Source organism: Vicia villosa, linkage group LG2 (assembly GCF_029867415.1).
Source record: "Vicia villosa cultivar HV-30 ecotype Madison, WI linkage group LG2, Vvil1.0, whole genome shotgun sequence".
In the NCBI taxonomy this organism is placed as follows: Eukaryota; Viridiplantae; Streptophyta; class Magnoliopsida; order Fabales; family Fabaceae; genus Vicia; species Vicia villosa.
Window position 1 is genome coordinate 219,288,038 of NC_081181.1, and position 72,089 is coordinate 219,360,126.

Below are 72,089 nucleotides of genomic sequence, written 5' to 3' on the forward strand. Positions count from 1 at the left end.
GTAGGAATTTTATGGTGAATGAATCTCCGAACAACCATTGAATGAGAGGGGGAGGGGGAATCCTTATCCCAAGGGAAGTTGGACCAGAATTTGGAAGGAGAAGGTTTAATAATGGTGTTGTAGGCAGCCTTGAAACTAAGATCCCCATTAGAAGAGCTTTTACAAACTAGAGAATCTTCAAGATTGAAGTCAGGGATTCTAACAGAAGAGATGGTGCTCAGCAGATTAGGAAAAGCCATTTGTAAATCTTTGACAAACCAGCCCTGAGATGTCCACCAGTCACTAACCATGGTTTTAAATTTTTTATGAAATCTGTCATGCACTTTGAATTTTGAAGCAAGAGGTTCTCCTATAATCCATATACATCTCTCTCTTACCAAGTCATAAGCTTCCTTGATGCCACTCCAAATAGAGGACTTAATCGAGTAATTGATGACTTTGCCATTCCTCCTCACTCTATCATTAAGAAGATTAGCCCAATGTTGATTATTGTTAAGGAATTTCCAGCTAAGATGAACATTGGTTGTAGAGTTGTAAGCTTTGAGAGATAAGATTCCCAAGCCTCCTTCATTCAATCTTTTGCAGCAAGTTTTCCAAGCCACATTGACTAGCTTCTTTTTGTCAATGCAGACACTCCATATAAAGTTTCTCATCAAACCCTCCATCTTTTTTACTCCCTCCGTTTTTATTATAATTCGTTTTAGACTTTTCACACAGTTTAAGAAAAATAATAATTATTGTATGAAAATGAGAAATTATGAAGGTTTTTACAAAATTATCCTTCATTAATGACATATGGAAGATAAATTTATATAATTGAAAGGAGAGAGAATAATAAATATTTAAGGATATAATAGGAAAAGTAGCATTAATTATTCATTGGAATTGTAAAGCGACTTATATTTAAATACATTTTTTCCCAAAACGACTTATAATAAAAAACGGAGGGAGTATTATGCTAGCTGGCCAACTGTAGACAAACATGCAGTGGATCATCATACTAAGGATTACAGTTTTAACCAATTAAACTCTTCCAACCATCGAAAGAAGCTTTGCTTTCCAAGCTGCCAACTTCATCCTGATGTTGTCTACAACATGAAGAAAATGACAAGATTTAGGTTTACCAACAAACATAAGAACACCTAAATACAAAAGGAGGGTTAGCTTTTGTGAATCCAATGATTTCAGCAAGTCTGCAATGTCTACTATAAGACATTCCACCAGCATAAATCAAGGATTTGTTGAAGTTGCAGAATTGTCCTGAGCAGTTGGCATAATCTTTAAGCAAATTGGAGATAGCCTTGAGAGACTTAGCATCACCCTACAGAAAATCATGATGTCATGTGCAAAGAGGGTATGTGAATTAACAAAATAATTCTTATTAGCCTTGATTAAGTTCACTTGATAAGAGTTGACAAGATTTGTGATAGCTCTGCTTAGCACATCCACAACAATACAAAACAAAAGAGGAGAAAAAGGATCTCCTTGTCTCACTCCACTGGAACATTTAAAGTATCCAATTTGTTTACCATTCAAACCAACAAACACAATGGCAGAGCAAAAAATAGTCTTGATCCAACCACAAAATTTATCATTGAAACCAAAAGTCTTAAGAATTTTGATCAGAAAATCTCAGCCAAGAGTATCGAAAACTTTAGCTATATCAATTTTTAAAGCCACATTACCACTAAAACTTTTGTTATTAAAACTTTAGCTATATCAATGTTAAAAATATACTTGAAGATTGATATTTGAAAAACATCACAAAAGTTATACACAAGTTTTGTTATACACAAGTAGAATGGGGATACAGAGTCATGGGCTAACAAGGAGGAAATTACAAAAGTTTGTTTTCAACACTATTCATAAAACCAATTTTTATTTATTTAATTACTTATTTTATTATTAATTTCTTAATTAGTAGAAACTTGTATGATACATACTATCTCTATTTCTTTATCTTTTGTTTGTCTAATTATAGTAGATAATCATTTGGCCACATTTCCTATATGTATCCAATTTTTTGTCTTAATTACTTCTAGTGTTGAATTGAAACGGACCGTCAATCTGTTTTTTAGTGGCCACGTGCATATAATATAAATTGTGTTATTACTTTTATTTAATTTTAATTTATTTATAAAATAATAAAAGATAATAGAATGAAAAATTCAAAACCGTCGTGTAAACCGCTAATAATGAAAGAGAGTTAAAGTTTGAAATAAAAACTTTATATATTTGAAATTAAAAATTACACCAAAACTATATTAAAATTATAGATTATAGATAAACACAAAATTAATAAAGTCTAATAATATTAATTCTGCTACTTATTTCTACATATTTGTTGACACCAATTTGCAGGGTAGTGTAGCACCTTTATATTATTGATGACATCAACATTTTATACATTGCTATATCAATTAATTAACTAAGAATAAATAACTTTTGAGTTTAAAAATAGTTGATTGTCGGTGTAAAACAATTTTATAAATATAATCAATTAAAATTCTCATATTTACTATATCATATTAGTATTTTAAAAATAAAGATGTATTTTATTGAGTATACACTTATTTACTCTGTGCAAAAACTCAAATAAATAAAAAATAAAAAATATATCAAATAATTTTAACGCGTAATTCTAGAACCATCCTAGTATATCTGTTGGTAATAATTGAGTATAGAAAGTTGTAACCACGCGTAACTCTCTTTTCTAAATTTCTGGACTATATTGGAACGGGGATACATATAGTCATGTGCTAACTAGGAGGAAATTACAAAAGTTTGTTTTCAACATTATTTATTTATTTATTTAATTATTAATTTCTTAATTAACTTGTACTAATACATACTATCTCTATTTTTTTAATCTTTTGTTTGTTTAATTATAGTAGATAACCATTTGGCCTCATTTTCTATATGTATCCAATTGTTTTGACTTAATTACTTCTAGTGTTGAACTGAAACGGACCGTCAATCTGTCTTTTAGTGGCCACGTGCATAAAATATAAATTGTATTATCTATTTTATTTTTATTTATAAAATAATAAAATATAATAGAATGAAAAATTCAAAAAACATCGTGTAACCACTAATAATAATGAAAGAAAGTTAAAGTTTGAAAAAAAACTAAAAAAATACATTTGGAAAAAAACTAAAAAAATACATTTGGAATAAAAATACATTCGGCGATTCGAGTGGTGGCGCTAGTGGATTCACCGACTCAATGATAGACATTTTCCAGACGAAACCCTAGCAGAGAAGATGGGATAACTTTTTGTATCAATTATGTAATACTTGACTTTCAAAGTGGATATGACTAATAGAATTTTGTCTCAACCAATTTAGTATTAAAAGTTTTCATAATTTGAAGGTTGGCATTAAATTTTAAATTAAAAGCATCAAATAAATTTTCTTTTTGACACAAGCATCCTAATAAGTATATATGGGCAAAAGAAGGGAGAAAAGATTTCAGTAGCAGTGGGGCCTTATAAATTCTTTCAAAAGTTTTTAAATGTATAATAAATAAAAAGTAAATAATAATAACCATTATGATCTTTAAATATATGATGCATTGACACTATAATATTTAAATTTATCAAAAATTGAAAACACATATATAAATATTTAAATGTATGCTTTGTTATTAATTGTATGGTTAATTTGATTTGTTAAAGATATACTAGAAGATTGATATTTGAAAAACATCACAAAAGTTATACACAAGTAGAATGGGGATACAAAGTCATGGGCTAAGTAGGAGGAAATTAGTAAAGTTTTTTTTAATCAAAAAATGATTATATTAATAATCAAAAGAAAAGTAGAAAAAGAAACACAAGAGGGAGACCAAACCAAAACCTATTAAGAACAACGCCTAAGTTTAGGGGTTTACTCCTTGTATAATAAGTAACCCGAAGATATATCCCTATGCACAAAATTAAACCAAGTGAATTCTTTGCTCTTTAATCTGATATTAGCCAGGAAATCCGCACAAAAATTGACTTCACGAAAGATATGAGTGATTATGAAATCAATAGCAAGAGTATACACCTAACACGTAAGCCAACGGGATTTGATTTTCCACGGCACCAAATTAGAATTCGAGAAAGACTTCACAGCCAAAACACAATCCGTTTCCAGCCAAATCTACGTCCACTTCATTTGCTTGACTTTCTCAATCGCAAAAACTGCTGCCATGAACTCCGCCAAAACAGGAGAACCATGATCCAAAAAAGCACTAAAACAGAGTAAGTGGTTAGCATGATCATCATGAAAGGTACTTCCACAAGCTGCAAGCAAAGGCAAACCGGCAACCACCCCATCTATGTTACACTTAATCTAATCTTTAGCCGGTGGACACGAAAGAACTTCAACCATAGCATAATGCATATGTGGATGAATACTAATATAAAACCTTTTAAGAAAGGAGAAGCTGCGAATTGAAGCATTTGCTGTCTTGAAAGTAAGGTTTTCCACCATCCTTGCTCTAGCCTTAATATTGGAGATGCAAGTCTTCCAATGAACAAATTTGTTATCAAACCTAACCAAGTTGCGAGCTTGCCATATTTGATAGATGATGAAGACTATACTGGCTTGATCACAACCAATGCTTGATAGTTCCATGAACACTTTAGAACCTGAAAGCAGACAGATAAAGAATTGATAGGGGTCGAGACAGGAAGAGTATCACTAAACCCCTGCCATATGTTTGCTGCAAATTGACACTCAAAGAACAAATAGTTTGAAGTTTCAATAGCTCTACTACAGAGAGTATAATTTGAAGGAAAAGAGAAACCCCTCAGAGTAATGTTTTCATCAGTAGGAATTCTATTATGGATTAGCCTCCAAACTTACATAGAGTGTGCAGGAGCTGAATCTTTGTCCAAAGGAAAACTAGCCCACCTTTCAAGATTAGAAGCCTTTGTAAACATCTTATAAGTATGACTAATAGATAGCATCGTATTTTCCACATTCCTCTAAGCTAGTGAATCCTCAATTTCCAAATCTGAAATGGAGAAAGGATTGATTGTTGCAAGAAGAGTAGGCATCACATGTTGTATGTTGTTATGAAGAAACCAAGCATTGTCTTTCCAATAGGCCATAACCTTAGTAGTGATCATAGCATGAAATTTTTCTGGAATATTGTACTTAAAAGCCAGACTTTCCCCTGTTCAATTGTCCAACAATAAGTTGATTTTTTTCATTGCCAAGGACCTATATACTGTTATCAATCACACTGTCATACATGTCTTGAAGTTTATTTTCAACCCTATTTATAAAATCAATTTTTATTTATTTAATTACTTATTTTATTATTAATTTCTTAATTAGTAACTTGTATGATACATACTATCTCTATTTCTTTATCTTTTGTTTGTTTAATTATAGTAGATAAACATTTGGCCACATTTCCTATATGTATCCCATTGTTTTGTCTTAATTACTTGTAGTGTTGAATTGAAACGGACCGTCAATCTGTTTTTTTAGTAGCCACGTGCATAAAATATAAATTGTATTATTAGTTTTATTTAATTTTAATTATATTTATAAAATAATAAAAGATAATAAAATGAAAAATTCAAAAACCGTCGTGTAAACCGCTAATAATGAAAGAGAGTTAAAGTTTGAAATAAAAACTTTATATATTTGAAATTAAAAATTACACCAAAACTATATTAAAATTATAGATTATAGATAAACACAAAATTAATAAAGTCTAATAATATTAATTCTGCTACTTATTTCTACATATTTGTTGACACCAATTTGCAGGGTAGTGTAGCACCTTTATATTATTGATGACATCAACATTTTATACATTGCTATATCAATTAATTAACTAAGAATAAATAACTTTTGAGTTTAAAAATAGTTGATCGTCGGTGTAAAACAATTTTATAAATATAATCAATTAAAATTCTCACATTTACTATATCATATTAGTATTTTAAAAATAAAGATGTATTTTATTGAGTATACACTTATTTACTCTGTGCAAAAACTCAAATAAATAAAAAATAAAAAATATATCAAATAATTTTAACGCGTAATTCTAGAACCATCCTAGTATATCTGTTGGTAATAATTGAGTATAGAAAGTTGTAACCACGCGTAACTCTCTTTTCTAAATTTCTGGACTATATTGGAACGGGGATACATATAGTCATGTGCTAACTAGGAGGAAATTACAAAAGTTTGTTTTCAACATTATTTATTTATTTATTTAATTATTAATTTCTTAATTAACTTGTATAATACATACTATCTCTATTTTTTTAATCTTTTGTTTGTTTAATTATAGTAGATAATCATTTGGCCTCATTTTCTATATGTATCCAATTGTTTTGACTTAATTACTTCTAGTGTTGAATTGAAACGGACTGTTAATCTGTCTTTTAGTGGCCACGTGCATAAAATATAAATTGTATTATTTATTTTATTTTTATTTATAAAATAATAAAATATAATAGAATGAAAAATTCAAAAAACATCGTGTAACCACTAATAATGAAAGAAAGTTAAAGTTTGAAATAAAAACTAAAAAGATATATTTGGAATAAAAAAATTACACCAAAACTATATTAAAATTACATATTATAAATTATAGATAAACATAGGATTATATTAAAACTCCATGTTGTCAGTGAACCAGACGATTTTGAATAATTTATAGGTTAAATATTTTTTTTTTCTAAGACAAAATTACATCGATTTGATAATTTTTTTAAAATTTAAATATAAGTACAATTTGTTTATAACTTATTTGAATAATTTTTTCTTTTTAAAATTAAATTTATTAGACACTCCATTTATTTTGTTATTTAATTTATTTTTAATTAGATTTTATTCAAAAAAGATTTAATTTGGTATTATTTTGTTGTATATGATGTATATTTAAAATTTGAATATAAAGAATTATAATAAAATAAATCATTTATTTTGAAATAATTTTATTTTACAAATAAATCTATCATTATAAAACTGATTGAATAATTATAAAATTGATTGAGTAATAAATAGGATGAACACATCAGAGGAAAAAATGACAAGTAGGTGCTGTCAATAAGCCATCTCCATCATTAAATTTGAAAATAATAAATTTTAAATAAAATAAAATAGTTCTACAATGTTGTTTACAATTAATTGCCATTGTCCATGAAAAAAAAACGTAGTACGTCTGAACGTGGCTCCACCCATACTTGCTCCACAACTTTCTAGAATGTTCTATACTACTCTCTCTCTCTCTGTTCAAAAGCAAGTAAACAACGAATGAAAAATGTATCTTTCGCGCGTGGTTCATAGACGATCTAGTGCGCGTGAGAAAGGATAAAAAAAATGGATAACCGTTTTGGCGCGTTGATCGATGCAGACTCTTCAAAACTGAAAAAACGCGAGTCACTCTCACACTCTGTGCTTTCGTTCTTTGTGTTTTCTTTGTCTGGTTTCGCTGTTCTCGTGTTTAATCGCTGTTTGGTTTCTTGATTGCGTTGAAAACATGAACACCGGTGGGAAACGTTGTTCAGCATCAGAGTTTTCGGCGGTTCCGGAGAAAAGTGTTGATCAATCCGAGTTGCCTGCGGTGGAGATGAAGTCTCCGGAGGATGAGTCTGAGTTGGCGGCGGAGAAAAAGGTTGACGAGAGCGAGTGGATGAAAAAAACCTTGGAATCAGGAGGTGACGATTCATTACTTTTATCATTAATCTTGTTTAATGTTACAATTAATTGATTAGGTTAGAACTTTGTTTACTTAATTGACGTAATTTTGTTTCCAATTTGATGATCATCATCCTAATAGGCACTGAGGAGTGTGATAAGCTTAGGACCATTATCGTATCAGAGTACTTTGCAAAATTGACTCCGCGGCTTCATGTTCTCAGAAACATCGCTCTTTCCTTGTTGAAGGGGTGAGTAGTATTATGTTTTTTTTTTCTTTCTTATATAAATGCGTAGAAAATGAAAGTTCGCCTAAATTAATGACTCTTTTTTTGTTTGTTTTAGGGACCCCGAGGATCTTCACGGCTTAATGCAAGAGTTGCTTTTACAACTTGATGAATTGAATAAGATCCCACTGGTTAAGGGATTTTATGGGATTTCCACTGCTTTGAAAGCACAGTATGATTTGAGGGATGATCCTGAGATAGAGACCTCTGAGCTTGATGCAAGTATTGCAAGGGATGGTACTCCCACAGAGATCCTTTGGTGAGTACAATATTCGATCTCTAGCTAGTGATTTCAAAATGATAGAGTATCCTTTGCATACTTTTTTTGTGAGAGAAAATTAGAGCTTTCCATTTGTGAGGAGTAGCATGGAGGATACATTAAACAAAAGTGATAGTTAAAAAATGTTACTATAATTCTACCTTTTCCACTGTCTAATGAGAGATCAAAGTTAGTTAATTATGATGATGCATGATTCATGACCATTATTTAGACACAAAAGCTGATTAGCTCAGATTCACTAACCATGCTTAATTAGACTAATGAAGGAATAATTTATAAACTAATATGCATTGAAATTTGTGTCTATTTGTCACAGCCTTAGGTTTAGTAGTAGAAACAGGTCAGTTAACCAAGGCTCTTCCACCATTAGTTAAGCTTCAAAGTAGAATCAAATCTCAAGATTACAGTCAAGAAACCATGAATCTTGATACTACTAACCTTTTTAGCTGTAAAATGAGTCGTGATATTCTTCATTTGAAGAATAAAATCAGAGGTTACTATTTAATACACTTGTAGGTTGAAAGGGAGCTTTACTGTTTTGTTGTGTACTCCCACAGAGATCTTAGTTTAAAAATAAATTTATTGTGTAGGTTGAAAGGGAGCTTGACTGTTTTGTTAACAAAATTGGAAAAGACCATCAAGGGTTTTGACATATTGCTACATTCACCACTCCAAGTAATTTCTTAATTCTTAAAACTTTCTTTATATTAATTTCATAATTTTTGAAACTAACTTATTTTTTTATTTTTTTCAGCGTTGAACATAGAAGTTGCTTTGCTGCCTTGAACATAGAAGTTGCTTTGCTCTGGAAATGAAGTTGCTTTGCATTGTAACTACATTTGACAATGTTTTTCATACTATGTGATAGATATATTGTGATTGCCGATGAGATACTATCTTGTGATTGTGTATAATTTTTCGTTTAAGACTATTATACTATATGCAAATGAACTAAAGAATATTATAGCATCAATTAGGCTTTCTCTACCTAAATTTCTACCAAATTGTGAATATTTTAAGGGTTACTTGAGTTTGGTTATACGTGTTTTAATTAAGGTTTAACTTAGTGAGGCTACTTTGGTTCGAATCCATTAGAAGTCCATTTGTTAGTTATTCACTAACATTGATGAGTTCACTTTAGTCCACATGTGACTAGGAAGTTCATTTTCATTCAAATTTGCATGGGTTCAAATGTGGAGATCTCTTTGAAAAAAAAAACATGTTTGCTTGTTCTTGTTAGTTATTTTTAGGTGTTTTTTTAATTAAGGTACCTTTGAGAATTTTGGGTCATAATCTCATACGGACTTGCCTTTATTAGACTAATGTTTGTCATTAAAAAATATTTAAAATAACTCACAACTAATGATACTTAGAAATATATGTTTTTTTTTTACTTTAATCGATTTTAATTTTGTCTCATATTTCTCTTAAACAATTACAAATTTATAAAAAATCTATTTTTTTGTTTATCATTTTTATTTAAAAATGTATTAAATATTTAATTAATTTTGATATCACACTAAATTAAAATATTACACTTATTTTTTTTCCCATTAAAGAGCTTCCCTTTGCACTTTACAGAATGAACCTGTAGAACCATGTTCTTGCAAGTATAATAAATAAAAAATTCATGAATAAGAATACTTATCAATGATGATGTCATTGTTTAAATGGTGACAACACCTCAAGTGGTAATTGCACTTGAAGCGCTTTTGATGATAACAATATATCAAGTAAGCAACTACTAAATCTAGCTCAAGCAGTTAACGATACACAAGATGGTTAATCAAATTATTTTTCTTAATCAAGCTAAAGAATTAGGGTTTATTATTATTAATGATATTGTTACTCTTTGATGACGACGACTAATTTGAAGATAGTCCAAGCCTCATCCAATATAAAATTCAAGAAACTTGAAGTGCTTATATGAATTGTATACCCAACAAAAAAATTTGAAGCTTTAGCGTGTGAAAAAGAAAAAGTGTGAAAACTTACTTGTGCCCGCCAAATTAATCAATATATTATAAAGACATAAGGGTATTTCTAAAAGTAGTATGGATAAATCACATACACACTAAAAACTATTTTTGAGGCTTCGCTCTTTTAATTAAAATCACAAAAAAAAAAAAAATGGGGTCTGACCAATTGACTAAAAATTATGTAAAAAAAAAATTGGGTCCGTTGGGCATGTCCGTTTTGCCCGCACGTTTTTACAGGGCGGACCAAAGTTTTAGGCCCTCACCCTTAAGTGTGACCGGCGCGCACCGTTTTTTATGCGTACTTTTGCGGGCACGAACATAACATAAATTTTATATTTTTATGCTTAGAAAGTGCAGTGCCCATGAATTTAGTCCGCCCGCCCTCATTTTGTTGTGGGACGAGCAAGGTTTTAGGCTCGCACCCTGAACTATGACCGCCCCGCTCTATTTTTAAAGACTTTTACGGGATGGGTCTAAACGGGGCAGACATGTCCGCTTGTCACCCCTAGTCATTTGTGAGGATGTTTTAATGAGTAATAATGATTATCTATCAAAACTTTTCAATTTGGACAACAATGATTAACTAATAAGTTTTATATGCGTTAGTGCGATAAAAAAGCGTGGATCAATGTAATTCACGTATTTGTTCTAAAATGTAATAATAATGAAAAAAAAAACAAAATTGTATAATAAAAGGAGTTTATTATTTTTTTTAAAAGACATTTTTATTTTTATTTGGACAATAAATATAATTTCTGTGGATATAAAAATATATTTTCCTGTATTTGTCTCTCGTATGTAAATATTATTTTTTGTTTTGATATTTTTTATTAAAATATTGAAATCAATATTAAATTTAATCTCATATATAAATTTTAATCATTTGAATCAATAGTAAATTTATTCCCATATATAAAAAATATACGAAAAATATGAATATATAATTATAAATTATTTTATTCTTTTAATCATAAAATAATTAAAAATAGTTAGTAGATATAGTAATGACCGTTAATAGTTAGTAAATCGTTTATGTTTTTTATGCAAAACTAGTAATAAACCCGTGCGTTTGCACGGGTTCTGGTACGGGACGCGCATTTGTTTTAAATGTATATATTTTATTAAAAAAAATATTTAATAACTGTAAAAATATAATAATTGAATATATATAAAAAAGTCTGGTATCCATCAAAAAATAATAATTAAATGTATAGAACAATGTCTAGTACCTGTGAAAAAAAATAATAATTGAATGCATAGAAAAAAATTTGGTACCTGTGATAAAATAATATTGAATGTTTAGAAAAATGTCTGGTTCCCGTAAAAAAAATTGAATGTTTAAAAAAATGTCTGGTACCCGTGAAAAAATAATATTTGAACGTTTAGAAAAATGTCTGGTACCCGTGAAAAAATAATAATTGAATGCATAGAAAAATGTTTGATACCTATGAAAAAATAATAATTGAATGCATAGAAAAAATTTTGATACCTGTGAAAAAATAATAATTGAATGTTTAGAAATATGTTTGGCACCCGTAAAAAAATAATAATTGAATGTTTAAAAAATTGTCTGGTACCTGTGAAAAAATAATAATTGATGTATAGAAAAATGTCTGGCGTGGACCGCGAATATGTCACCAGTTTAATTTTAAAATTGAAATAATATAGAAAATATTTTAATTTAATTGTAAAATAGAAAAAAAAAAGTAGTTAAAGATAAATATATAAGTTAATTACATAAATAAATATTTAAATGAAAGACATATTTTTAAAATATTTTTTTTATCAATTTTCCAGTTTTTAAAGAAAGACATCAATAATATATATTTCAATTATTAATGTATTATATTTAAAATTATTGTAATTTAAATTAAAAATAATTACAAAATAAAAATATTAGATCGAACCACGGTTCGATCCCCGCAACTGTGATCGGGAGGGTGATGAAACCACTTGATGCCAGAACTCACCCCCGAACCGGACTAAAAACACCTGGTCATCCGTGCGTTCGCATAGGTACTGGTGTGGTACGCACGCTTAAAATATGATTAAAATATAATTTTTTATCATAATAGATTTAAAACAAAAGAATTTCCATATATTATCTTAAATAATATTATAATTTAAATTAAAAAGAATTTCAAAATAAAAATATTAGATACATAAATAATTAAAAAAACAAAATAATTATATCGTGTTTGGATTGATAATTTGTTTTACTTTTATTTTTTTTACATGTGCGCTTACACGTGTGTTACCCGTAGCTTCGCACGAGTACACGTTTTTATTTTCAATATATAATAAAAATATAAATAATCAAAATTAAACTATAATAATATAGTACCTATTTTCAATATATAATAAAAATATAAATAATCAAAATAAAACTATAGTAATATAGTACCTCAGCAGGTATAACATCTTGGCAATTGGAATCTCGAGCATCGCTTATAACAAAACTGGCCCCGAACTTGCAACCAAAAAATTACCAAGATTGTCACACCAAAATACAAATCCAACCATAGACCATTGTCTTAGGGTTTGTATTCCCTGATGTTCCTTTGGAGGAGACACAAACTTTAAGTAAATAAGCTAAAAAGAATGGAATTGAATTGGTTTTCTCAATTGTTGTTTTTATTTCCCTGATTGCTCTGCATGGTCGTTCAAGGAAAGTATTTTATGGTTTTGGTGCTACAATTAATATTTTCCAATCGTTATGTATGGTTCACCTCTTTCAATTATGATAAGTTTTATTCACACTTTCTATGTTAATTATTTTTTAAACTGATTGACTAAGTCAAAATAAGAATCATATAATCTGAATGAGATGGGTAAAATCAAGTGTTTAATATAAAGTTGCATGAATATGTTTTCTGTTAATCATTGTTGTCATTCTTGTACAAACTCGACATGCATATGTACAAATAAGTCTGACATGCTACTTAGCAACTTGAGTAAGGATCAAACCAGAACCATACTAAGTTATGCATTAAATTTTTTATTTTCTAGATAATTCTTGGTTTAAAGCTATTCATGTGTTGTCTATCACTACATCTCATAATATTCACCATGAAAACTTGCCTCAAACAATAATTGTCATTCCACACATTCTAAGCCTTTATCAGAACAAACAAAAACTTAGAGAAAAAAAAGAAGAAAAAAGTAGCTTCAAAGGGATCCCAGACTGAAAGCGTTGGAATTGTGACTCCGACGAGCGACCTTTGTCCCGACAATCCCTCACCACCGCAGCAACAGTCCCGTCATGACTTCGCGACCTCCTCGTGACACACACTCCACATCAACCGCGCATGCTATGCTCCACTACCAACGCGCCACATCTCCTCACGCAAGCCCGAACCGCCGCCAACAGCCCCTGTAGGTCCGACCCTCCTCTCCGCCACCTATATTTTCTGTAAGTTGATAGTGGATTTGTGAGAAGAAGTAGATCCATCCCTGTATAATTAGTAGTTCAATTAGATTTCATCATTTAGATATATCATGATATATCAACATCTTCAACACCTGTAAAAAACCAGAAAACCAGAAAACAAAAGTGTATTTGGCAAAGAGTGGTATTGTAACATTCAGTAAGAAAAATATAAAGTCACCAGGTATCTGATGACAACAACATAAACATAACAAATAATGGAGACATATTACAAAATGAGCTCATAGGGAAGGCAGTTGAGTTTAAGCCAACATTTGAAATGAGAACATTTGTATAAGTTAAAAGAGAAGCGGAAAAGTGACTTCACTGCTTCTAGTTGCATCGAAGACGCGCATGCCACTGCGTTTCAAGTCAGGGATACGCGCAGGCTGTCATCTTCCAATTAAGGACGAAACAAACATTAGTGAAAAGTAGAAAATGTTTCATTACCAGTAACGTCAGTATGAACATTATTTCCTGCAGAAAAAATCGTGAAAGAACATTATTATATAGGTACGTATATGCCGTAAACTTGCATATCAGTATTCTTGAAGCAATCTGCAAGCCCTATTTTAAGTGTCCAATTTTTTTTCAAAAGTCATTAAGAAAAATGCAAATTAGGATCATGTATAAATAATTCCTGAAACGTCATATAGCAATTGTGACACTTCTGAGAAAATATCTGCAGTGGAGTCGCCCATTCCTAAAAACACTCATACATACACACATTCCCTTCAGAATGATTATTAATTCAAACACATTCACACAATCCCTCCAAGTTTTGTTCCAAAAGCATGTTTACCAAGACCCATTTAACAATTAAGTCGGGTTCCCGGAACACACTCATGGATCTGAATCATTTGGCACATTGTGTATAAGGCAATCTAATAAGAGGCAATTTGTTCGAAAAGTAGAAAGTTGTAAAATAATTAATCAGTTATCCATGGAATAACAATTAGGATAAAACAACATTAATAAGAGGGTTAAAACTCAGAACCACATGAACGTGATACATACCGAGAAATCCATCCCTCCTAAGTCTAGGTCACCGGGACCTAATAAATAAACAGACAGACAGTAGATACATCATACCACGAAAAAAGAAACTCACCAAGTGGTTTGAAGGTGATTCAAGAGTCCATGTGCCATCAGTGCCAAATATCATTAGAGGCTTTGAAGAATTGCCATTATGACGCAAAGGAGGCATTGAAATAGCATCTCCAGGAGTATGAGTTGAGGGGGTTGAGGGTGATGAACTTGTGAATGTAACCGTATAGTGCCGAGTTATACCGTTCCTGAATTTTAAGAGATAACAATCGACAAATATGGTGATGAGCTTTTACTGCAATATAACACAAACTAATGCTTCGAGACACAAGTATAAAAAGAAAACACTCACGGTTAAGAAAAGCAGGAAGGTGTCGTTAAAAAAATGCTACAACAATATAGTATGACAAACACCTGAGCTGTAGCAGGAGGAAATTTCATCAGCGAGTCCAAATTGAAAAGTGCAGTTTTGAGTTCTTCGATAGTAATTTCAATAGATTCTTTTTCAACATCTCCTTTGGATTCTTCCAAAAGATCAGCAATGCCACGCATCTATTTATTCTTTAGGAATAACTTCACCTGAGGGTATCTTTCAAAGATGTCATCCATTACCGCCTGAAATTCTTTGAGCGTAATTGTTCCTGAGTTATGTATGAAGATGGAATAGTAGCAGTAGCCATAGAATTGGAATTTTGTATCTTTTGGAAAAATGATCTTAAAAAAAATAGAAATATGATGTTAGTCTGGTGCTGCATTTAGAGGAATTTGAAATTTACTTTCTTTTTTCTTTAATCCCATCACCAAGTGTACTTTCAAGTTTGCAGGAGCTTCAACTTCTGTCAAAGAAAGATACATCCAATCATTCATGAATCAACATGACAAAAAACATTGGATCATAAAAAACAAAAATACCTGTTTCATATAAACATCAACAAAGACAACCCAATGTGACCCAGTCTAGACACCCAAGTGACCCAATGATGTGAAACTTATTATGATAATTTTCATCTCACAGCTGCTCTAGCACTCATTGAAGTGTGATAATTTGTGCTTATCTGCTTCCTGTAAGATGTATATACATCATCATACTGACTCACTTCATTTGGATCAGTCGTGGCCCCAAGTCCCAATCTTCCCGAGCCACTTGATCCTGACTTTCTGTCGACACTCCCATCATCATAGGTCTCTGTCTATGGATTAATTTGTTGCAAGTTTAGGGGTGGAGGTATGCAAGCACCTCCCTTGAACTATATTAACCTGTTGGAAACAGTAAGAAAAAATAAATAGATTAGTTCGAAAAATAATGAATATTACTGAACCATTGAAGATAATCAGAATCATTTCTCAAAGCCAAAGGTGATTTATTACTGAACAACTGCAATCACAAGCAGTGTTGCTGCTAAGCTAAAAGTACAACATATAAGAAACACACCAAAACAAATTACAAAGATAACACCAAAGCTACTAATGAAAATACAAGGAGTTGTTGTCTTAAAAGTACATACTCCGCCCTTCCCCTTCCAGTACTCCAACAGAGACACGATTCAAACCAAATCAGCACGAGGAACCCTCTCTAATACTTGGCGCTTCATGTTTATCTGGAGTAGACTTAACTTTATTCCTGATAGCCTGCTGTCTTGACTGCCCTTGCAAAAGAATAATATTTACCATTATAAAACCAATGTCTATTGATTTAGAAGCTTCGTTCATAGCATATTCGTTTAAAGAAATTATGTAATAAGCAATTGTGAGACTGTACGAAAGTGTGAAGGAGTTATACCAATATCCAAACAAAGAAGCTACTGCATGCCAAACATCCGGTTGAATTTACAACATCAACACAAACAACTGGTAAATGAAGATCCTTCTCAAACGTTTCCATCACCCGTTCCCTATACACATTTTCACCGACGATTACGACAACTTGCACAACTAAAATACACATGGAACTGAGAAGAAGTAGACGAAGTAAAAACAAACAGCAAGAGGATAGATTGTTTTGCAACAACTGCTCCAACCATTCATCCCCGACCATTCCAAAAAGAACTATCAAAGTTGAGAAATATTGTATCATAAAGACCGGCAAAAATAAAATTATTGTATCAATATGGTTTTTTCTCAGAAACTTCTATGTCCACCAATATGTCTTCACTGTATTAACAAAGAAATCATATTAAGAGAGCAAATTAGAAAAAAAAAGGTTAAAACCTAACTTATTTCTAATTAATCACCGGCGGCCACTGTGATCGAACACATAAGATAAATCCATTACCAAATGAGCGAGTTTTGAGATCTATAATAATAATAATTTCAGATCTATAATAATTAGTTCAAATCCTGCACTTTCTACAAAAGAAAGTTAATAACGAAACCTAAATTGAAAATGTCATACATAAACCTTTTCGAATCGGACCACCACCACACTCGTCATCGGAAACCCATTTCCACCACCACCACCATACTAATCGTCGGTAACCCGTTGATGCCGCTACAGATCTGAATGTCAAAACATAAAAGTAATTGATGAAAACCTTATTCATATTTTTGTTAGCAAGATGAAAAGAACAACATACTTTGCTGCATAAACAGAAAGAGAAGGAAGAAACAATCTTCTTTTCCGCGCATCTCCCCCCTTTCCGCGTGAGCCAACATAATCAAACCTAAAACAACAAACACTAAATCAAAAGAAATTAGAAAAAATAGATGAAATCCTAAAATCACAATCCAATTTATTCGCACACCATAAATCGATTCTTGGTGTCATTAATGTCCATAACTTTCTCCATCGGTCAAGCCATGTAGATTCAGAGCATTAAAAACGGGAAACACATAGGTTGAAGACGGAGGAAGGTAGGATATGAAGATCGGTTAGAGAAATAGTGAAGGTGGAAGATGAAGGTTGGTTTCAGAAATAGAAAAGAGAGTTTTCAGATGTAATAATGAAATGAAAAAAGTTGTGAGGTTGAGTCTCAAAAAGACTATACTTGTGTTTCCAAGAAAATGAAAAGGTGTTGGGTTTGGTGAAATGAAAGAAAATTGAAGAAAATGAAACGTGAAGTGAAGTGAGAAAAGGAAGTATGAAGTGAGTAGAACAAAGAAACTCAACCAATGCATCCACGTGGCTGAGGCAAAACGCAAAGGGGCAGTTCGGTCTTTTCCAGAACATCTAACTTTCTTATATTGTAGATTTTTAGATTTAAGATTGAGATTCTAAAATTTATTTTCTGGATTTGAAAATTGATTAAAAAACAATTAGTTCATGCTACTTATTTTTTGTGATAGAAAATTAATTAAAAAAATTATATCATGCTACTAATTTTTGTGTAATAGAGATAAAATATTAAAAATATTATTTTTAATATTTAATAATTATTAGTAGTCAATAAAAATAAAATATTTACTTTTAATATTTTAAATTAATTTCGGTCTAATCAATCACCTACTTTTCTATCATAAGTTTTGCTTCCCAATATTGCATTTTAGAAATTGCAAAAAACTCAAAAGCATATTTTTTCAGATTTCTCATACATCATCTCATCTCTCTCTTCCCTACTATCACCATACCCTATGCAAAATTTTGCACATCATCACATTTTCTTCCTGCAAACCTATTGCACTTTGCTAAGCCATCCATATTTCCTCCTTAAACCATTTCAAATCTCTCTGCATTACAGTATTTGGGTATCATCAAAACTTTACCCAAAACAATTTTTCAATTCAAAGACTTTTCCCCCAACCCAACGATAAAAAGATCATTGTTTTTTTTGTTGATATATGACAATAGTTATAGGGAAACATATAAATTTGGAGAGTTATTTCATTAACTGAGATAACTTAAATATATCTCAATCGCATGCAAACAAATGAGTTATCTACAATATACTTTTTACAAAAACAAATAACAATATAAACGTTAAACATTATTACAGAAGAAAAATAGTGTAGTCACCATTTAAACCCAAAAAAATGACTGTTGAAAGAGTATCAAAAAATGTATTAGAAAAAACAAAAAATGTAATACAATAATTTTTCACAGAAAGTTCATTTGTTATTTTCTCAACACAAACCTTTAAACAAACTTTTTCTTTCTCCATCTTTAACCACAATAGAACATCAATAACAGACAACACCATATACAAATGAAAAAACAAAAGAAGAAGGAAATTATATAAATAGAAAAACTTAATCTGTTTTAGATCTGTTTTGCAGTCGAAAATTACCGTGCGACCCTTATAGCTGTCGTTACACCACCACACGACCCCTCTCTCAACCGCTTTTGACCATGCAAAATAAATCTCCAGGTTGCCGCCGCGAAATCGTCTTGCATCCATCACCGGAAATCGCAACCTCACCACCTCCAAACCACACGAAAATACACAGATCTACCGCCACTGAAAATCACAACCACACGATCTGCAAATAAAATTGTGAGATTAAGATTTAATAAGACCATTAAGAAGAACATATATTGATGTAACAATGAAAGAGACGGAAAAAATGAAAGAGAAAAAAATTGTAGTGTTATGAAGAGAGATGGAAGAGTGAAGATACGGCAAGAAAAAAAGACAAGAAAAGTTATAGTGTTGTGAAGAGAGATTGAAGGGTGAAAAGATCAAGTGGCAGAAAGCAACTTTTTTTTAAAGTACTTTATTGAAAAACTGTACTTTATAAATTTTTGGTTTCAAATGTAGTTTTCTCTTCAAATGGAACCAATAATTTCATTGGATAAAACCAAAAAACATCTCATTGAGATAGTACAATGTTAGGATTTAGTCCCAAAAAATAATATTTGGATACAAATTAACCTTATTTTCAATAGGTGACATTTTTTAAGCAAAGGACAAAATTGACTTAATCAGGTGCATTTATTTTCTTATTTTATAGATTTTAAAATAGTTTGCAATTACATGTCGAGACCATGGTGGACCCGGACCAAAACTATAGTGGACCATACTAAATGCCACAAAAAGACATCATTGACCTGTTAACTCATTTCTCACTTTTTGCAACAATTGACGACTAATTAATTATTTATTATGCTATTCAAAATAAATTACATGAATATTAAATATAAATATTTTACAATTGAACTCTCGACGACACATTTCATAATCCTAAAACTAGTAAGAGACCCGTGCTCCCGCACGGGTAATTTAATTACGATATTGTGTAAATAACTAAAATAATAATTATAAAGAAAAAATAACAATAAAATATTTGTTATTGTGATAAAACATGAATGAGTCTTAATGTCACAATATTTAGATAATACTAAATACTAATGTAAAATTTGAAATGATTTATCTTTTTTAAAATGAACATTTTTTTTTAAAATGAACAGTAATCATATAGATTTAATTATATTAAATAATCATACACAAAGAAGAAAAAATATAATTGTGAGATGGAGAAAAAGTTAATATTTAAAATAAAATTTTTGTCCTTAAATAAAAATAATGATTGATTAAATGAAAATAAATATTTAATTGTTAGTGACCCGTGACATAAATATATTTTTAATGTTATTAAAATTAAAAAAAATACATTATACTATCATGCAATTGATATGGTATAGAATTATTTAAATACAAATAAATTTGAAATGAATTACTTAATATTAAATAATTATACAAAGAAAAAATTGACCCATGAGACAGAAAGAGAATAAAAATATTTTTAACTTTTGAAAATATAAATAAAATATATATTCTGTTGATAGTGACCCGTAAAATACAACATAATAACATGTAAGAATATGTAAAAATTGTGTTGGGGAAAGTGATGAGAAATATCAAAAAATGTTACGGAAAAAAAGAGGAAAAAATTAAATTGGACCAATGAGAGACAAACAATTGACTTCTACTTATTGAAAAGTAAAAAAAGTGAGATGTTATATTGTTAGTTACAAAGTGGGACGTTATACTGATAGTTACATAATTGTCTTTTTTTTTTTTATTTGTAAATGATTTTGAAGTGAAATGACAATAATTTTGGAGTAAATGATTTTGAAGTGAAATGACAATAATTTTGCTATTTCTACAAATAATTATTTTTATAATAACTGATATGTGATATATAGTGATACTTTTACAAAGTGAATTATCTTTTAATGCAACCTTGCAATCATTCTTTTAAAAACTCAAACAAACTATAGTGTAGTATTTTATGAACGATATGAAAAATGTGAAGTAAAGAAGTTTGACCAAATTGTATATATAAAATGAAAATTAACGATCTAAAAAAAGCTTTACTAATAAGATATTAGTAGTATGAAAATTAGGTTATAAGTTAAAATAATGATCCACAAAAAAAATTTAAGGGATATGGGTCATCAATATTAGTAGTATGAATTAAATAATTGATGGCTCAACAACAATTAAAAGTAAAGGATATGGGTCACTATAGGTTAAAGAGTAAATAAAATTGAGAAAAATCATTAAAAGTATAGTCATATGTGAACATTCCCAAAAAGACATTAGATAATGATTAATTAAAATAATAATTAAAAATAAAAATTTTGTCTCTTAAATTAAAATAATGATTAATTAAATTAAAATAAATATTGTGTCGATAGTGACCCGTGAGATAAATAAATTATTAACTTTATTTTGATAAACATATGAACGGGATATGTATACGAAGTGTTGTGTCAATTTATTTTTGATAGTTTTGGTGATAAAATACATATGAGTTGCATTACAAAATAAAAAATTGTGATGTAAATATTTCTACAGCACTTAATATTGTACATCCTAATCAAATTTTATATTTATGTTTCCAAAAATTAAAAAAAACTCTTTTTTTTCAATATATCCTCGAAAACTATGATCATCTTTGTCTGCCATTGACCATAACTTTAGCCATATATATATATATATATATATATATATATATATATATATATATATATATATATATATATATATACATATATATATATCTACATGTACATATATATATGTACATGTACATATATATATATATATGTACATATATATATATATGTACATATATATATATATGTACATATATATATATATATACATATATATATATATATATATGTACATATATATATATATACATATATATATATATATATATATATATATATATATATATATATATATATATATACATATATATATATATATGCTTTTCCATGCATCTAAATGGTAGAACAATTACAATAATAAAATATAATTTTCAATTCAAAAAGAAAGATAATATATTTATTATAATTAATATGTATCATTATAATTAATTGTGTATTAATTGATTTATTTATTGAAGAGATCTTTGTACAATATTCAATATAAATAAAATAAGTTACTTAAAGGAGAGATAAAATATAAAATGATTATATTATCTTTATAATGGCCCATAATTATATATTGGTTTACAATTTTGATTAATATTGTGTGCATTGAATGATATCCTAATAAATTATTAATAGAAAATTTGTTTGGACACTAAAGCACAAGTTGGAAGATGTATACGGCTAATTGTCAAAGGCTAGATATCATTTGTCCAAAACTAAAATTATTTTCTAGCATTAAAATTTTATTAAAAGAAATCATATCAATATGTTAAAAAACTGAAGTTAAATAGAACAATATCTGGTGCATATAAAATCAGAACCGTTAAAAATTTTATAACAATATAGTTAAAAAATAGATATCTGGTGCATATATTGGGAAAAATTTTGTAACAGTATAGTTAACAATATTGATATGGTTCGTATTTAGTAGTGTTAACATATAGTTAACAATATCACACAATATCTGTTAAGTTATTTATGAAAAACAGCTATTGTTTTGATTTAGTAGTGTAAAAACCAGATATCTGGTGCATAATATCACAATATAGTGGGACAATATCTGTTACACTACTAAATAAACTTTTACCCATACCAGAACCAGTGTCATGTTAAAAAACTGAAATTCAAAAACAGTCCTACACAACCCAGTTTCTGAACTAACAGCCACATTCACTACTTCTCTAACTGCAACAAATGATTAGCAGCAGACCTACAATTTCAACATTAATTGGTTGTAACAAAAAATGTAAAACATAAATAATTTTGAATAGATAAACATATACCCAAATATTCTAAATCTTAAAATGCAGACAAACAGCCAAAAAAAATTAGTAGAATGGGACTGTTGGCAACGAATGGACCTCGTTGATATCATACTAAAATTTTCAAGTAAACAACATCTTACATTCACCGCAAAATGTATTTTAGCAATCAAAAAATAAATGGTGCTTTTGATTTCATGATGATGCACCGGCCAATTTCTCGAGTTTTTCCAATGTGACACTTTTTGGCCTTTCAAGTGGCATTCCAAGAGCCCGGTCCCATATCAACTGATATCCAACAAAAGGAAGAGATTTGTTAATTCAAATTGGCAAAAGAGAGTAATGTTGGCAAGGAAAAAATGGGGCATGACAAACCTGAGGGCCAACTCCAATACTCCTTGCTACACCAAAGAGAACGGTATAATAGCTGTCCAGAATATTAACAGATCATCAGATTCACCCTAAAAATAATCACTTATTTTTCAACAACCGAACTTATTAGAATGTATATTGATTTGTAAACATGTTATATATATAGCTATTCTTGCAACACAATTGACCCGTTTCGGTATAGAATTTCGGGTTAGCTTATAACTAATATCTTCACTGGAAGTGTCTCTTCACAATCAAGCTTGTAACTAATATCTCCGTGATATTTCCTGTTACATAAATCAATAGTATTGAGAAAAGAACTCATGAATAAGAAAACACGGTTGAGATATTCGAAACATCAACCATAAGTAGTCATGAACCATCAGAAACAAAGATGCGAAATTTATCTTCGGGTTGGATTTTATGAATTGATAACTGATGATTCACTACTAAGAATCAACTTAAAAAGATTTCAGGAAGTCTAAACTTTTGTGGCAGAGGCTCCCTATTGAATTCCACTTTCTTCAAATATGCATCACCTATGGATCTTGAAACCTGTAAAAACAAATTATGACAACTACAATAGTTATGACAACTATATGTCCAGTTTCGGTCGTATTTCCATCTATTACCACAGTGGCAGCTTCCATTCAAAACCAGGAAATGTGCAGAACTTGTTTTTTTTCCTTTTTCACTTTATTAACGTTCAACAACTCAATTACAGAAATGAAAAAAACTGATGAAAAACCATTGACACAACAACAGCAACAGGAAAAAGAGAAAACACTTAAAGGTGTATAAGATGTATAAATAAAGATCTTTCAAATTTTCCAAATACTTTTCCAAACAAATTGGGGAAGAAAACAAACAATAAAATCATAATAAAAAAAACACTCACCACGGACAATGAAACAATATATGTCAAATCTATGCAGTCTTGTAGAAAACACACAGATTTGAGTGTTGCTATGAAATCTTTAACTGAAACATTAGAGATAAAACACAAAACACAGTTAAGAGATGAATCCAGTTTGTGAAGCAGAGAAAAGGAAAATCAAATATTTTGACAAAACCTCTATAAATAACACCAAAAATGAGAAGAAGCAAACTCAAATTAAATCATAACATCATAGATAATTAAATCATAACATCATAGATCTAAGAATACGAAGGAGTGAAAAAATGGAGTGAAAAAACGAAGAAGAAAGATGGGGAAACTATGCTCGTTCTTACCGAATCGGCCGAAGATGGAGAAACGGTGGTCGCCGTCAAATTGATCGAAACCAAATGACAAAGACCGTGAGATTGTGAGATTGGAGTGGTCGAAGACATCGCTAGGTTTGTGGCTGCGCTAGGGTTTGTGGAGAAAACAGAAAAGAGAGAATACCATATGAAGAGAGATAGAGGGAAAACGGGAGCAGAAAGACAAAAGGTAAAAGTTGACGAATGAGTAGACAACACATGGCAAGTCCAAATATTCAATTTGTTAATTACTTCATTAACCTTTTGCAAGGGTAAAGTTTATTTTGGAGAAGGTTAAAATTGGGAGTTTGGTCAATTTTATAATAATGGGTAGATAGTAGATTACTTTTCATAACTCTGTGAAACACAGTTTGAAACTTGGCGCAAAATAAAAAAAAAAACCTTTCATAACCATATGACATCACCAATGTAGAAGAAAATCATTAGTGAACCTCTGTGACTCTGTGATGTCTTTATTTATTCATTTTAAAATAATAATTTAAAACTTAATTTAAAAACTAGAAGAAAGCCCAATTATCTTTCTGTTACTTAAAAACATTTGGAATTGATTCTTATAAATCTGGTTTAACCAATACATTCAAAGGACAAAATATTGAATCTATGCTAGTCACCTTCAAACTATGATTTGTATCAGACATAAGATTAGTATCATTTAGAACTGCTATAACAGAACCATAATTAATAAATTGATTATCAAAATACATCTCAGTTCAAACTTCAAAACAAATTTCTATTTTATTTTATTATAAATATCATATGATAAAATATATATCTACGACTAATAGATTTTTTTTTCTAATGACGAGGGCAATAACCCAAAAACAAGGAAAACTACAAGAAAAAGTTACTAGGATTACAAATCCCAATCTTATCAAAATGCAACAATTGCTCCAAGAAGTTTGGAGCTTGCTCATAGTAAACTAAAGCCTTATTTATGCAGCCTCTATTAGCCAATCTATTCGCACACGAGTTAGAGCTTCTAGGGACACATGTTATAATGACAACCTCCATTCGAGACACATACTCCAAAATCTGGCGAAGGATAGCAACATGTAATACGGTGAACTGACTTTTATAATTGAAAATGTCGCGGTTAAGCAAGAGTCGCCACCGACTTTTATTTTATCCAAACAAATTCGGAAAGGCAAAAAGAAACAGAAAAAAACCTTTTTAAAGAAATCTAAGTTCGGGGGGTAATTTATGCAAAGGGAAGGTGTAAGGCACCCTTTGCATCCATGGTTTTCCATGGGCTCTTAATTGCTTTGCTTGCTCATTTGTTTAGAAAAAAGTAGATGAAAGAGATAGGGACTTTAGCTCGTAAATGAGCGTTGCCCTTTTGAAAAATTATGAGAAAGAATATAATAAAAAGGTTTGAGCATTGCAAGGCAATTAGGGGCAATTACCTTAAACTCAGATGATAGGTCTCTTTTTAGCCTTTCAGAATGAAAGGGGTCTATCCTTGCCATAAGAGGGCAGGAAGCCTTTCGTTTGGAGGTTGAAGGGTCATCGAAGCATCCTTTGCCATAAGACTGTCCCATGCCATAGAAGGGCAGGTAGTCTAAGGCAAGGATCAGAATAAGCCACTTCGTAGGCAGCCAGAAGATACCTCAGCCTTTTTCCGTAGGCAACTTCCGAGGGTCGAGGTCATATTGCGTATCGAAGGCAGCATCATTTAGGGTCGTATGACCTTTAGTATTCGAGGCAGCATGGCTGAGGTATCTTCGAATTCGAGGGACGTGGCTTATTCTGCAAAAACACAAAGGCAACAGGCAACAAGACAACAAAGCAACAAGGCAACAAGGCAACAGAGAGGTTACCCAAAGGGTGCGTGTGTGCAACAATCACGTGATTATATTCAGATATTTATCTTTTAATTAGTTATTCTAATTCAGTTTAAGGCTTGCACTCCCTAAGATTACTAACCACGCAGTATATAATAATATAAAGCAATAAAGGGGGGCGGGAAATTGTAACCAGCGGATCCCTTATCAGGGTTGACACAAGTAATAATAAAATAGAAAAAATATTTAAGATAGGGTTCAGGGTTACCAGACTCGTCGCTTTGGCGGTCGACAAACCCTGAAAATTGAAAAGAAAGAATAAACAGAAAAAGGGGTGAGTGTATTATTTGTTCAGAGACAATTAGGGTTAACCATAAAAATGAAAATAATAATAAAAGAAAAAGGGTAAAAGAAACTTAGCTTCGTGTTTTTGAAGGTTGATAATTGGAGGTAGCCTGAAGCATTGACTCTGACCATTGAAACATTGACAATAGAAAAGGAAGTAAGTGTAGGAGGAGTTCATTGTCAGCGGGGATCAAACCCAAAAAATAAAAGGTGAAAGAAAATTTAAATAAGGAAAGGATAGAACTTAACTTTTGTTTGACGTGGCGCGCAGTTGGAGGATCTTGAGGTAACTCTGAAAATTTGCGCAAAGAAGAGAAGAGGATTTGCGAATATCCACGAGAATGGATAAACCGCTCGAATATACCTCGCAATAATTAAGAAGATGGTAGGAACAAATATATGTATCATAATGTATGAATAAATGGGCAAAAATATGAACAATGACTAATAAAAAAAATTAACAAGAGATAACAAACCTTAATTTCTAAATAAATACTAACTAAAATAATATGTTTAGTATCTTTATATAAGAAATAAAATCTAATAAATCTCATCTAATAAAACTTTTTTGGTGCTTGATTTATATGTTCTTAAGTCTTGAAGCTAAGACAAAAGCAAAAACTAAAACTTAACATTTGGGCTTAATTTGTTATGATCCCAAAATGACTTAAAGTCTTTTATAATAAAAATGAAATTCAATTAAAATTATAAATTAGAACATATAATGAAAAAAAAACTTTAGAGATTTGCATCTCTTTTCACGGTACAGTATCACACACGTTTCACTCTCCTTTTCTTTTAATATTAAATTTTGAAACTTGGAAATTACAACAAGAACCAACCAACATATGCCATATGTCGCTAAATTAAATAAATAAAAACAAGAAAAGAGACAATTAAGTATAATGCTAAACTAATGAAGGAAAACAAACACAGACTCATTCTTTTTCTTCTCCAAGTTCTCTCATCTCTCTATTATAGTAAAAATGAAAATAGCCATGGTCAATGCATTATAAAACTCACCGAGACAGAGTGGCAAAAATTTCTACGACGGTCTCCGTAAATGCGAGATCGGAAGAGACACCGTTGATTTTGGCGGCCGATCTATGATTAGCGGGTGGTCAAGGCGGTTGACGGTGGTGTCCGGTCAGCGACGATGGAAGAACCGAGGGCGACGTGAGCGGACGGTGGAGCGGCTGGCTTCCCACGACGGCGAGCCGATGGCAGATCTGATAGTGGCGATGTTGTTGCGGCAGTGGTATTCCGCTGGGGTTGTCTCCGATGGCTTGTCTTCTCTTTTTTCTGCAAAAACAAGAACAGTACACAATAATAACAAGATGACGGTTAAAATATCGACGTGGCTGTCTCGGTTTGACTTAGCTTCATCTCTCCGCTTCTGTTGCGTCGGTGATGTATTTTTATTGAAGCAATTTGCAGGTGAATTATTATTGTGTATTGCTGTTTTCCTGAAAGTGCTGGTAGAGTATCAGGGTCCGTCCATAAGGGTTAAAATTGTTGGTTTATATAAGAAAAAAAACTAGGTTAATTGAAAAGGAAATAAATTAATTTTATCAATCAAGATAATCAAAAAATATAATTCAATTAAATTGATTTTGATTTTTGTGACTATCTTACTCAATCAAATTAAATTACTTCTAAAATGAACAAAATCTTTTCAAATCCTATTTTTATGATTTTTTGCCTATTTTTTGAATATAAAGTACATAAAGTGAAAAAAACATTTTTCTTTTAAAATAATAAATAAATAAATACGAAAAATAATATTTAAATATTAAAAAACTTATTTTTGTGAATTTTTCAGTAATAAGTGAAAATAAAATTAAAATAGTTAGAAACAAATAAAAAAGGGACAAATGTCAAAAGTGGGATTCGAATTCAGGACCTCTCGCTCTTGTACCTTTCTCACCCAAATCCTTACCAATTGTGTCATGTTAATTATTCGAGATAAAATGACATATGCAAATATATGAGGGCAAATTTTAGGGTATGACAGCTGCCCCTGTTCAATCTTCTTAAACCTGAAGATTGAGTGGTTTGTGTGCCAGTCGGTATCTGAAGGTGGAAGATGATTGAACACTAGAATACCAAAAAATTTGCCCTAGCTGATGTAGGGACTTTTGTCGGAGATGGGCTTGTGGATGCCATCTGGTAGTTGAATTTTGAGAAGATGTTGTTTGCGCGTTGACCGTGTCATTACCGTTCGTGGTAGATGAATTAGATCCTTGGGAATTGATCGTGTCAGTATCGTTCGTGATACTTGAATTAGATCTTGGAAAGATGATCGTGTCTTCATCGTTCGTGATGATAGAATTAGATTCTCTTGTCGTGTCAGCACCGTTCGTAGTGACTGAATTAGACTGGGAAGGCCAGTGATCGTGTCCACACCGTTCGTGATGATAGACTTAGACCTCTGAAATTTGATCGTGTCAGTACCGTTCGTAGTATCTGAATTAGATCTTCTGTCGTGTCAGTACCGTTCGTAGTAGCTGAATTAGACTGAGAAGGTCAGTGACCGTGTCTACACCGTTCGTGATGATAGAATTAGATCTCTGAGAGTTGACCGTGTCAGTACCGTTCGTAGTAACCGAATTAGATCTTTTGTCGTGTCAGTACTGTTCGTAGTAGCTGAATTAGACTTTGAAAGTGATCGTGTCATTACCGTTCGTGGTAAATGAATTAGATCTTCGAGCGTTGATCGTGTCATTACCGTTCGTGGTAAATGAATTAGATCTTCGAGCGTTGATCGTGTCAGTACCATTCGTAGTAGCTGAATTAGATCTTGGAAAGTTGGAGATTTCGTTCATTTGTCGGTACCTGTATTCTGAAAAAGGTAAGGTTAATCTTTATGCAATGTCATGATGCATGGGTTATGTAATGAATCCCTCAAAATAAATGAGAGCTTTTGCATGTTATGTATGAGTTCATTATGAGGTAATGTATGCAGTGTATGAACATGTTTATGACATATGATATGTGAATATGATTTATGTTGTCTTTGATTAAGAAAATAGATCTTTATGTCCTTGTAATTGTACTGTCTGATCTTGTCTTGAAGATGCTCAGCTGGGAATTTGTGATTTCTGCTTGGAGATGATCAGTGACTTGATGTTCCCTGATTGGTGATAAAGATATTGATAAATCATGTTGGAGGAGAGCGACAGTGTTGAAGATGTAAACTCTGTTGGGCAGCCATGTCTCTATCGGGAGCGTTTGAAGATATCTTCTTAATGATTACTCTGTGGGGATATGATCTTGTGAACCCGGCTTTGTGGGGAGACATGGGTGAAAGTTGCCCCCAGTATTATAGTAACTACTACTTGATTTAGGACACGTCACTTAAAATGTCAAACTGGACTTGTATAGATTTGCCCCCAGTTAGCAGGAACTTTGGAAAGATTCGCCTTGCGAGGCCTTTATAAGATGTGCACTTTAGGAGACATGCCCCTAGTAATCATATGCCCAATATGATGTCCTATGTTGGTTGAGAAGTAGCTTCAGATTTTCTTGGATGCGTGCCCCTGATTATTTTGGCATCCTTGAGAGGTTCTCGGAATCTTGACTTGATTGCCCCAGATTGTTTGGACAAATAGTTTGAAACCCACTTGAGGTGTATGCCTTTGATTGTTTGGCTTTTGAGAGATTCTTATAATCTTGACTGGATTGCCCCAGATTGGTTGGGCAAAGCATGCCATGCCCCTTGTATACGTAGGATACATTGCTTCTCGGCGTAACCTTGTCTGTCGGGATAACTTTCAGTCATTAGTTGTACCCTGTGCAAGTTTTTTCTGATGCTAACTTTTGAAATTATGTAGCAGAATATGTTTAATAATGAATTCATGAGATGCAATGCATACGTTTGTCTTGAGTTTTAAAAAAAAAAAAACATTAAAACAAGAGACGTAAAAGTGTGATATTTGTAAAACATGCTATTTTTTGTAGAAGCGAAATGTCCTCTCAGCATTTTAGTAAACCTTAAGGAGTCGGGATACCTTTTTGGTGACAGTATGCTTTCGAACTAACCATGCTTCAGTTAGGACTTTCAAGGGTTGTAACGTGGCTTGGTTCACGGTTTTGAGAAACAAAAGATAAAGGCTCAAAGTTTATTTATACCCATCCCCTTCTTCGTGATGTTCTTCATTCCTAAGCTCAGTTGGTTCGACTTATGCATTCAGGTTCCAAGAGACTTTTGGATTTGCGCCTTTGATAATGTTGATGGTTCGCAAACAAAGAGAACTTTTGAGATGGCAGTCACTTCTTCCTTTTGGTAGTCACAACTTTGAGTTGTTCAAGAATTTATTGACTCCTCTCTTTTTTTTCCTTCATCTTTTTGATATCCCTAACTTTTGCCTGAACTGTCTATTTTGAGCTTATAGTCAGCGGGATGCCTTGATTTTTGCCTAAGTCACCTTTTTGATTTTTGACTTAGCAGGCTTTCCTTTGTATATATGTTTTTTCATTTTTTTTTGAAAGATATTGACTGTGTTTCTTAATGATTGATGAACCATCATTGGCTTTTGATTGACATCTCTAGCGCTTCTTTGATGTGTGCGGATGAACGCTTGTAGTTGAAACCTTTGTTGAAAGGTGTACTGAATGATTCTCTTAAAATAGAATGCACAGCCAAATTAACTGAGAACTACCCTGCCCCAGGTTATGATCAAGGGTTTTCAATTAGTACAAGAAAGAACTTCTACTTCTTAGGCTCAAAGGGGTTAACGAGGGATTATCATCCTTATACCTCCACTGTTTAGGAATTGAAATAATGCCTGTACATCGTCAACATAGTCTGTTCAAAAGCATACTGTATGAGGTTGCGGTATCGTTTTCGTCATCCTCCCTCAAAAGGCTTACAGCTTAGCAGGAGTTGAATAAACACAAAACATATGCAAAGTAAATACGTGATTTAAAATGAGTGGTAACGAAATAATGTATTCAAGACAAACATATGCAATGCACTGATGATAATTATTAAAACAGATAATGTCTATCATAAGTCAAATGTTTTAATCAAACAGAATAAAAATTGCAAATGAAAGTAAATCTAATGATCTAAAAAGTTCATCCTTCTAGCCATCCATAGCATTAGCAATCTTGTTGTGATTAGGCATGGGAGCAGTGATCACATTAGGAGTTGCAGGGGGGTCGAACTCAATTTCTCCAGCGTCAATCATATCTTGGATCTTATTCTTCAACGACCAACAATTCTCCGTGTCATGTCCAGGACTGTTAGAATGATATGCGCACCTCGCGTTGGGCTTGTAACTAGGAGCAGAGGTGTTAGGATTCTTAGGAGGATCCCTCAGGGGAACCAAATTTGCCTTTAGCAGATGTTGTAAAGCTTGAGCTAACGACATATTGATCTTGGTGAATTGACGCTTAGGTGCATCTGGCTTGCGTCGTTGTTGTGGAACTGGTGTAGAGATTCAGAGTATCCGGGGTTCGAGTTTCCAGAATGTGTATCTGATTGGAATGTTTCAGAAGTCTGGGGGTCAAGCTTCCAGAATGTTCGTCTGATTGGAACTTTCAGAATGTCCGGGGTTCGAGCTTCCGGAATGTATATCTGATTGGAATGTTTCAGAAGTCTGGGGGTCAAGCTTCCAGAATGTTCATCTGATTGGAACTTTCAGAATGTCCGGGGTTCGAGCTTCCGGAATGTATATCTGATTGGAATGTTTCAGAAGTCTGGGGGTCAAGCTTCCAGAATGTTCATCTGATTAGGATTGATTTGTTGATGGTATTTGTCTGACTAGTTGGTCGACCTGAAAGGAAAAGTTAGTTTTATGCGATGTTTATGAATGTAGATGCAATGTTCAAGGATCGTTAGGAAATTTAGTTTGCGACATTAGGAAATGATTGGTCACCGCTTCGTCTGAAGAATCTTGGTTTTTGTCTTGGGATGTCCTTCTTTGAGAATCAAGCTCACCATATCGAGTGGGTCATCGCCTCTGATTCAGGATACTTCCGAACTGGAAGGTACGTGGCCAGAGGAAAATAAATCCTCTTGCCCCTTGATTAGGTACTGAGTCTATGAATTGGAAGGTATGTGGCCAGAGGAAAATAAATCCTCTTGCCCCTAGATAGGAATTCAGTCCTTGATAAGAGCACCTGAAATTGCGCGCCCTAAATCCCTAAGATCCTTGAAAGGGTTAGTTAAATCATGTTATGCTTATGATGTCATGATGTCATGATGTCATGCGAATGCAGTTCATTAGTCATAGTGTGAGATAGTAAGGACAAACAGGTCCTCTCAACAAAACCTGCGAGGAAATGAAGGTTAGTAGCAAACACAAACAAGTCACACAAGTCACGCAAGTCACACAAGTCACACAATTTTTGGCTTAAGGCTTGCATGGAGTCTGATCAGGTGTCCTTCCCAAGGGTATTTCTATGGATAAGGAGATTTCAGCAACGGGTTCTACCAAGTGACCCAGAATTGTCAGCCCCCTCTAAAGCACCCTCGAACATGGTACATGCATACCACGCAATGATACTTTAGGAAGAAACCTATCTGAGCTGTAGTATCGGGTAGCGACCATAACTTGGCATGCACCAAGAATAGCCCTCCCACTACGTTCCTAAAAGTCAGGATGAGTTAAAGGTGATTAAAGGTCCTTGAGCTCCGACGCACCCAAAGATACATGCGTAAACCTCTCTCATGCAAAAGAGGTACGCAATAACCAGTGGAGGCCTAACTCAAGCGCGAACTTCATTTTGACCAACCCCAAGCATGCACAAGGGGAGTCTCCATGACTATGCCGCTCCTAATCTTAAGTGTTCTTGAATCCGGGAATAGGATTCGTCCTTCAATTTTCCCAAAACAGCCCTGAAAAATAAAGCAAGCAAAGCAAACAATAGAAAACATTTAAGTGAATCCTAAACTTTTAAGGTAACCCCTCTTTTATCGAATTTTTTCCCCAGCAGAGTCGCCAGTTCTGTAATACGGTGAACTGACTTTTATAATTGAAAATGTCGCGGTTAAGCAAGAGTCGCCACCGACTTTTATTTTATCCAAACAAATTCGGAAAGGCAAAAAGAAACAGAAAAAAACCTTTTTAAAGAAATCTAAGTTCGGGGGGTAATTTATGCAAAGGGAAGGTGTAAGGCACCCTTTGCATCCATGGTTTTCCATGGGCTCTTAATTGCTTTGCTTGCTCATTTGTTTAGAAAAAAGTAGATGAAAGAGATAGGGACTTTAGCTCGTAAATGAGCGTTGCCCTTTTGAAAAATTATGAGAAAGAATATAATAAAAAGGTTTGAGCATTGCAAGGCAATTAGGGGCAATTACCTTAAACTCAGATGATAGGTCTCTTTTTAGCCTTTCAGAATGAAAGGGGTCTATCCTTGCCATAAGAGGGCAGGAAGCCTTTCGTTTGGAGGTTGAAGGGTCATCGAAGCATCCTTTGCCATAAGACTGTCCCATGCCATAGAAGGGCAGGTAGTCTAAGGCAAGGATCAGAATAAGCCACTTCGTAGGCAGCCAGAAGATACCTCAGCCTTTTTCCGTAGGCAACTTCCGAGGGTCGAGGTCATATTGCGTATCGAAGGCAGCATCATTTAGGGTCGTATGACCTTTAGTATTCGAGGCAGCATGGCTGAGGTATCTTCGAATTCGAGGGACGTGGCTTATTCTGCAAAAACACAAAGGCAACAGGCAACAAGACAACAAAACAACAAGGCAACAAGGCAACAGAGAGGTTACCCAAAGGGTGCGTGTGTGCAACAATCACGTGATTATATTCAGATATTTATCTTTTAATTAGTTATTCTAATTCAGTTTAAGGCTTGCACTCCCTAAGATTACTAACCACGCAGTATATAATAATATAAAGCAATAAAGGGGGGCGGGAAATTGTAACCAGCGGATCCCTTATTAGGGTTGACACAAGTAATAATAAAATAGAAAAAATATTTAAGATAGGGTTCAGGGTTACCAGACTCGTCGCTTTGGCGGTCGACAAACCCTGAAAATTGAAAAGAAAGAATAAACAGAAAAAGGGGTGAGTGTATTATTTGTTCAGAGACAATTAGGGTTAACCATAAAAATGAAAATAATAATAAAAGAAAAAGGGTAAAAGAAACTTAGCTTCGTGTTTTTGAAGGTTGATAATTGGAGGTAGCCTGAAGCATTGACTCTGACCATTGAAACATTGACAATAGAAAAGGAAGTAAGTGTAGGAGGAGTTCATTGTCAGCGGGGATCAAACCCAAAAAATAAAAGGTGAAAGAAAATTTAAATAAGGAAAGGATAGAACTTAACTTTTGTTTGACATGGCGCGCAGTTGGAGGATCTTGAGGTAACTCTGAAAATTTGCGCAAAGAAGAGAAGAGGATTTGCGAATATCCACGAGAATGGATAAACCGCTCGAATATACCTCGCAATAATTAAGAAGATGGTAGGAACAAATATATGTATCATAATGTATGAATAAATGGGCAAAAATATGAACAATGACTAATAAAAAAAATTAACAAGAGATAACAAACCTTAATTTCTAAATAAATACTAACTAAAATAATATGTTTAGTATCTTTATATAAGAAATAAAATCTAATAAATCTCATCTAATAAAACTTTTTTGGTGCTTGATTTATATGTTCTTAAGTCTTGAAGCTAAGACAAAAGCAAAAACTAAAACTTAACATTTGGGCTTAATTTGTTATGATCCCAAAATGACTTAAAGTCTTTTATAAAAAAAATGAAATTCAATTAAAATTATAAATTAGAACATATAATGAAAAAAAAACTTTAGAGATTTGCATCTCTTTTCACGGTACAGTATCACACACGTTTCACTCTCCTTTTCTTTTAATATTAAATTTTGAAACTTGGAAATTACAACAAGAACCAACCAACATATGCCATATGTCGCTAAAATAAATAAATAAAAACAAGAAAAGAGACAATTAAGTATAATGCTAAACTAATGAAGGAAAACAAACACAGACTCATTCTTTTTCTTCTCCAAGTTCTCTCATCTCTCTATTATAGTAAAAATGAAAATAGCCATGGTCAATGCATTATAAAACTCACCGAGACAGAGTGGCAAAAATTTCTACGACGGTCTCCGTAAATGCGAGATCGGAAGAGACACCGTTGATTTTGGCGGCCGATCTATGATTAGCGGGTGGTCAAGGCGGTTGACGGTGGTGTCCGGTCAGCGACGATGGAAGAACCGAGGGCGACGTGAGCGGACGGTGGAGCGGCTGGCTTCCCACGACGGCGAGCCGATGGCAGATCTGATAGTGGCGATGTTGTTGCGGCAGTGGTATTCCGCTGGGGTTGTCTCCGATGGCTTGTCTTCTCTTTTTTCTGCAAAAACAAGAACAGTACACAATAATAACAAGATGACGGTTAAAATATCGACGTGGCTGTCTCGGTTTGACTTAGCTTCATCTCTCCGCTTCTGTTGCGTCGGTGATGTATTTTTATTGAAGCAATTTGCAGGTGAATTATTATTGTGTATTGCTGTTTTCCTGAAAGTGCTGGTAGAGTATCAGGGTCCGTCCATAAGGGTTAAAATTGTTGGTTTATATAAGAAAAAAAACTAGGTTAATTGAAAAGGAAATAAATTAATTTTATCAATCAAGATAATCAAAAAATATAATTCAATTAAATTGATTTTGATTTTTGTGACTATCTTACTCAATCAAATTAAATTACTTCTAAAATGAACAAAATCTTTTCAAATCCTATTTTTATGATTTTTTGCCTATTTTTTGAATATAAAGTACATAAAGTGAAAAAAACATTTTTCTTTTAAAATAATAAATAAATAAATACGAAAAATAATATTTAAATATTAAAAAACTTATTTTTGTGAATTTTTCAGTAATAAGTGAAAATAAAATTAAAATAGTTAGAAACAAATAAAAAAGGGACAAATGTCAAAAGTGGGATTCGAACTCAGGACCTCTCGCTCTTGTACCTTTCTCACCCAAATCCTTACCAATTGTGTCATGTTAATTATTCGAGATAAAATGACATATGCAAATATATGAGGGCAAATTTTAGGGTATGACACAACACAATTCACATCCCCTACTTTTCCCTCTTCTATGGCCTTGACTACTTGAGCCGAATAAACGTTGATCTCTACTTTGAAATAGTTTAATCTTTGAGCTTACTCCAATCCTTCCATAACTCCCCAAAATTCCGCAAGAAGTGCACTACTCCTTCCGAAAAATTTGGAGAATCCTCCCTTCCAATCTCCTTTGTAGTCCCTTAGAGTTCCTCCACATCCCGATACATTATCGAGTTTGCTAGCTCCATCAGAGTTGAGCTTAATCATTGATTGAACTGGTGGAATCCACCTTATATAATTATTCTCACTGTTCTCAAAGCCAACTGCTTTATGCAAAATCATGACTTGCTTGTAGTCTACGCGTCTTTTCAATATCTGCGAAGCCGAATCAAAAGGCCTCACATAATCCTCACATGCTCTTCTTCATTTCTCCATGACCACACAACATGACAAGCTGCGATCCAGGTACTGCTCCAATAGTTGCTATCTTAATTAAGATTCAAGCGTATCCACTCTGCACTGTTGGCAGCAAAGAACTCCAAGCTGATTTCACTAGGAATCAATTTTTGCCAAATTTGGTTAATGTAGGCACAATCACGCAGAGCATGGATACTTGTCTCACATATATTGCCACATCTTGTACATCCTGCACTTCCAAGCCCCTTTTTACTTTTACTATAATTAGTGAGAAAACAATCATGTTTGAAAAGCCACATGAAGGTTTTGCACCTCTCCGGAACCGATGCTTTCCAGATTTTAATCCAATCCAGATCCATAGCATTTCTGTTAAATCCTTCCAGCTCATTGAACATTTCCTTGACTGAGAATTTATCCTTGCATGTACTTGCAAACAAAACACGTAAGTACCATTCTCCTCGCTCGGAGGGACGCACGCCATAATCTTCTCTATCCACTGCGTTGGCAACCAATTTTTCAGTGTGTTTAAATTCCAACCACCAACCTCATTAATTAAGTCACACACATGGGCTCCTTTGAGGTTTTATGGGATAGTCACATTGAGATCAGCCACACGATACTCTTGCCCTAACCAAATATCTTCCCAAGCCTTAATATTTGTACCATCTCCAATGATCCACATTCCCGTCTCCAGCATACTTGGGATAGTGTTGGCTATATCCTTCCAAAAACTAGAATCAGACTACCTAATCTTCATGCAGTCCTCTCAATCCAGAATTTTGTATTTGTTTTTTTAAAACATTACACCATTGTTCATTTGACTAATTATAGACAGACCAACCAAATTTCATGAGACAAACATAGTTTAAAACATTGAGGTCTCTAAGTCCAACTCCTCCCATATGCTTTGGCTGCGTAACTGTATCCCATGCAACAACATGCATCTTCCGTTTGTCCTCAGTGTCACCCCACACAAAACTTCTCTGCAGCCCATGAATAACATCAATGCATGATTTTGGTAATTTGTTTGTCATCATGGGATATAAAGGGATAGCCTCAATAACACTTTTAGCAAGAGTAATTCTCCCAGCTAAGGCCAAGCTATTTCTCTTACAACAGTTCAGCTTTGTTGCCACCTAATCAACTATGTACTAAAAGTCCTCTTTCTTCAACCTTTTCCCACTTAAGGGAACCCCAAGGTATCTACCAAACTTTTCGTGTGCCTAAAATTACATATCTTCTGTCGCTTTTTTTGCATGTTCCTATTCACATTCAGGGAGAATAAATGCTCGTTTTTTCCTGGCTAATTTCTTGGCCAGACATACTACAAAACTTATCAAGAGTTTCTAACACACACTTCAATTGGTTCTCATACGCCTCACCAAAGATCAAAAGATCATCTGCGAACATGAGATGAGAGATCATAACTCCCTGTTTCCCTAGCCTCACTCCTCTCCACTTTTGATTTTCAACTTCTTCTTCAATTAAGTGTGACAACTTGTCCATACATAACGCAAACAAATATGGTGAGATAGGATCACCTTGGCGAATGCCTCTTTGAGGTCTAAAGTATTCATTTCTTTCTCCGTCCCAATTCACATTGGTTTCAACGCTTGTAACCGAATGCATAACCACCTTCATGAAATTCTCCGAAATGTGAATTTCTTGCAAGGTTCTCCATATAAACTCCCAGTTCAATTTCTCATAAGCTTTTGACAGGTCCACGTTTATAGCAAATGCTCATTTCCTTCCTTTCATTCTTTCCATCGTGTGCATGGCTTCTTTAGCAATGATTATATTTTCATAGATTAGTCTGCCTGGTACAAAGCCAGTCTGATAAGGAGAAACCACACTATTCATATGGTTCTTGAATCTTCCTATAACAATTTTGCTCAACACCTTGTAGATAGTATTACAAAGAGATATTGGCCTGTATTGGGAAACCGTGTTTGGATTATAAACCTTTGGTATTAAGCAAATATCTGTTTTATTAACATATTCAATCTCCCTTGGGTTATCCCATAACTTGCTCACATATTCACATACCGTTTTACCAACCACTTCCCAAGATTTTTGATAAAACCCCGCCGGAAAGCCATCTGGCCCAGGAACTTTCCAGGGTTTCATTTCAAACATGGCTTTTCTGATCTCTTCTTTACTAATCTTAGTTTCCATCTTCAATAATTCTTCCTCCGGAATATATTTGAACGTGATCCTAGTCTGGTGCCAACAGTTCCATTTATCGCCAATAGAGAATAACTTCTGAAACTTCTCATTCGCATGTTTTTTAATTTCTTCACTATAATCAATCCATTATCCATTATCGTCCTTTATCATCATAATTTTGTTCTTTCTCCTTCTATTGACAGTATTTAAATGGGTGTATTTGGTATTTCGATCACCATCCACCAGCCACGGTACTCTCGACCTCTAGAACCACATGAGTTCCTCTTGTTTCAAAATATTCTTCAGACCACGTTTGCGATTATCTACTTTGTTTTGCCTAAATCCTGCAAGGTTACAAAGAAATGTTTGTTGAGTAACATCTCCACTTTTTTTTTAATAACTTGACCTTTACGGACTGCAAAACCGTTCATCTTTGCAAACCAACAGTACCATGTGTAAGCTATTTCCAGACTTCCAAATTGCAGCTTCGAAACATCATCACATTGCAAGTTAAACATGTCCATATTTGCAATGTCGTCAAACTCGTCAACAACAAATGATTCGTCTGGAAGTTGATCTGAAGATATCGATTCATTCAATCTGTCCGAACCCCATTCCGATCCTTCCCCAGAAATTCCACCGCCGTTTGAATCTGTATTCCAATATTCGTGTCCACTAACATAACCGGAACCTATCTCGTCATCATAATCATCACCATCTAATTCGCCATCATCATCTCCATCTTCATCATCGTATTCACATCCGTAAAATTCATTATCTTCTTCCGCATCTTCATCATAGTATTCAACTTCTTCAAACTCAGAATCTTCATCAACAACTCTGTTGTCATATTCAACATTATCCAAGCATCCATCACTAACAAAATCCAGTTCACCGTCATCGTTAACACGACCATTCTCATGAAAAATCCCATCGTGTGCTTCCTAAAAAAATATAAATAACTAAATAGTAAATCAACCATCAATTATGGTTATAACCACAAGATAAGATTGTTTGAAAATTGACTTACAGAGTTAACTTGCATTACTCCATGGCCAATAACGTCACCACTATCCATCTTTAACTCAATATCTGTTACTTTTACTACGCACAAAAAACTTGTTTCAGACACAAATCGTTAATGGAAGAGGATCGAAAATGGAAGAAATGAAGAAGAAATCAGAAGGGAGCGCAAAAGAAGAAATCAGAAGGGAGCGCAAAAAGAAGAAATCAGAAGGGAGCACAAAAGAAAATGAAGAAGAGAATGGTTTCAGAAAAATAAAACGCAGAAGAGTAATGGCTGCAGAAAAAGAAATGAAGAAGGACAATGGAAGAAGGACACAGTGGAAGAAGGACGGTGAAGAAAGGTGTGTTGTACGTTTGCAAAAGGTGTAAGGGATGGTGGTGATATGGTGTGTGTTAGTGAAGTGAGTGACCATTAGGGACAGCTAATCTAACGGCTCTTGTTCATTTGAAAAAAAAAAGGAAAAAATGGTCTCTCACGGTGAGAGACCTATCCATGTTGCTCACCATAGACGGCGCCATTTCTCATACATCATCTCATCTCTCTCTTCCCTGCTATCATCATACCCTATGCAAAACTTTTGCACATCATCACCTTTTCTTCTTGCAAACCTATTGCGCTTTGCTAAACCATCCATATTTCATGTTCCTCCTTAAACCATTTCAAATCTCTCTGCATTACAATATTCAGGTATCATCAAAACTTTACCCAAAACAACTTTTTAATTCAAAGACTTGTCCCCCAATCCAACTATAAAAAAGATCATTGTTTTTTATGACATATGACAATAGTTATAGGAAACATATAAATTTGGAGAGGAGTTATTTTATTAACTGAGTTAAATTAAATATACCTCAACGGCATGAAAAAATGAGTTATTTACATTATACTTTTCACAGAAGCAAATAACAATATATATGTTAAACATTACTTACAGAAGAAAAATAGTGTAGTCAATATTTAAACCCAAAAAGATGACTGTTGAAAGAGTATAAAAAAATATATTAGAAAAAACAAAAAACATAATACATTTATTTTTCACACAAAGTTCATTTGTTATTTTCTCAACACAAACCTTCAAACAAACATTTTCTTTCTCCATCTTTAACCATACTAAATGCAACAAAAAGACATCATTGACCATTGATACTTTATTAACTATTTCTTACTTTTAGGATTATGCTAATGGAGGTTTACCAATTTCTCACACTTTTTGCAACAATTGACGACTAATTAATTATTTATTATGCTACTCAAAATAAATTACATGAATATTAAATATAAGTATTTTACAATTAAATCTCAATGACACATTTCATAATCCTAAAATTACTTTTTATAACTCTGTGAAACACGGTTTGAAACTTGGCGCAAAATAAAAAATACTTTTCATAACCATATGACATCACCAATGTAGAAGCAAATCATTAGTAAATCTCTCTGACTATGTGATGACTTTATTTATTCATTTTAAAATAATAATTTAAAACTTAATTTAAAAACTAGAAGAAAGCCTAATTATCTTTCTGTTACTTAAAAACATTTGGAATTGATTCTTATAAATCTGGTTTAACCAATACATTCAAAGGACAAAATATTGAATCTATGCTAGTCAACTTCAAACTATGATTTGTATCAGACATAAGATTAGTATCATTTAGAACTGCTATAACAGAACCATAATTAATAAATTGATTATCAAAATACATCTCAGTTCAAACTTCAAAACAAATTTCTATTTTATTTTAATATAAATATCATTATGATAAAATATACATCTATGATTAATAGAATTTTGTTTCAACCAATTTAATATTAAGACTATGTTTGAGAGTTTGGAGGGGAAGGGAGGGGAGGGCTTTCGAAAATAGGAAGAATTTAGTGAAAAAAATAAAAGGATTTTAAGTAGGAGGGTTTTGGAAGATTTGATTTTATTCATAACACAAAAACTGCATAAAATGGGGAACTAAAAAATTGTATTGAATGAGGGTTTTAAAGTGCTTACATAAATTTTCCAAATATCTTTTAGGTTGTTATACTATTTTGAAAATTAAAAATTTTGTAATGATAATGACTCTTTTATCATTCTAAACAAAATCATTTTTTCAAAAAATATCAAATATTTTTCTATATTTTTTTAAAAATTCGTTTTCGAAAACCTTCTCCGCCCCTCCCCTCCAAACTCCCAATTTATTTGATGCTTTTCATAATTTGAAGGTTGGCATCAAAATTCAAATTAAAACCATCAAATAAACTTTCTTTTTGACACAAGCATCCTAATAAATATATATGGGCAAAAGGTGGGACAGAAGATTTGAGTAGTGGGGCCTTATAAATTCTTTCAAAAGTTGTTAAATGTATAGTAATAAATAAATAAATAATAATAATCATTCTGATCTCTAAATATATGATGCATTAACACTTTAATATTTAAATGACTTAAATACACTTTTGGTTTTCATAAGTTAGCGAGTTTTTGATTTTCGTTTCTGTAAGTTTTTTTTTTTGTTTGGTTCCCTATATCTTACTTTTTGATTGAGATTTAGTCCCTAAAGCCAAAATCCGTAGGAAAATCTGCAGGTTTTCTGCGGATTTTCTTGGGAAATTTCCTGCGGATTTAGATTTTAGGGACTAAAACGAACGCGAAAGTGAAATATAGGGACTCAAACAAAAAAAATTACAGGGACGAAAATAAAAAACTCACTAACTTATAGGGACCAAAAGTGCATTTAAGCCTATTTAAATTTATCAAAAATTAAAAACACATATATAAATATTTAAATGTACGCTTTCTTATTAATTGTATGGGTCAATTTGATTTGTTAAAAATATACTTTTTTTTTAAGCCAAAAGGAAAGATTTCATAAATAAAAAAAGAAGGAGAACAAAATAAGGGGGACCAAACCAAAACCCCTTAGAAACAAAGTCTGGTCCAAGGAGTACCCCCTTATCTAACAAGTAATCTTTCCTAATATTCTTATGCACATGTTGGAACCAAAGAGAAGAATTACAATCTAAACCAATGCTAGCAAGAATATCCGCACAAAAATTGGCTTCCCTAAATATATGTGTGATCCTGAAATCTATATTCATCATATAAGCCCAGCAAACTAGCCAACGAGATCATATATTCCACGAAACTAAAGCATGGTTATTGAAAGTTTTTACAACTAGAGTGCAGTCTGATTCCATCCAAAATTTGTTTAGCTGCAATTCCATAGCTTTTTCCATGGACACAATGGCAGCCTACAACTCTGCATTTGCAGGAGGTTCACAGTCAAGGAAAACACTAAAGCTGAGAACATGATTAGCTTGACAATCCCTAAAGATACCTTCACAAGCCAATTTCCAAGGAGAGCCCCTAGCCACTCCATCAACATTGCACTTAATCCAACCTTGTAAAGGAGGAGACCAAAGAACATCAACATAACTAGAAGTCTTAGAAGGATTCAAGTTAACATCAAATCTCTTTAACATGGCAAAATTAGAGATGGTCGAATTTGATTTCCTGCAGAAGAAGTTGCCAGCCAACTTAGCCTGGGCAGCAACAAAAGCAATACAAGAATTCCGATGAATTTTAATGTTCTCCTGTCTAGCCTTGTTTCTAGAACTCCAAATTTCATAGAAAATTCCAACCATGCTAGTTTTGATGACAGCAAGAGCTTGGGCAGACCAGGACTTATCAAGCAGCTTCAAGCAATCATTGTAGCAGAGGATTTTTAAGTTGATCTCACATTTAGATTTGATCCAGTTCCACAAATTGGATGCAAAAGTGCAACTAAAGAAAAGGTGTTCCATCGATTTGGAAGAGGAGTGACAGAGAGAACACATAGAAGGAAGAGAGAAACCTCGAATGGTATAATTGTCATCAGTAGGAATTTTATGGTGAATGAATCTCCAAACAACCATTGAATGAGAGGGGGAGGGGGAATCCTTATCCCAAGGGAAGTTGGACCAGAATTTGGAAGGAGAAGGTTTAATAATGGTGTTGTAGGCAGCCTTGAAACTAAGATCCCCATTAGAAGAGCTTTTCCAAACTAGAGAATCTTCAACATTGAAGTCAGGGATTCTAACAGAAGAGATGGTGCTCAGCAGATTAGGAAAATCCATTTGTAAATCTTTGACAAACTAGCCCTGAGATGTCCACCAGTCACTAACCATGGTTTTAAAATTTTTATGAAATCTGTCATGCTCTTTGAATTTTGAAAAACACACAGATTTGAGTGTTGCTGTGAAATCTTTAACTGAAACAATAGAGTTAAAACACAAAACACAGTTAAGAGATGAATCCAGTTTGTGAAGCAGAGAAAAGGAAAATCAAATATTTTGACAAAACCTCTATAAATAACACCAAAAATGAGAAGAAGCAAACTCAAATCAAATCATAACATCATAGATAATTAAATCATAACATCATAGATCTAAGAATACGAAGGAGTGAAAAAATGGAGTGAAAAAACGAAGAAGAAAGATGGGGAAACTATGCTCGTTCTTACCGAATCAGCCGAAGATGGAGAAACGGTGGTCGCCGTCAAATTGATCGAAACCAAATGACAAAGACCGTGAGATTGTGAGATTGGAGTGGTCGAAGACATCGCTAGGTTTGTGGCTGCGCTAGGGTTTGTGGAGAAAATAGAAAAGAGAGAATACCATATGTAGAGAGATAGAGGGAAAACGGGAGCAGAAAGACAAAAGGTAAAAGTTGACGAATGAGTAGACAACACATGGCAAGTCCAAATATTCAATTTGTTAATTACTTCATTAACCTTTTGCAAGGGTAAAGTTTATTTTGGAGAAGGTTAAAATTGGGAGTTTGGTCAATTTTATAATAATGGGTAGATAGTAGATTACTTTTCATAACTCTGTGAAACACAGTTTGAAACTTGGCGCAAAATAAAAAAAAAACCTTTCATAACCATATGACATCACCAATGTAGAAGCAAATCATTAGTGAACCTCTCTGACTCTGTGATGACTTTATTTATTCATTTTAAAATAATAATTTAAAACTTAATTTAAAAACTAGAAGAAAGCCCAATTATCTTTCTGTTACTTAAAAACATTTGGAATTGATTCTTATAAATCTGGTTTAACCAATACATTCAAAGGACAAAATATTGAATCTATGCTAGTCACCTTCAAACTATGATTTGTATCAGACATAAGATTAGTATCATTTAGAACTGCTATAACAGAACCATAATTAATAAATTGATTATCAAAATACATCTCAGTTCAAACTTCAAAACAAATTTCTATTTTATTTTATTATAAATATCATATGATAAAATATATATCTACGACTAATAGATTTTTTTTTTCTAATGACGAGGGCAATAACCCAAAAACAAGGAAAACTACAAGAAAAAGTTACTAGGATTACAAATCCCAATCTTATCAAAATGCAACAATTGCTCCAAGAAGTTTGGAGCTTGCTCATTGTAAACTAAAGCCTTATCTATGCAACCTCTATTAGCCAATCTATTCGCACACGAGTTAGAGCTTCTAGGGACACATGTTATAATGACAACCTCCATTCGAGACACATACTCCAAAATCTGGCGAAGGATAGCAACACAATTCATATCCCCTACTTTTCCCTCTTCTATGGCCTTGACTACTTGAGCCGAATAAACGTTGATCTCTACTTTGAAATAGTTTAATCTTTGAGCTTACTCCAATCCTTCCATAACTCCCCAAAATTCCGCAAGAAGTGCACTACTCCTTCCGAAAAATTTGGAGAATCCTCCCTTCCAATCTCCTTTGTAGTCCCTTAGAGTTCCTCCACATCCTGATACATTATCGAGTTTGCTAGCTCCATCAGAGTTGAGCTTAATCATTGATTGAACTGGTGGAATCCACCCTATATAATTATTCTCACTGTTCTCAAAGCCAACTGCTTTATGCAAAATCATGACTTGCTTGTAGTCTACGCGTCTTTTCAATATCTGCGAAGCCGAATCAAAAGGCCTCACATAATCCTCACATGCTCTTCTTCATTTCTCCATGACCACACAACATGACAAGCTGCGATCCAGGTACTGCTCCAATAGTTGCTATCTTAATTAAGATTCAAGCGTATCCACTTTGCACTGTTGGCAGCAAAGAACTCCAAGCTGATTTCACTAGGAATCAATTTTTGCCAAATTTGGTTAATGTAGGCACAATCACGCAGAGCATGGATACTTGTCTCACATATATTGCCACATCTTGTACATCCTGCACTTCCAAGCCCCTTTTTACTTTTACTATAATTAGTGAGAAAACAATCATGTTTGAAAAGCCACATGAAGGTTTTGCACCTCTCCGGAACCGATGCTTTCCAGATTTTAATCCAATCTAGATCCATAGCATTTCTGTTAAATCCTTCCAGCTCATTGAACATTTCCTTGACTGAGAATTTATCCTTGCATGTACTTGCAAACAAAACACGTAAGTACCATTCTCCTCGCTCGGAGGGACGCACGCCATAATCTTCTCTATCCACTGCGTTGGCAACCAATTTTTCAGTGTGTTTAAATTCCAACCACCAACCTCATTAATTAAGTCACACACATGAGCTCCTTTGAGGTTTTATGGGATAGTCACATTGAGATCAGCCACACGATACTCTTGCCCTAACCAAATATCTTCCCAAGCCTTAATATTTGTACCATCTCCAATGATCCACATTCCCGTCTCCAGCATACTTGGGATAGTGTTGGCTACATCCTTCCAAAAACTAGAATCAGACTGCCTAATCTTCATGCAGTCCTCTCAATCCAGAATTTTGTATTTGTTTTTTTAAAACATTACACCATTGTTCATTTGACTAATTATAGACAGACCAGCCAAATTTCATGAGACAAACATAGTTTAAAACATTGAGGTGTCTAAGTCCAACTCCTCCCATATGCTTTGGCTGCGTAACTGTATCCCATGCAACAACATGCATCTTCCGTTTGTCCTCAGTGTCACCCCACACAAAACTTCTCTGCAGCCCATGAATAACATCAATGCATGATTTTGGTAATTTGTTTGTCATCATGGGATATAAAGGGATAGCCTCAATAACACTTTTAGCAAGAGTAATTCTCCCAGCTAAGGCCAAGCTATTTCTCTTACAACAGTTCAGCTTTGTTGCCACCTAATCAACTATGTACTAAAAGTCCTCTTTCTTCAACCTCTTCCCACTTAAGGGAACCCCAAGGTATCTACCAAACTTTTCGTGTGCCTAAAATTACATATCTTCTGTAGCTTTTTTTGCATGTTCCTATTCACATTCAGGGAGAATAAAATGCTCGTTTTTTCCTGGCTAATTTCTTGGCCAGACATACTACAAAACTTATCAAGAGTTTCTAACACACACTTCAATTGGTTCTCATACGCCTCACCAAAGATCAAAAGATCATCTGCGAACATGAGATGAGAGATCATAACTCCCTGTTTCCCTAGCCTCACTCCTCTCCACTTTTGATTTTCAACTTCTTCTTCAATTAAGTGTGACAACTTGTCCATACATAACGCAAACAAATATGGTGAGATAGGATCACCTTGGCGAATGCCTCTTTGAGGTCTAAAGTATTCATTTCTTTCTCCGTCCCAATTCACATTGGTTTCAATGCTTGTAACCGAATGCATAACCACCTTCATGAAATTCTCCGAAATGTGAATTTCTTGCAAGGTTCTCCATATAAACTCCCAGTTCAATTTCTCATAAGCTTTTGACAGGTCCACGTTTATAGCAAATGCTCATTCCTTCTTTCATTCTTTCCATCGTGTGCATGGCTTCTTTAGCAATGATTATATTTTCATAGATTAGTCTGCCTGGTACAAAGCCAGTCTGATAAGGAGAAACCAGACTATTCATATAGTTCTTGAATCTTCCTATAACAATTTTGCTCAACACCTTGTAGATAGTATTACAAAGAGATATTGGCCTGTATTGGGAAACCGTGTTTGGATTATAAACCTTGGGTATTAAGCAAATATCTGTTTTATTAACATATTCAACTCCCTTGGGTTATCCCACAACTTGCTCACATATTCACATACCGTTTTACCAACCACTTCCCAAGATTTTTGATAAAACCCCGCCGGAAAGCCATCTGGCCCAGGAGCTTTCCAGGGTTTCATTTCAAACATGGCTTTTCTGATCTCTTCTTTACTAATCTTAGTTTCCATCTTCAATAATTCTTCCTCCGGAATATATTTGAACGTGATCCTAGTCTGGTGCCAACAGTTCCATTTATCGCCAATAGAGAATAACTTCTGAAACTTCTCATTCGCATGTTTTTTAATTTCTTCACTATAATCAATCCATTATCCATTATCGTCCTTTATCATCATAATTTTGTTCTTTCTCCTTCTATTGACAGTATTTAAATGGTAGTATTTGGTATTTCGATCACCATCCACCAGCCACGGTACTCTCGACCTCTAGAACCACATGAGTTCCTCTTGTTTCAAAATATTCTTCAGCTCCCCCCGAAGCTTTTTTTCCAGCCTTACCAATCCTCTGTTGAGATTTTTTCTATGAATATTGCGTTGAATGCCATCCAACCTCGTTATCAAACCTTTTTTAACTTTCCGAATATGTTGAATACAACATTCTTTCCATTCTTTAGTATCACATTAAATACGTTGGTTTTTTTTTAAAGGATCCACATTATTACTCCAAAAACCTCTCAACCTATCCATATAATCTTTCTCAAGTAGCCAAGAACTTTCGAACCAAAAAGGTTTAGGAATTTTCTTAATAAAGTCATTATTAAGAGATATCATGATCGGGTGATGATCAGAAAAGTCTAATCTAGTTAACACTATAACTTGAACTTCAGTAAACATTAGCCTCCAATCTTCACTACTCATAGCCCTATCTAGTCTTTTATAGATACGTTGCCCACTGTTATAAATAGGACCTCTCCAAGTGTAATTAGGTCCTTTAGCTCCAAGATTAGATAGGTTGCAAGCCTCCATATTATTCCTAAAAGTGCTGCATTTGCGACTTGAAACCGGCCCACCTCCTTTTTTTTCATTGGCATAAGCTATGTCACTAAAATCACCTGCTACAAGCCACGACAAAACCATTTTTACAGCAACCATTCTCATATTCTCCCATAATTATTTTCTAAGAATTTCATTAGGGCTTGCGTACACCACCGTAAAGAACCACTCTTGCCCTCTATCATTACCAACCTGCATGTGAATAGCCTGATCCCTTTTGCTAATTAACTCTATCTTCAATTTATCATCCTTGCATGCCACAATAATTCCTCCTACATAACCTGTGTTCTCCACCAAAATAAATTTATGAAATCCCATCTTTCACTACTAAAAAATTCGCATTTAGTGACCGATTTAGTGACCGAAAAATTTTGGTCACTGTAGTGACCGAATTAGCCACCAAAATTATATATTCATGAGCAAATTTTAAGAGGTCACTAAAATAAATTAGCCACCGATTTAGAGACCAATATTTTGTGACCCAAATTTTGGTCACTATAGTGACCGAATTAGCCACCTAAATTTAATATTCATGAGCCAATTTTAAGTGGTCACTAAATCGGTCACAAAAAATAATATTTTATGCAGTTTAATTTTTATATATAAATTAGAGACCGAAATTTCGGTCACTAATATTTTTTATTTTCTTTTTGTATTTTTAATCCTATTTATTATTTTACTATTTCCTTTCAAATTTTTTAAAGATTTTAATTCTCTTTCAAATTTAAATTTTTACTAAAATTTTCATATTTTTATTGTTTTAACATATAATATATTTATAAAAAACTATATGTATATATGTTTAAATATAAAATATAACAATAGTTGTTAATTGGTGTAGTGGCAAGTTGTTATAAAAATACACGAAGGTCACAGGTTTGATTTCTAGGTATCACAATTTTTAATTTTATTTTATGAAAAAGAACACTAAAATTGGTTACTGAATTCGGTCACTAAATTCGTCGCAAAAGCTTAGCGACTAGCACTTTTTCAACCGAAAAGTAATGGTCGCTAAATCAGTCTCTAAACGTTTTAGTGACCGATTTTTAAGTTTTTTCGGTCTCTAATTTGGTTACTAAAAGCGAATTTTCTAGTAGTGTTTTCTAATGGGACTTGCAGTTTCACTGGATCACATCTTGTCTCCATAATAGCATAAACTTCAGGCTTGTAAATATCAATGTAATGTTTGCTAAACCTGAAAAAATCTTTCCCTGCTGCTCCTCTACAGTTCCAAACTATCATATTATATCTTTCTATCATTTATAACTAATGACAAGAGAAAATTCACTGCTCCCTTACATGCCATCAACCCCCCCTTCAGGAGTCTCCTCAACAAACTCAACTTATGTTTTCCAGCATTGACAACATCTGTACTTCCTTCACCTATAACACCTTTACCAGCAACATCCACATCTTTACCACGTTCCTTACAACCATCTTGATAATGTCCAAACTTCCCACACCTTAAAGATAGCATGTGCAGCCCCCCAGACTCTATCTTGTTGTTAATTTCATTAATGGAAAACATTGCAAGTAGATGTTTTGAGATGTTCACTTCTACACAGATTCTCACATATTTTCCTCTTTTTCTCTGAAGTGTATTTTTATCCACCTTAACCGTTTTTCTAGCCAGATCACCAATAACATGAAGTACATTTGGATCATAATATTCGATTGGAAGCCCTGATATTCTGACCCAAACAGCCACATTCACAATGTTCTCATTTTCCGGGTGAAAAATCCGGCGACCATTCCTTTACCGTAAGGTAATGATCGTAAATAAACCAAGGTCCATCGGCAAGAGCTGCATTCCTGTCTTCTTCATGTGTAAAGGCTACCAAATAATAGTCATGACTCAAATCTATTATATTGATAATCCCTTTCCTCACCCATATTTGTTTTAGTCTATTCTCCAAAGCTTTGTATCCAATTCTCCTCCCAAGAAGCTTGAAAATCACTCCACGTCGTCGTGGCCGCTAGATTCGCTTCTTCTCATGATTTGACAAAATAATTTGCAGACAGTCATACCCTCCAATCTGGTATTCTTTGACTTTGATCCCATTGATCGTGCTGTCAATTTCATCATCCCACATTCCTTCATTCACCTCATCTTCATTTTCCTGCATGGAATTGTTGTCTTACCCCGTGACAATATTACTATATGAAATATTGAAGCCTCTCGGCGATTCGAGTGGTGGCGCTAGTGGATTCACCGACTCAATGATAGACATTTTCCAGACGAAACCCTAGCAGAGAAGATGGGATAACTTTTCGTATCAATTATGTAATACTTGACTTTCAAAGTGGATATGACTAATAGAATTTTGTCTCAATCAATTTAGTATTAAAAGTTTTCATAATTTGAAGGTTGACATTAAATTTCAAATTAAAAGCATCAAATAAATTTTCTTTTGACACAAGCATCCTAATAAGTATATATGGGCAAAAGAAGGGAGAAAAGATTTCAGTAGCAGTGGGGCCTTATAAATTCTTTCAAAAGTTTTTAAATGTATAATAAATAAAAAGTAAATAATAATAACCATTATGATCTTTAAATGTATGATGCAGTGACACTATAATATTTAAATTTATCAAAAATTGAAAACACATATATAAATATTTAAATGTATGCTTTGTTATTAATTGTATGGTTAATTTGATTTGTTAAAGATATACTAGAAGATTGATATTTGAAAAACATCACAAAAGTTATACACAAGTAGAATGGGGATACAGAGTCATGGGCTAAGTAGGAGGAAATTAGTAAAGTTTTTTTTTAATCAAAAAATGATTATATTAATAATCAAAAGAAAAGTAGAAAAAGAAACACAAGAGGGAGACCAAACCAAAACCTCTTAAGAACAACGCCTAAGTTTAGGGGTTTACTCCTTGTATAATAAGTAATCCGAAGATATATCCCTATGCACAAAATTAAACCAAGTGAATTCTTTGCTCTTTAATCTGATATTAGCCAGGAAATCCGCACAAAAATTGACCTCACGAAAGATATGAGTGATTCTGAAATCAATAGCAAGAGTATACACCTAACACGTAAGCCAACGGGATTTGATTTTCCACGGCACCAAATTAGAATTCGAGAAAGACTTCACAGCCAAAACACAATCCGTTTCCAGCCAAAGCTACGTCCACTTCATTTGCTTGACTATCTCAATCGCAAAAACTGCTGCCATGAACTCCGCCAAAACAGGAGAACCATGATCTAAAAAAGCACTAAAACAGAGTAAGTGGTTAGCATGATCATCATGAAAGATACTTCCACAAGCTGCAAGCAAAGGCAAACCGGCAACCACCCCATCTATGTTACACTTAATCCAATCTTTAGCCGGTGGACACGAAAGAACTTCAACCATAACATAATGCACATGAGGATGAATACTAATATAAAACCTCTTAAGAAAGGAGAAGCTGCGAATTGAAGCATTTGCTGTCTTGAAAGTAAGGTTTTCCACCATCTTTGCTCTAGCCTTAATATTGGAGATGCAAGTCTTCCAATGAACAAATTTGTTGTCAAACCTAACCAAGTTGCGAGCTTGCCATATTTGATAGATGATGAAGACTATACTGGCTTGATCACAACCAATGCTTGATAGTTCCATGAACACTTTAGAACCTGAAAGCAGACAGATAAAGAATTGATAGGGGTCGAGACAGGAAGAGTATCACTAAACCCCTGCCATATGTTTGCTGCAAATTGACACTCAAAGAACAAATAGTTTGAAGTTTCAATAGCTCTACTACAGAGAGTACAATTTGAAGGAAAAGAGAAACCCCTCAGAGTAATGTTTTCATCAGTAGGAATTCTATTATGGATTAGCCTCCAAACTTACATAGAGTGTGCAGGAGCTGAATCTTTGTCCAAAGGAAAACTAGCCCACCTTTCAAGATTAGAAGCCTTTGTAAACATCTTATAAGTATGACTAATAGATAGCATCGTATTTTCCACATTCCTCTAAGCTAGTGAATCCTCAATTTCCAAATCTGAAATGGAGAAAGGATTGATTGTTGCAAGAAGAGTAGGCATCACATGTTGTATGTTGTTATGAAGAAACCAAGCATTGTCTTTCCAATAGGCCATAACCTTAGTAGTGATCATAGCATGAAATTTTTCTGGAATATTGTACTTAAAAGCCAGACTTTCCCCTGTTCAATTGTCCAACAATAAGTTGATTTTTTTCATTGCCAAGGACCTATATACTGTTATCAATCACACTGTCATACATGTCTTGAAGTTTATTTTCAACCCTATTTATAAAATCAATTTTTATTTATTTAATTACTTATTTTATTATTAATTTCTTAATTAGTAACTTGTATGATACATACTATCTCTATTTCTTTATCTTTTGTTTGTTTAATTATAGTAGATAAACATTTGGCCACATTTCCTATATGTATCCCATTGTTTTGTCTTAATTACTTGTAGTGTTGAATTGAAACGGACCGTCAATCTGTTTTTTTAGTAGCCACGTGCATAAAATATAAATTGTATTATTAGTTTTATTTAATTTTAATTATATTTATAAAATAATAAAAGATAATAAAATGAAAAATTCAAAAACCGTCGTGTAAACCGCTAATAATGAAAGAGAGTTAAAGTTTGAAATAAAAACTTTATATATTTGAAATTAAAAATTACACCAAAACTATATTAAAATTATAGATTATAGATAAACACAAAATTAATAAAGTCTAATAATATTAATTCTGCTACTTATTTCTACATATTTGTTGACACCAATTTGCAGGGTAGTGTAGCACCTTTATATTATTGATGACATCAACATTTTATACATTGCTATATCAATTAATTAACTAAGAATAAATAACTTTTGAGTTTAAAAATAGTTGATCGTCGGTGTAAAACAATTTTATAAATATAATCAATTAAAATTCTCACATTTACTATATCATATTAGTATTTTAAAAATAAAGATGTATTTTATTGAGTATACACTTATTTACTCTGTGCAAAAACTCAAATAAATAAAAAATAAAAAATATATCAAATAATTTTAACGCGTAATTCTAGAACCATCCTAGTATATCTGTTGGTAATAATTGAGTATAGAAAGTTGTAACCACGCGTAACTCTCTTTTCTAAATTTCTGGACTATATTGGAACGGGGATACATATAGTCATGTGCTAACTAGGAGGAAATTACAAAAGTTTGTTTTCAACATTATTTATTTATTTATTTAATTATTAATTTCTTAATTAACTTGTATAATACATACTATCTCTATTTTTTTAATCTTTTGTTTGTTTAATTATAGTAGATAATCATTTGGCCTCATTTTCTATATGTATCCAATTGTTTTGACTTAATTACTTCTAGTGTTGAATTGAAACGGACTGTTAATCTGTCTTTTAGTGGCCACGTGCATAAAATATAAATTGTATTATTTATTTTATTTTTATTTATAAAATAATAAAATATAATAGAATGAAAAATTCAAAAAACATCGTGTAACCACTAATAATGAAAGAAAGTTAAAGTTTGAAATAAAAACTAAAAAGATATATTTGGAATAAAAAAATTACACCAAAACTATATTAAAATTACATATTATAAATTATAGATAAACATAGGATTATATTAAAACTCCATGTTGTCAGTGAACCAGACGATTTTGAATAATTTATAGGTTAAATATTTTTTTTTTCTAAGACAAAATTACATCGATTTGATAATTTTTTTAAAATTTAAATATAAGTACAATTTGTTTATAACTTATTTGAATAATTTTTTCTTTTTAAAATTAAATTTATTAGACACTCCATTTATTTTGTTATTTAATTTATTTTTAATTAGATTTTATTCAAAAAAGATTTAATTTGGTATTATTTTGTTGTATATGATGTATATTTAAAATTTGAATATAAAGAATTATAATAAAATAAATCATTTATTTTGAAATAATTTTATTTTACAAATAAATCTATCATTATAAAACTGATTGAATAATTATAAAATTGATTGAGTAATAAATAGGATGAACACATCAGAGGAAAAAATGACAAGTAGGTGCTGTCAATAAGCCATCTCCATCATTAAATTTGAAAATAATAAATTTTAAATAAAATAAAATAGTTCTACAATGTTGTTTACAATTAATTGCCATTGTCCATGAAAAAAAAACGTAGTACGTCTGAACGTGGCTCCACCCATACTTGCTCCACAACTTTCTAGAATGTTCTATACTACTCTCTCTCTCTCTGTTCAAAAGCAAGTAAACAACGAATGAAAAATGTATCTTTCGCGCGTGGTTCATAGACGATCTAGTGCGCGTGAGAAAGGATAAAAAAAATGGATAACCGTTTTGGCGCGTTGATCGATGCAGACTCTTCAAAACTGAAAAAACGCGAGTCACTCTCACACTCTGTGCTTTCGTTCTTTGTGTTTTCTTTGTCTGGTTTCGCTGTTCTCGTGTTTAATCGCTGTTTGGTTTCTTGATTGCGTTGAAAACATGAACACCGGTGGGAAACGTTGTTCAGCATCAGAGTTTTCGGCGGTTCCGGAGAAAAGTGTTGATCAATCCGAGTTGCCTGCGGTGGAGATGAAGTCTCCGGAGGATGAGTCTGAGTTGGCGGCGGAGAAAAAGGTTGACGAGAGCGAGTGGATGAAAAAAACCTTGGAATCAGGAGGTGACGATTCATTACTTTTATCATTAATCTTGTTTAATGTTACAATTAATTGATTAGGTTAGAACTTTGTTTACTTAATTGACGTAATTTTGTTTCCAATTTGATGATCATCATCCTAATAGGCACTGAGGAGTGTGATAAGCTTAGGACCATTATCGTATCAGAGTACTTTGCAAAATTGACTCCGCGGCTTCATGTTCTCAGAAACATCGCTCTTTCCTTGTTGAAGGGGTGAGTAGTATTATGTTTTTTTTTTCTTTCTTATATAAATGCGTAGAAAATGAAAGTTCGCCTAAATTAATGACTCTTTTTTTGTTTGTTTTAGGGACCCCGAGGATCTTCACGGCTTAATGCAAGAGTTGCTTTTACAACTTGATGAATTGAATAAGATCCCACTGGTTAAGGGATTTTATGGGATTTCCACTGCTTTGAAAGCACAGTATGATTTGAGGGATGATCCTGAGATAGAGACCTCTGAGCTTGATGCAAGTATTGCAAGGGATGGTACTCCCACAGAGATCCTTTGGTGAGTACAATATTCGATCTCTAGCTAGTGATTTCAAAATGATAGAGTATCCTTTGCATACTTTTTTTGTGAGAGAAAATTAGAGCTTTCCATTTGTGAGGAGTAGCATGGAGGATACATTAAACAAAAGTGATAGTTAAAAAATGTTACTATAATTCTACCTTTTCCACTGTCTAATGAGAGATCAAAGTTAGTTAATTATGATGATGCATGATTCATGACCATTATTTAGACACAAAAGCTGATTAGCTCAGATTCACTAACCATGCTTAATTAGACTAATGAAGGAATAATTTATAAACTAATATGCATTGAAATTTGTGTCTATTTGTCACAGCCTTAGGTTTAGTAGTAGAAACAGGTCAGTTAACCAAGGCTCTTCCACCATTAGTTAAGCTTCAAAGTAGAATCAAATCTCAAGATTACAGTCAAGAAACCATGAATCTTGATACTACTAACCTTTTTAGCTGTAAAATGAGTCGTGATATTCTTCATTTGAAGAATAAAATCAGAGGTTACTATTTAATACACTTGTAGGTTGAAAGGGAGCTTTACTGTTTTGTTGTGTACTCCCACAGAGATCTTAGTTTAAAAATAAATTTATTGTGTAGGTTGAAAGGGAGCTTGACTGTTTTGTTAACAAAATTGGAAAAGACCATCAAGGGTTTTGACATATTGCTACATTCACCACTCCAAGTAATTTCTTAATTCTTAAAACTTTCTTTATATTAATTTCATAATTTTTGAAACTAACTTATTTTTTTATTTTTTTCAGCGTTGAACATAGAAGTTGCTTTGCTGCCTTGAACATAGAAGTTGCTTTGCTCTGGAAATGAAGTTGCTTTGCATTGTAACTACATTTGACAATGTTTTTCATACTATGTGATAGATATATTGTGATTGCCGATGAGATACTATCTTGTGATTGTGTATAATTTTTCGTTTAAGACTATTATACTATATGCAAATGAACTAAAGAATATTATAGCATCAATTAGGCTTTCTCTACCTAAATTTCTACCAAATTGTGAATATTTTAAGGGTTACTTGAGTTTGGTTATACGTGTTTTAATTAAGGTTTAACTTAGTGAGGCTACTTTGGTTCGAATCCATTAGAAGTCCATTTGTTAGTTATTCACTAACATTGATGAGTTCACTTTAGTCCACATGTGACTAGGAAGTTCATTTTCATTCAAATTTGCATGGGTTCAAATGTGGAGATCTCTTTGAAAAAAAAACATGTTTGCTTGTTCTTGTTAGTTATTTTTAGGTGTTTTTTAATTAAGGTGCCTTTGAGAATTTTGGGTCATAATCTCATACGGACTTGCCTTTATTAGACCAAGACAATTTTGTTACCCTATAAGTCATCAATCCATTCTCTGTAAGTTCATGTGGCAAATAACTTGCAGAGGTAAGTTTGGAATTGGCTTTTGAACCGTCGGACTAGCTCAGATCATGTAAGATTTTTGCGTTTTCTTTATACCAATTTGTAGCCCTTGATGCACCGAAATGTTAACCCTCAATCAATTTGTCAAAAATATGCTCCGTTGCTATTTAATTTTGCTTTGATTGTTTAGGATTCATGCCTTTAATTGGAAATTAAATAGTAGTGGCAGAGATTTTCGGAATTCTGAGGGTAGATTCATGATTAGGGCGAAAAACTGAGTAGAGTGGTATGGTTTCTTTTGGTCTGGTTCGATTTCTTGACAAAACAGTTATGGTGGATAGGCGATGGAATTAATTAATCTATTGTAGGCAGGCACCATCCCTAACGTTCAAAATAAATTAGTGTATCCCAAATCCAAAGACAAAACAAATTCAATGCATAATAGGTGCATGAAAAAAGGATAAACAAACACCATGGCAAATATACATGCATAAAAATACATCTCGGTGCACACCAAGACAATGCATATAAAAAAAGAATTACTCCACAATGCATGCAGACAAATAAATTTAATCTTAAGATGTATCATTTTATTTTAGGACATATCATTTCATTGTAAAAGAATAAATTCAATGCAGAATAATTGTACCACATCAGTATAATTCAAAATGTAACAAATTAAGAATCATAAATGGTTCAGTAATCAAAAGTTAGCTGATATAGCTAAGAAGTGTTTATTATTCTTATTAAACAACAAGGTGTTTGTTTGGAACTTTTTAATAAATGATATAACTATAAAGAAGCTGCTCAGTCAGACTCTTTGTTAAAAAACTCTTTGTTAAGAACTCATGTAGACATCTCTTCAAAGGGAAATTGTATTAGCAAGCTTCTTGAGAGGGTATTAGTTGAGCTGGTACTTGGACTCCAGTTCTGTGTTTTTCAAAGTCCCAACTTGTCCAATGTAAGCTTCATGGCTGGTGAGTGAAGAGGCTTTGTAAGCATGTCAGCCAATGCACTAGTGGAGATAGGTAGAAGGTGAATGAGCTTCGATTGTATCTTCTCGCGAACCACATGACAATCGAGCTCAATGTGCTTGCTTCTCTCGTGGAAGGTTGGTATCATGAACCTCGTTTAAGATTCGGTGGGCCACCTTCTATGGTTTCCGCTGTCGGGCGACCCACTATTTATTTCCACGCTCCAGTTGTCTAGTCTTGGGCGTGAGGGGGTGTGTTAAGAGTCCCACATCGGATAATATATGGCCTGAACATGTCCTTATAAGTGGGGGCAATCCTCACCCTACAAGCTGGTTTTATAGGGTTGAGTTAGGCCCAACCACACTTCTTAACATGGAAAACAATCCATGTGTATCTAGTATAGTCATCTACAAGGGTCAGAAAATATTTATGACCTAACACAGATATAGTAGAGAATGGGCCCCAAACGCCAGCTGTGGTATCGATGCAAAGAACGGACTTAGCAATTGATTCAGAAATCGAACGGTGAATCCATGCTAAGACCATCGTATTGCAGCGAATCCACGGAGCATAAAGAGGATATGAAACGGGAGGTTTCGTGATAGTTCCATCAATGAATCGTTCCTTGTTCTTGGAAATCAATGCAATGTGCATTGACCTAGCCCATGTATGGTAGTTCTTGTCATCTAGAAAAGGCGACACAAGAACAAGAGACGGATTCTCGTTCGGATGGAGATAAAAAGGATTCGTGGAGTTTGTGGAGAAATCGCTATAGCTCTTGTATGCCATCAGATGAGAAAGGAAGAAAGAGTACAAGCAAAGAAAAATGATTGTGAATCAAGGAAGAGGAAAACTTAATTGGAGCAAGAAAAACCGAAAGATTCACAATCGAGAAAGCAACAACAACAATGGCTACCAGAGCTTTTTGAACTCTAATACCATGTTAATGGTGGAAACTTCACCTTAGTGACACCATCTGAAGAAGAAGATGCGAATAACAGAAATCAACACTGCAACAGAAAACGGTTACAATCTAACAACATAAAAGTTATCCTTCATTCATTAAGCTTTAACACTGTACAAGCTGAGGTATATATACAATGGATAAGATAAGAAGATGTGGATGTCATGAAGTTAAAGGAAATCTACGTGGCATCCATATATTGGCTAAAGCTAGAATTAGTAAATAAACTATAAACTATCCTATATATATATATATATATATATATATATATATATATATATATATATATATATATATATATATATATATATATATATATATATATATATATATATATATATTGTTGTGAAAAACGATACCAATAACAAAGTATAATAGGGAATAAAAGAGGAGAAGAACACAAGAATTGGTTATAACTGCTATTCTTTCACTTTCTCTTAAAACAAGATTACAAGTTTACAAGAATAACAAATAACCTCTCTCACCCTAAATTAGGATTTGCAGCTTAGCAATGATGAGAGACTAGTATGCTATTTATAATAAAACCTAACATACTAACTAATGGGCTTTTTCCACAAGGCCCATTACACAAGCCAACTTAATAAACAAGCTAACTTAACAAATTAGGGTTTAAACACTAAACCTAATTTTAACATGCTAACAACCCTAGCATCTTCGACACAAGCATGTGAACAACCTTCGACTTCATGCTTAATCCTGTCGAACCAAGAAGCTACCCTTCGACCATACTAGAGTTCGATCCAATATCTCATATATATATATATATATATATATATATATATATATATATATATATATATATATATATATATATATATATATATATATATATATATATATATATATATATATATATATATATATATATATATATATTAACAGCTAGTAGTGTTAAAACTGAGCCACTTAAATCAACAACCACACATGATGTCAGAACAACAACTTTAATTGCTGGAAATGTTCTTCTAGATAAAATAGAGGCTCAAAATCAGTTATAAAATGACTATTTGAGTTAGAATTCATACAATAAAGTGATTAACGGCAAAGAGATATATAGAGAGTCGGTGAGAGTTTAAAGGAAGAAAAGAATTACCATAAAGTGATCAAGCTCTTTAGGTTCTATATTTATGATTCCAATTGAAGAGTATTTGTGAAGAACGCGTTGCGATTGTTGAAGTTGAGCATCGATTCTCGGAAGCTGGTCCACCGGCGTCACAATTCGGAGACACGAAACATGAGCGGATAACAACTGATCGTAAAGCGGATGACCTAATATCTCTGCATCCTCTTTGTATTCTCTCAACTCCTTAGTTTTATAGTTGTTCTCGCTTCGATTTCGATCCATGCTTTTCTCTCTATTCTCTGATTCCAAGTGCATGCAATTCTGTTAACGTGCTTTTACGCTGTTGTTCATCCATGGTGATAATAATAGTTAGCTTATCTTATAAACAAAGAGAACAAAAAAAAATAATGATAATCCAAATACAAATTTTGAACCCATGATAATAATAATAATAATAATAATAATAATAATAATAATAATAATAATAATAATAATAATAATAATAATAATAATAATAATAATAACAAAGATGTTGCGTGTGAAGTTTTGGATACGAAGATGAAGATCGAAGAAGATAAAAACCTGAATTTAAAGTGCAATATGGGTATGAAAGGTAGCAAACTGCAGATCCTAAGCTAAAGTTTTAGAATAAATCCAATACAAATTGTAACAATAATAATAATAATAATAATAATAATAATAATAATAATAATAATAATAATAATAATAATAATAATAATAATAATAATAATAATAATGAGAAGTAGTGACATATTCCAACTAGAATAATTAGATATTAAAATAATAAGATATTAAAATAATAAGATAAATTTTGGGGTATGACACTTTGGTTTTGTCTTTTTAAGACTCAATGTAGGGAAAAATGTTCTCATAAAATACTACATCACGCAGGGTGTAGAACTCACGAGTCTTTAGATCGTAGACTCTCCAACATTTTTGTCCTTGCGGATAACCGACTAAGACGCTCCTCTCGGCTCTGTAGTCAAACTTGTCTCTTGATTACAAACCTGTTCCAACATAACATAGGCACCCAAAGACTTTGAGGTGGTCATAAGTTGGTGGTTTTCCAAACAACATCACAAAAAGGTGTGAGACCCTTGTTTGCCACAGTAGGTGTCTTGTTAATGATGTGAGTCACTGCTAGTATGCATTCTCCCCAAAAGTGAATAGGAAGATTTGCTTGAAACCTCAAAGCTCTTGCAACATTTAAAATTTGTCTGTGCTTTCTTTCTACACGTGCATGTTGTTGTGGTGTGGCTACACATGAAGTCTCATGAAGTATCCCTTTGTCCATGAGGAAATATTGTACCTTTGAGTTGGTGAATTCGGTTCCGTTGTCGCTCCAAATCCTCTTGATTTTTGTATTAAACCGTGTCTCTATCATTTTGAAAAAGTTCACAAGGATATTGGTAGTCTGATCTTTATGCTTCATTAGACATGTCCATGTTCCACGAGTATGATCATCAACGAATGTTAGAAAATAGTGTGATCCATCACTCGAAGCGGTATTATACTTTCCCCATAAATCACTGTGAATCAAATCAAAAGGTCTCTCAGCTTTATTCATACTCTGTGAAAAAGAAAGTCTACACTACTTGGATTTGTGACATATGTCTTAACAATTTATTTTATCAAAATCAAAATTACATTTAATTAAACTAGACAGTTGCCGAAGAGACTGAGTTGAGGGATGCCCCATTCTGCTGTGCCAAAGGGCAGTGGCGTCATGTTGATTTGTCACATAAGCCATTCCTTGCTCCTTCCCTTTAAACACATAAACCCCATTTCGCAAGCTACCTGAACTAATCATCCTCCTCGTGGCTAGGTCCTGAATCACACAAGAATCAGAATGATAAGTAACCACACATTTCAAATCATGTGTCAGTCTATGTATTGAAATAAGATTGCGGCTAAATTTGGGAACTATTAACACGTTGACTAGCTTAATATGTCTATCGAGGCTAAGATTTCCAACTCTTTCTACAAGTACTGCTTCCCCTGTTGGGACAGTTATGTAAAAGGGCTTCTCAAGTGCTTTCACATTTTCTAGTATGAAAGAAGATGGGTTCATGTGATGAGATTCCCCACTGTCCAAGATCCATTGGATCTCTTTATTACCAGCCATGATTGATGCTTATTTTTCCTTAAGTCGCATTCCATGTAGAGCATGGCATGTGCTTTCCATTTCTACATCTTCAAACCTTCGATTCTGATATGTCTGAACCGTGGAAGCTTTTCCTCCAAACTTGATGTTCCGGCGTTGTGTTATGCGAGTGTCCCAATGTGCAGGGTACCCAACTATTTCAAAACATTTAGCTTTGACGTGACCAACCTTCCCATAATGATCGCAACTGGTTTTGGTTTATCTCTTCTCTGCTTATTTACACCATTGGAATAAAATGTTGTTCCTTGCTCCACCCTTACATTTCCCTTCTCCCTTTAAGTGGTGCAACGCGCCTCCTCTCTCAGGATATGATTGAGAGCACACCTGAGCGAGGGTAGTGGATAAGAATCCAAGATTGTGGTTTTGACATGACCGTATTGTTAACTGTCTAGACCTCCTAGAAATAGATGAATTCGTTGTTCTTCTTCTCTTTTCATTAATTCTTTCGAAGCTCCACAGGTGCAAGATGGAAACGGTTGAAGCTCATTTAATTCATCAAATATGCTTTTGAATTGAGTGTAAAATTCAGCCACACTCAAATCCTCATTCTTCTGCATCAGACACAGATTAGTTGACTCGTTTCAAGTGCCATTCTCCCAAATTAGTTGGAGGATCAGGGATATCTTAATGTATCCCGAACTGGAGTTTGAATCGATCACTATGATGCATATCGACGATGTTGTACCTCAGGATGGCCGTCTTTGCTGTCCAAATAGCGGCATCTTCAGCATTAGGTTCATGATTGAGTTCTAGATATGGTCTCCATATAAACTGCTTGTACAAAACCTAATAATTAAATTGGTCATATAATATAAAAAAAAGTACGTGAAAGATGAAGAGATAGAGATAATACATCCTCCGGTCGTAAGTGAGCCAGAAGCTGACGGTAAATCACAATATTTCCCCTCGGATTCAGGGTGTAATTCATTCCTTTTACGTAAAATTTGAAACGCAGTATATATTTGTTAGTTGAAGTAAACCCTAACGATTTTATTTGAATTAAAATAAGATTCAAATACTTACTTTGTTGCATAGGGGAACATATATTCGCCGTTGTTTGCGGGGGCCAGTATAGACATTCTCCACCACCCCCACATTTGGACCAAGAAAGCGCATCCATAAAACGTGCAAGAGTCCTTCTTAGCATTCTTACACAGGAATTCGTACAACATAGCCAGGACAGCAGACCCCCAACTATATTGACCAACTTTATCAACGTAAAGAAGCAAACATAAATACATAAAATTAACCCAAGTTGAAAAATGTCTTATCAATGTAAGCACACAGTTAATTTTATGTATTTACGTTTGATCAATGTGCTTGCATTGATCAAACATTTTTCAACTTAGGCGTGTTTTTAAACAATACACAACAGTACTCTTTATTCACCCAAGGCTTCTATAAATTATGGGTTCCTAGGGTTAGAATTATTACACACAAACACAAACCCTAAACACAAACACAAAAATGTCTAAGATAAGGCCAGAATCATGGCAGAGAACATCATTCAAGCGTCCCGATCCTGAACCGAAATATCGCATAAGGGAAGGGCATGTCATTTTCTCTCCCATCAAACCCCCATGCCGGTTAAGTTTTGGATTATCCATTTCTTCGACCAATTCAAGAGGACTCTCATGTCTTTTTTAGAGGGGGAATACAAACCCGGGGAAGTCATCAGAAGGATCCAGAGGCTTCGAACAACAACCTGTTCTGTGACCGGAGAAAAGGAGCGTTGGTGGGATAAAGTGAAATTCGACATGGATTGCATTCAAATGATGCATGGATCAGATGACATTGTTTTAACCGTTGTAATTTCTTAAATCTCATAGTTTTCTTAATTTTCTGTTGGAAATTTCGGTGTATCTTTCAATCAATGCTGATTTTAATTAATGAATGGATGTTCTATCGTTACAATGTAGTTATGCTGATTTTAATACTTATAATCTAAAAATTAAACCAAAATCAAAATGTATTTATGTAAAATTAGGGTTCCCGTTTTGTCTTGTAGTGATGATGTCTTGTAGTGATGTTGTCTTGGATAATTGTTAGGAGTGAATTAGTAGTGTAATCATTTGTCAAATTAACTACCTTTTGAGCTGGAAGTGAACATATCTTGTGCTTTTTAAGGATTTTATAGTTAGAATTGAACTTTATAGGTTCGATGCTAATTGTAGAACAACTTGCGTCACTTTGGGTGTTATTTGTGCAGATATTGAAGTTTAGAAGTAAAGACGAAGAAACACGCAGGTGTAGAGATTTTAGAGGGGAAGAATCATAAAGAACGAAGGTGAAACAAAGGTCGAGACACGCCAATAAGGAGAGAGACGCTCCATCCCTTCTGACTTGGGTTCGCGCCGCGCCAATACGTGTCGAGGCGCGATGGTTGCGTTACAAGGATAAATTGTTATAAATAGAAGCCTTAATCCGTATAAGAAGGGAGTATTTGGTGAACGAATTTCATAGAGCAATCCTATTCTAGAGCAGAAAACAACTTCCGACGGAGAATTCAACATCAATTGAAGACATTCCCTTGATGAAGATGAATCCTTCCATGAAATCTTGTGTGTTTTTCATGGCTATGGAGAGCTAAACCCCATTGTGTTGAGTTTAAGGTAGTAGTTAACCTATGAAGATGCAATTACTTTGATTAATTCCTGTGAACAATTGTTTAAGCTTTATTATCAATGAAAAACCTTGCTTTTATTTTATATCATTGTTGAACTATCAATCGAGAGATAGGGTTTATACTTTTGCCCTAGGTTTTTACATTGACTTGTTGATTAATACTCAGAGATGAGATTTTGAAGAAGTTTTCATAAATCATCGTGGTTAATTCCCTTTATCTTTATAGTTATTCTGAGAGATCGAATATCATACCGGTAGAGGTGGTTCTAGATTGATCATTAGACATAATATCAATTTTGAGGATGAATGAAGATAATAACTTAAATAATGTTCACTCGTGGATTAATTGATTATTGTATGTGAATAGGTTGATGAACCCTAGAACTCAACATATTTATTCACCATTGTTATTCGTCTTTAAGCTTTTTATTAGTCAATTATTATTCTGTTATATGCAATTTGAGAACAAACAATCAAAACCACTACTTTTCGCTAACTCATTATAATTCGACTATAGAACGGAAGCAATATTACTCAGTCTCTGTGGATACGATATATTAGAAAATATTTACCCAAAATACTTTCAACAATAGTCAAATACACATGCTTTCGTCTAGTCCCGTCATTTTAGAATCTTTAGAATAGACATTGATCAGTGTGCTTGAATTGGTCACACATTTTTCAAAGTAGGTGTGTTTTTAAACAGTACGCAACAATACTCTTTTAGTTTACTTAAGAAGCCCAACACACACGTCCAAAAACTTATCCAAAACAATGGCATTCCCACCCCAATACGTTGTCAATGCCCATCTAAACGGTGAGACACACATATGTGAAACATCAGGTTTTCTGATGAGAAATACTGAAGTTGTTACAGTTTCATTAAGCTGAAAAGCAAAGTTTTCATACTTCCATAAGAGATTAGAGGCAAAGATTGCAATGGGTCATATTGCACAAATGTTCTAATAATATCCTTTTTTCCGTGACAACAACCCGATTAAGTTTTACCAGGTTGAGGTTCAAAATGACGAAGGCCTCCAAAATATGTGTCCTGATAAAAAATATTCTGGGTACGAATCCATCGAGCTGTATGTTACCATACAGGTCAATACACAACAATAACATATTGTTCAGTCACAAGTTATTGACCCACCTGTCGACGAGCAAGCAGAGGTAGGTGTTATAGACGAAGAAGAAGATGAACAGGAAACTGAAGTTGACGAAATGGTCAATGAGGAGTCTGAAGACGACCAAGACATATCGGTGCTTCCAGGTCATGTGTACGAACCTCCTGCACATATGACTAACTTGAACTTACATGGTGACAAACCTTCATCTGATATCTTCTTTAACCCATACATACAAACTGATGAAGTGTTAAAGACCGGAGATAAGTTTCCTTCTAAGGAGGCATGTCTGCGAACTATTAAAAAATGGCACATGGCACATAATGTTGATTTTAAAGTAGATCACAAGAACCTAGAAAGTTATATAATCATTTGTAAAAACTCTGATCGTGCATTCAGACTACGTGCTTCGTATAGGAAGAGAAGTGATGCCTAGGTCATAAGGTCCATTTCACAACAACACACATGTGCTGACTCCAATACGTCCTAAGATCATACAAAGCTTAGTTATGATCTTATCTGTCAGAAGATCTTGTCTCTTATCAACTGTGACCCGTCTTTGAAGGTGAAAACTATAATCTCACATATCGTTACAACATACAACTAAACTCTATCCTACAGAAAGGCTTGGTTAGTAAAAACAAAGGCCATTGAAATTGTGTTCGACAATTGGGAGGAGTCATACAAAAATATTCCACGTTACCTAACAGCGCTTCAAACATTTTCTACTGACACCGTTTCTATTCTAGAGACATCGCCATCGCATGCCCCGGATGGAACCTGTGTCCAAGGAAATTGAATATTCCATCGCCATTTCTGGGCTTTCCAACCTTGCATACGAGGGTTGGCATATTGTAAACCGATACTGCAAATCATTGGAACTTGGTTATACGGTAAATACAAAGGAACCCTGTTGATGGTTGTTGCACCAGATGGAAACAATAATATATTTCCAGTAGCATTCATAGTAGTGGAAGGTGAAACTGCCGCGGGTTGGAGTTTCTTTCTAAGGAATCTCCGAAAATATGTTGCTCCTCAACCTGATCTTTGTTTAATCTCTGATAGGCATGCTTCCATTGAAAGTTCTTACAATAATCCAGCTAACGGATGACAACACCTTCATCAACACATGTATACTGTATTCGACATATTGCCCAGAATTTTACGCGGGAGATTAAGGACAGGCACCTCCTGAAGACAATTGTTAATGTAGGATATGCGTTAACTCAACCTACATTCCAATATTATCGGAGTGAAATTTTATTGTCAAATCCGGATGCGGGAAGCTGGATTGATAACCTTGTCAGGGAGAAATGGAGTAGGGCTTATGACAACGGTCTACGATGGGGTCACATGACAACAAATCTTGTGGAATCCATGAGTGGTGTTTTTAAGGGCATTCGAAACCTTCCTATTATTGCACTGGTGAAAGCAACCTACTTTAGGATAGCTTGACTATTCTCAACAAAAGGTAAGAGGTGGAGTGCTGTTAGAGAATTAGGACAACTGTTCGACGAGAGTTGCATGAAAATTTTGAAAGAACAATCAACAAAGGCCAACAATCATCATGTTACTGCTTTCGATCGATTCAACCGCATATTCAGTGTTAGAGAAACAATTGACCATAATGAAGGATTGCCGAGACAACAATATAGGGTTCTACTAGATGATCATTGGTGCGACAGTGGAAAGTTTCAAGCATTTCGTATGCCTTGCTCACATGTCCTAGTAGCATGTGCATATGCGCACCGAGATGCATTGTCACCACTATCTCCAATTTACAAGACTGGCACCTTGCTCGAGGTATACAATGTTGCATTTCTAGTTGTAGCGAAGGAGGATTACTGACCTGAGTATGATGGGGAAGTAGTTTGGCATAATGACATGATGCAACGAAAGAAAAAGGGGCCGCCCCAACAGTACTCGTATTTGAACCGAAATGGATGTTCATGACAAAATGGAAAGAAAGTGTAGCATTTATCGTCAGCTATGGCACAATAAAAACAAATGTCCTAGTCGTGGAACAACCTCAACGCACGTTTAGTTGTATGCCCTCCACCTACTATTGTATAACAACTTTGTAAAATATTTTGAAGCAATGAACTTTACTTTATTTAATGAACTTTTCTTTACATTATACAATACATACATCTTGGTCAGTCTTCACTTCAACCATGTCCATCCCTCTTAAAAACAGCAAATTGGACATGATAAAAAATCAGAGATAAAATCGAAGAACGAAAGAGAAAACTGTGTGCGAAACGAAAGGGAATGGAGGTATTTTTTTTTCCAAAAACAGCCCTAACACATATGAGTCATCTGAGATGGCTCCTATATGTAAACCCTAACACTAAGGCGCCATCTGAGATGGCTAACCTAATTTAGGTCACACAATGGCGCCATCCCAGATGACGCATACACTGGAAACTTGAACATATGCGCCATTTCAAATGGCTCATACTCCAAAGGGTCCTACCAAACCTAGACACTTTGGTAATTTTTCTCAAAATGTTTTTTTTTTGTAATTTTTTTTAAACATTGTTATTTAATTATTTTTTTTCCGGTTTTGTCATGGGGACCAAAAAAAACATGAAATTTGATAATAGGAAATCATAAAGTTGGTGTTTTTTAAATGGGAACTAAAAAGTTATCAAAATAGATATAGGGGAAACAAAATTACATTTAAGCCTTTATTTTTCTTTTGTAATATGATTTTTTTTCCTTCAAATTTTTTATTAGTTTAAAGTATTATTATACTCTATAATTAGTTTTCTAACATTTTAAATATATGATACTATTATATTATATGATAAATAATAAAAAAATTATTGAGAATTATAACTTTGTAATTATAGAATATATAAATTTCTTCTCTTTAATCAAATTAAACATCAAATAGATTTATGGTGAAGTTGGTAAAACTATGATAATAATTTTGAAAGGTTAACAATGTGTTTGTTGAAAATTAATTTAATTTTTATAATTTCAAGTTGTTATAAATAATTAACATAATTATAAATATTAATAAAATTGAATTTTAAAACAGAATTACTAAAACTTAAAAAAATGAAAATAAAGGATTACAATTATAACTAAGCTAAAAATAAACATAAAAGATCCGCCCGCTGGATCAAGAAACTAATTGATTCACTAGCCTAACCATTGAACTTTTTATTGGATCAATTGCAACAATATTCCGATATCCTTATCTCTACCCTCCACTCCAGTGACCGTATATGCGTCCCTTCATTTATTTCTTTACTTGTATTGTTTTCTTTATTTATCTTATTTCTTGAAACAATTCTCCATTGTTGGAATTTCTATTCAATTTCTCAACATTCAAACATCAAAAATTATAGTAGACGGAAACCAAGGCTCTTTCTTCAACATTTTTTGAAACATGAGGTCTCAAAAGATATAAATCATCGTGGCCAATAGCATATTCAAGCCCCTGAAATAATATACAAAACCAAACCAAAACTCTCATTTTCTAAATATTGAAAACATTAGAATGAAAAAAAAGACACATGTCAATATTACCAAGTACCTTGGCAATGATCTTGATAGCCCTCCCACCTTGTATTTTAGTGTGTCTGACATAGTTTCCCTGAAAATAGACAACCATTACTTAGTACACCAAATAATAAAGTTGATTTGTCTCAACTCAATGATTTGATATTATTGTACATTTGTACCTTAGAATTATTAATTTCCCTTAGTGGACTAGGTGTCAATAAAGATTTAATTGAGGTAACAATTTTCACCTATAACAGAGAGAGAGAGAGTTCATTAGACCGAAGCAAAGAGTAACTAGTACAAGATTCGATGATGCAGTTAGAATCAGGTGCTTGCCTTCTTTCCGTATACAATTATTTTATCTCCTTCGTGAAGAGTACCATTAACTAAAACAACGTCGATAGTGGCAACAGGGCCTTCAATAAAGTAAGCATACAAAACAGTACACTGGTAACCCATAAACAAATAGCAATTAGGTCTCTGCAATTAAACAATCAAAAAACATTAAACCACACCTAAAAATATAGCTAACCTGCAGCAATTCTTCCTCCTCCTCTCCCTCCCTGTATGTTAGTTTCTCAACCATGAGTTTTTGAGTCCGCATAACCAATTGTAATAACATATCAGAGATTCCTTCACCACTGAAATAAAGAAAACATGCAAACAAGGTTGTTTGTTCCTAGTGATAAAGAAAACATGCACGAAAGAGTGTTATGGCTACAAAGCCGGTTAGTTACCTTTTTGCACACGTAGGCACAATGCAGAGTGGTTCTGCCAAATCATATGGCTCTGAATATTGTTTCAATTGTGTAATAATCTAGAAAGAAAAAAAACAATAACAAAAATTATCTCGGACAACCGACAAAATACACAATAAACATGTTTACTACGTACCTGAGCGAGCTTCGTATTAAAAGCATTTTGAACCATCACAGACTGCTGCTTAAATGCAGCAGCAAATGTAGCATTCTCACATGGTTTCCATCGACGGTCAACCTGCAATGTTACAAGAACCAGTATAGTAAACAAACAAAATAATTGCAAAATTAAAAACCTAGTATAAATTAGAAGCAATTAATTAAGGTGACCTGATTCACGACAAGAATAAACTTTTTGTTGGACTTGCTTAAAAGATCGAGTGAATTATGAGTAAGCGGGTTTAATCCCAACACAGTGTTAACAACCAAGACGGCAATATCACATAGAGCTAAACCCTTAGATATTAATTTATTATAGGAAGTGTGTCCTGGGGTATCAAGAAACAGTAAACCAGGAACTCTGATTTTTGCTTTAGAATTCATCAATCCATATGATCTTTCAAGTATCATCTTAGGATTCATCAATCCATATGATCTTTCAAGTATGATCTCAGAAGGTACATGTGTAGCGGTAATCATATAGGTGTAAGGACAACATTCAGGATCAGTACCTCGAATACAATCCAAAAGTGTGGTTTTGCCGGTGGACGCCTGCCCTATCACACAACAAATTGGGGAACGGAGAAAACAGACACCAAAATCTTCATAGTCTTCTTTTCTACCTTTCATATTTTTTAGATTAGGGTTACAACTTTGCATGCAAACTACGCTCTAGCATGCCCATTTTATAACGCACATACTCATTATTATTTTTTATATATTCAATTTGGATTCTTTATATTTTAAAAAAGATTCACATTTATTATTAAAATAAAATCACCTTTTTTTTTATTGTGATCGATTTAAATTTAATAAAATCTTTTTTTATTTGTTTATATTTTTAAAATATTCACAATTATTTTCAAAAATAGTGTGTTTATAGTGATTGATTTAACTTTATAATATTAACAGTTCTTTATTTTATTTTGATTCGTTTATTATAAAAACATCACCTTGTTAGTTGTG

At 33.3% G+C, this 72,089-nt stretch overlaps 4 protein-coding genes across 5 annotated transcripts; 2 read left to right on the forward strand and 2 right to left on the reverse strand.

Annotated features, from left to right (window-relative positions):
* Positions 1–7,324: 7,324 nt before the first annotated feature.
* LOC131653986 (uncharacterized) lies at positions 7,325–57,355 on the forward strand. 2 transcript variants are annotated; one of them, XR_009299171.1, is made up of 6 exons: positions 7,325–7,673; positions 7,796–7,904; positions 7,999–8,199; positions 8,811–8,895; positions 8,975–9,033; positions 57,131–57,355. XR_009299171.1 is itself a non-coding variant. In XM_058924353.1 (5 exons), the coding sequence occupies exons 1-5, from the start codon at positions 7,496–7,498 to the stop codon at positions 8,978–8,980; spliced, it is 579 nt and encodes a 192-aa protein (XP_058780336.1). In that variant the 5' UTR covers positions 7,325–7,495; the 3' UTR covers positions 8,981–9,203. The 2 variants fall into 2 exon arrangements, 1 of the variants encoding a protein (XP_058780336.1); XM_058924353.1 differs by lacking the exon at positions 57,131–57,355 and having other exon boundaries at positions 8,975–9,203.
* LOC131651362 (uncharacterized) lies at positions 43,413–44,276 on the reverse strand. The gene has a single exon (XM_058921026.1). The coding sequence runs from the start codon at positions 44,274–44,276 to the stop codon at positions 43,413–43,415; it is 864 nt and encodes a 287-aa protein (XP_058777009.1).
* LOC131653985 (uncharacterized) lies at positions 55,470–57,258 on the forward strand. Its single transcript, XM_058924352.1, has 5 exons — positions 55,470–55,818; positions 55,941–56,049; positions 56,144–56,344; positions 56,956–57,040; positions 57,120–57,258. Exons 1-5 carry the CDS (start codon positions 55,641–55,643, stop codon positions 57,123–57,125), a joined length of 579 nt encoding a protein of 192 aa, XP_058780335.1. The 5' UTR covers positions 55,470–55,640; the 3' UTR covers positions 57,126–57,258.
* A 12,681-nt stretch (positions 57,356–70,036) lies between the features above and the next one.
* Positions 70,037–71,753, reverse strand: LOC131651363 (uncharacterized). Its single transcript, XM_058921027.1, has 8 exons — positions 71,295–71,753; positions 71,101–71,202; positions 70,944–71,023; positions 70,739–70,847; positions 70,543–70,686; positions 70,386–70,454; positions 70,238–70,297; positions 70,037–70,141 (listed from the first exon to the last, which is right to left on the reverse strand). Exons 1-8 carry the CDS (start codon positions 71,751–71,753, stop codon positions 70,037–70,039), a joined length of 1,128 nt encoding a protein of 375 aa, XP_058777010.1.
* Between the last annotated feature and the right edge of the window lie 336 nt (positions 71,754–72,089).

What these genes read in the sequence shown, in the direction of transcription:
- LOC131653986 (XM_058924353.1), top strand. Translation starts at nt 7,496, where the DNA reads ATGAACACCGGTGGGAAACGTTGTTCAGCATCAGAGTTTTCGGCGGTT. An exon ending in AAAAACCTTGGAATCAGGAG is followed by an intron (nt 7,674 to 7,795) that starts GTGACGATTCAT and finishes TCATCCTAATAG; the next exon opens with GCACTGAGGAGTGTGATAAG. An exon ending in ACTCCCACAGAGATCCTTTG is followed by an intron (nt 8,200 to 8,810) that starts GTGAGTACAATA and finishes TTTATTGTGTAG; the next exon opens with GTTGAAAGGGAGCTTGACTG.
- LOC131651362 (XM_058921026.1), bottom strand. Translation starts at nt 44,276, where the DNA reads ATGGATTTTCCTAATCTGCTGAGCACCATCTCTTCTGTTAGAATCCCT.
- LOC131653985 (XM_058924352.1), top strand. Translation starts at nt 55,641, where the DNA reads ATGAACACCGGTGGGAAACGTTGTTCAGCATCAGAGTTTTCGGCGGTT. An exon ending in AAAAACCTTGGAATCAGGAG is followed by an intron (nt 55,819 to 55,940) that starts GTGACGATTCAT and finishes TCATCCTAATAG; the next exon opens with GCACTGAGGAGTGTGATAAG. An exon ending in ACTCCCACAGAGATCCTTTG is followed by an intron (nt 56,345 to 56,955) that starts GTGAGTACAATA and finishes TTTATTGTGTAG; the next exon opens with GTTGAAAGGGAGCTTGACTG.
- LOC131651363 (XM_058921027.1), bottom strand. Translation starts at nt 71,753, where the DNA reads ATGAAAGGTAGAAAAGAAGACTATGAAGATTTTGGTGTCTGTTTTCTC. An exon ending in TTATTCTTGTCGTGAATCAG is followed by an intron (nt 71,203 to 71,294) that starts GTCACCTTAATT and finishes GTAACATTGCAG; the next exon opens with GTTGACCGTCGATGGAAACC. An exon ending in GTGCCTACGTGTGCAAAAAG is followed by an intron (nt 70,848 to 70,943) that starts GTAACTAACCGG and finishes TCTTTATTTCAG; the next exon opens with TGGTGAAGGAATCTCTGATA.